Consider the following 72,089-nt stretch of genomic DNA (forward strand, 5'->3'; position numbering starts at 1 on the left):
CTTGACTTTATTAGTTATCCCAAAAATATTCCTATATGACATTATGGAGTGAATGTAATCATAGTATGCAAGAACACAACATGTCATTCTTAACGGTTCAAAATCTGCAGATGTAGAGGTAATTTCGGGAGTACCGCAGGGAAGCGTGATAGGACCTTTATTGTTTACAATATACATAAATGACTTAGTTGACAACATCGGTAGCTCCGTGAGGCTATTTGCAGATGACACGGTTGTCTACAAGAAAGTAGCAACATCAGAAGACTCGTACGTACTCCAGGAGGACCTGCAGAGGATTAATGCATGGTGCGACAGCTGGCAGCTTTCCCTAAACGTAGATAAATGTAATATAATGCGCATACATAGGGGCAGAAATCCATTCCAGTACGATTATGCCATAGGTGGTAAATCATTGGAAGCGGTAACGACCGTAAAATACTTAGGAGTTACTATCCGGAGCGATCTGAAGTGGAATGATCACATAAAACAAATAGTGGGAAAAGCAGGCGCCAGGTTGAGATTCATAGGAAGAATTCTAAGAAAATGTGACTCATCGACGAAAGAAGTAGCTTACAAAACGCTTGTTCGTCCGATTCTTGAGTATTGCTCATCAGTATGGGATCCTTACCAGGTTGGATTAATAGAAGAGATAGACATGATCCAGCGAAAAGCAGCGCGATTCGTCATGGGGACATTTAGTCAGCGCGAGAGCGTTACGGAGATGCTGAACAAGCTCCAGTGGCGGACACTTCAAGAAAGGCGTTATGCAATACGGAGAGGTTTATTATCGAAATTACGAGAGAGCACATTCCGGGAAGAGATGGGCAACATATTACTACCGCCCACATATATCTCGCGTAATGATCACAACGAAAAGATCCGAGAAATTAGAGCAAATACGGAGACTTACAAGCAGTCGTTCTTTCCACGCACAATTCGTGAATGGAACAGGGAAGGGGGGATCAGATAGTGGTACAATAAGTACCCTCCGCCACACACCGTAAGGTGGCTCGTGGAGTATAGATGTAGATGTAGAAGTTTTTTATATTTATATCACCTGCATTAGACAACTTCACATCACAAATAGAGATTTGTTTAAATGCTTCACCAGTTCTGCTGTATGCTCATCCCATTTCAATTTATTAATTTATTATCAAGCTGCAGTCTGAAGAATTTAACATTGTCAACTTCCACCACCTGTATATCAGATATTTACTGGCAAGAAACCTCTTTCAAGTTCTAAACAGCATAAAGTGTGCTTTTCGAAGTTTAGTGACAGAGAATTTTCTTTGAATGCTTTATTAATATCCATGTAAATTTCATTAACTTATCTTTGTAAGACCCTACTTGATTTGCTATTTCTCCCAGTGTTTGTATCTTCTGCAAACAAATCAGTCTTGGAATCTATTGCTGTTACAGATGAAAATACAAGAAAAAGTAAGTGCACAAAGATGAAGCCTTATGGGTCGTCACATGTAGTAAGGCTCCAGTTGGATGATGTCTGATAGCTTACTGCATGTCTCTTTCGTATTGACTCTCTTTGTTTCCTGTCAGAGATATCAGATTTGAGCCATTTTGCAGCCTTTCCTGTTACACTGCAATATTATAATTTACTGGAAAGGATATTGTAATTTACCCAGTCAAATGACTTTGACAGATAACAAAATATGCCACTAGCCTGTAATTTATTGTGCAATGAGTTAAGTATGTTCTTGTTGTACATGTAAATAGCCTTTCAATACCAAAATTCTTTAGAAATTCGAACTGTGACTGACAATATAATATTCGTTGTCACATGGTTAAGTAGGTGGTTGCATAAAGGGCAGTCAAATGAAAACGCAACAGCTGGAAAAAAGGTAAGTAAACTCTTTATTGATTCAGAAGTAAATGCCATAACTGTTAATTCGTTTATGCTAGTATGAGACAAGATGGTTTATGCCTTCATAGAAAAATGTTTTTGGTTGCCTCCTGAAACCAGCATCCATAGAGTCATCTAAAGCAAATCGACAATTAATGTCTTTCTTCTGGACTCCAAAAATATGGAAAACACGTGAGAAGAGTGGTTCATAACTACTTCGCAAAAACTGAAGTGTGCCAACAAGTCCAAACGCCCAGCAATGTTGATGGACAGCATCATTCTGTTGCGAGATAATGTGCGCCGACAACAAATTAAATACGTGCATTAGTGTATCGTTTAGTCTTGCCATTAAAGGTTTGACTTTTCTTTGCGTATTTTTTTAGAAAACACGAAAAGATCGTAACTTCGCGAAGTCGCGCTTAGGCTTAAATTTTGTAAACGTGTTTGTTTCTTGTTTCACGGTAATTTAACTAGTTTCTCGGTAACAAATAAGTAAACTACCGTAAATAGCGTATAACTTCATTGTTTTTATACAGATTTCAGAAAAACAGCGTAACTTTATATCAGAAACTTGCCTATATACATTTGTTTTATAGGCCTAATTCTCGTAACGTTTTTGGAGAATCAAAGTTAAAGTATCTCGTTTAATTGTCCTTTTTTTCATTCCATCGAGTGAAATATATAATAAATAGCGTATACCTTCATTGTTTTAATACAGATCTCAGAAAAACAGCGGAATTTTAAATCAGAAACTTGCTTATATACATTCGTGAATAGGCTTAATTCTTGTAACGTCTTTTTTGATTTTCGGTAATTTAACTGATTTATTCTATCTAAAGTATTATTTTTGCCATGAGTGAGAAGTGCCTGACATGCCGTAGAATTGTTAGTTCCGGGGTTTGGTGTGATGGATGCAGTAGTTTTTTTCACTGGGGGGACTGCAGTGGCGTGGGTGTTGGGAAAGTGGATCAGGCTCATCAGTGGTTATGTAGGATTTGCAGCAGAGATAGGAAGATAGTGGAACGGGAGGGGAAAATTGCTGCCCTTCAGGCTGAGCTAGATCAGGCTAGGGAAGATCTGGACAGGTTAAGGAGGGAGAAGGGCAAAGAGAGGTGGGAAGTGGCAACAGGTAGCAGAAGGAACAGACCTAGAACTAAGTCTGACAGTTTTGTGGTGAATGTCAAAAATAAGTTTGACCTGTTGCTTCAGTTAGAAACTGATGAGCCTCAAGCAGAGGTAGGTGTAGACAGGACACAACAAACTTTCAATAGGAAATTGAAAAAGAATGTAGGAAAGTCATTGAAAAGGAAGAAAGTTTTGTTGTTAGGCAGTTCTCATGCCAGAGGTGTAGGCCAACTTCTGCAGGAGGAATTAGGACCAGAATACCAGGTCACAAATTTTTTCAAACCAAGTGCTAGTCTGGATCAGGTGACAGAGGATTTAGGTTCACTCTGTAAAGGATTTACCAGGGAAGACACCGTGGTTATTGTGGGAGGGCCAGGGAACAGCATCGACAGAGATCCTGGGTACAGTATAGAGTGTGACCTGGTAAAGATTGCGTCGGCATCGAGACACACCAATGTTGAATTTGTATCTGTCCTGAGACGCCATGACCGGCCTCATTTGAACTCTTCTGTTGGGAGAGTTAATTTGGCGTTGGAACGGCTGCTTGGGTCAGGTGCGGGGGCTCATATTGGTGTGGTTCCTGTTGATGATCTCAGTAGGTGGGACTATACCAGGCACGGCCTACATCTCAACAGGAAAGGGAAGGGGAAACTGGCTGGGGTAATAGCAGGAAATTTAAGGGGGGGAGGCACTGCCATGAATGGTAAAATACCAGAGGTTACAGGTGTTGGAGCAGCACCTTTTTTAGGATAGGTAAGACAGAAAGACGTCAAGTTCTACGAGAGGTCAGGATTGAAACAAATCTTCAGTTTAGGAAAGAAATTAAACAGCACAATTCTAGCACATTGGATCACCAATCACAGCTATCAATTATAAATTTTCACCAATCACCAGAAATTTTATCTCCACCAAGTTGTATCTCAGTCCTAGGTAACTGCATTGATGAATTAAAGTCACCCAACCCAGTTGACATAATCTGCCTCTCTGAACACCGTGTGACCACTGGTATAGGAACTAGGACTAAGCACAATGAGAAACTCAGACAGGAGAGTACTGCAAATGTTAGAATAAGGAAAGGTTCTCAGAAAAGTATAATTAAAAATAATGTAAGTATATTTCATCAAAATATTGGGAGTTTAAAGAATAAAGTAGATGAGCTTCTGGTTTGTTTAGAAGATTTAGAAGCTGAGAATGAAATAGATGTACTATGCCTGTCTGAGCATCACATTGTTACTGATATGGATAAGGTAAATGTAAGTGGATATAAGCTCTCTGCACATGTAATGAAAGAAAATATGGAGAAAGGAGGAGTTGCCATATTTGTCAAAAGTTATCATTGTGCAAAAAGTATAGAAACAAAAAAGTTTTGTGTAGAGAAACATATAGAAGCATGTGCCTGTGAGCTTAAATTAAATAAAGGCACATTTATAATTGTAACTGTATATAGGTCCCCATCAGGAAATTTTCATCTATTTCTGAAAAATTTGGACTCCTTGTTGTGCTATCTGTCAGACAGGGGGAAGCAAAATATTATTTGTGGGGACTTCAATGTAGATTCTCTGAAAGAGGGTAATAGGAAAAATGACCTTGAAGTATTACTCGGTTCTTTCAATTTGACACCCGTTATTGATTTTCCTACTCGGGTGGTAAAGGATAGCAGCTCACTGATAGATAACTTCTTTATAGACCAAGATAAGTTTAACCAGATAAATGCTCAGCCTGTTGAGAATGGTCTTTCTGATCATGGTGCACAGCTAATTACAATATATGACATAGCTCCATTCATCAATACTAAACAGTCCTCCAAAGTAGTACGTTCAGTCAACGATTTAACAATTGCAAATTTCAGGGAAAGCCTACAGCAGATAGACTGGGATGAGGTGTACCATGAACCTGATGCCAATTTAAAATATAATTTATTTCATGACATTTTTGTAAATGCATTTGAAAACTGCTTCCCCAAGAAAATAGTTAAATATACTCGTAAGAAACCTTGTAACAAACCATGGCTTACTAAGGGTATAAAAATATCTTGTAACCGGAAAAGGGAAATGTATCTGACAGCAAGAAAGAGTAGTGACCCGGAAACTATCAAAAATTATAAAAACTACTGTGTTATATTAAGAAAAGTTATTAAAAAATCCAGGAGTATGTGTATCATGTCTGAAATCAGCAACTCTGATAATAAAATTAAAACAATTTGGAATATTATTAAAAGAGAAACAGGTCAACCAAGAGCAGAGGAAGACAGTATTACCATCAAATTGAATGAAAACTTTACGAACAAAAAGTCAGAAGTTGAAAATATTTTTAATAATCATTTTCTAAATGTTGTGGATATAGTAGGATCCAGGTGTTCATTAGAAGATGCTAGGCTGTTAATGGAAGAGGCCATACCTATGCAATTTGATACAATTGAAATCTCACCCACTTCTCCCTCTGAAATTAGGAAAATAATAAACTTGCTTAAAAGCAAAAACTCACATGGAATTGATGGCATTTCCAGCAAAATACTAAAAGCTTGTTCTCAACAGATAAGTAAGATTCTCAGCCACCTGTGTAATAGCTATCTGGAACAGGGCATTTTCCCTGATAGACTGAAATATGCTATTGTTATACCTTTGCATAAAAAGGGGGATAGATCTGATGTCAACAATTACCGTCCAATCTCCCTTCTAACAGCTTTATCCAAAATTTTTGAGAAAGTAATGTATTCAAGAATAGCTTCACATATCTGTAAAAATGAAGTACTAACAAAATGTCAGTTTGGTTTCCAGAAAGGTTTTTCAACAGAAAATGCCATATATGCTTTCACCAGTCAAATTTTGAATGATCTGAATAACCGAACACCTCCCATTGGGATTTTTTGTGATGTCTCAAAGGCTTTTGATTGTGTAAATCATGAAATTCTGCTAGACAAGCTCAAGTATTGTGGCATGAGTGGGACAGTGCACAAATGGTTTAATTCGTACCTAACTGGAAGAGTGCAGAAAGTTGAAATAAGTAGTTCTCGTAACATGCAAAGATCAGCACATTCCTCAAACTGGGGAACTATCAAGAATGGGGTTCCACAAGGGTCAGTCTTGGGTCCTTTGTTGTTCTTATTATATATTAATGACTTGCCATTCTATATTCATGAAGAGGCAAAGTTAGTTCTCTTTGCTGATGATACAAGTATAGTAATCACGCCTGACAAACAAGAATTAACTGATGAATTTGTCAATACTGTCATTCAGAAAATTACTAAGTGGTTCCTTGTAAACGGACTCTCACAGAATTTTGATAAGACACAGTACATACAGTTCCGTACAGTGAATGGTATGACGCCATTAATAAATATAGACCTTAATCAGAAGCATATAGCTAAGGTAGAATATTCCAAATTTTTAGGTGTGTCCATTGATGAGAGATTAAATTGGAAGAAACACATTGATGATCTGCTGAAACGTTTGAGTTCAGCTACTTATGCAATAAGGGTCATTGCAAATTTTGGTGATAAACATCTTAGTAAATTAGCTTACTACGCCTATTTTCACTCATTGCTTTCATATGGCATCATATTTTGGGGTAATTCATCACTGAGGAATAAAGTATTTATTGCACAAAAGCGTGTAATCAGAATAATAGCTGGAATCCACCCAAGATCATCCTGCAGACATTTATTTAAGGATCTAGGGATATTCACAGTAGCTTCTCAGTATATATATTCTCTTATGAAATTTGTTATTAACAACCAAACCCAATTCAAAAGTAATAGCAGTGTGCATAACTACAATACTAGGAGAAAGGATGATCTTCACTATTCAAGATTAAATCTAACTTTGGCACAGAAAGGGGTGAATTATACTGGCACTAAAGTCTTTGGTCACTTACCAAATAGTATCAAAAGTCTGACAGATAACCAACAAGTATTTAAGAAGAAATTAAAAGAATTTCTGAATGACAACTCCTTCTACTCCATAGAGGAATTTTTAGATATAAATTAAGGAAAAAAAAGAAAAAAATATTTAAAAAAATAAAAAAATTAAAAAAAATAAAGTTGTTATATTAACTTAAGTATGTTGTTAAATTAACCTAATTATGTCATGTATTGGAAAATTTGACTCGTTCCACATCATTACGAAATATCGTATTCATGATCCATGGAACTAGTATTAATCTAATCTAATCTCCAACATGTTACCTCAGATGTTTCGACTATTCTGGAGAAGTTTTGCTCAGAAGCCTATACACATCCTCCAACAGCCCCAGTCTCTCCCCATGCAATTTCCATATTTTTGGACCACTGAAAAAACACATTTGAGGCCACTGATCTCTTTCAGATGAAAAGGGCATGCCTGGGAACAATCATGGCCCTGTAGGTAACTGCAAATATTTTTGCATGAAGGCATTGGTCATCTTGTCTCACAGTGAAATAAATGTATTAACAGTTATGGCGATAACTTTTGAAATAATAAAAAGTTTGCTAACATTTCTCCATCTTTCCTGTTTTCATTCTTATTTGACATTGTCGGGGGGGGGGGGGGGGAGGGGGGGAGGTCCACAATCGATCGATTTCAAACATGCATGGATAACAATCCTGTGTCAAGTCTGAAAATTTTCTTTATTAATTACTGGCTTCACATCAGTCTGAAATGTCCAGTGTGCGATGCATAATGAGTGTCACACAGTGCAAAACATTTTAGGTTGATCTGAAGATGACTCAGCAATGGACCAAAACCAGTAATCAACAAAGAAAATTTGTGATCTTGACATATGATTTTTATCCACACATGTTTCTCATTTTCATTTGGCTGTCCCTTATGTATTAACTTTTCTAGAATTTTCGAGAATGCTAGCAAAAGTAAAATTGGACAAAAATTTGACACTATTTATTTTCCCCTTTCTTAAACAAAGGCTTAACTTCATCATATTCCAACCATTCAGGAAATTTTCATATTCATGTATTTGTATGTTTATCTTTGGGAGTATAATACAGTGAAGTTTTCATGTGTGAGTAATGTAGGGCCTAACTGTTTGTACAGTTTAGTATGATGGAATCTCTTCATGATATCTGTAACCTATATGTGTGACATAACAACTATTTCTTTTCCAAATAAGAGGTATGTATTTTACAACAACTAAGGGAAAGACGAAAAACAAATAAAACTTACGATCAAAAATAATTGGTCATAACCATGGAGGTAAAATTCTACCTCCATGGTCATAACACACGCCACCAAAGTCGCATGATCGATTTACAATCGCACGTTCGATATGTATCGTTTGGAACCCACGACTTCGACAGGCAATTATTCTTGGACATTAGCATTGTTTTTGCTAAATGAGTGTTATTTTCTCAGTTTTTAAATTTTTCATCTATTAAACATATAAATTACAAGTTAGCCGTGTCTATCCTATTTTGCGAGACTGATTTGCTATTTTCATTGACTGTAGTTGGCAACACTGTAAGAAATGTGTGTTCAAATGTTTCGCGGCGTTGGAGTGTTTGTTATTTGTTTATAATTGGTGCTAGAGCTAGGGGAAGGAGAAGGCAAGTACTAAGTAGAGAATCTGATTAACATAGTTGTTACATAGGTTAGTGTTTACGGATATCAATACAGGGTGCGACAAGCATTCATTGAGTGCATCACAAATGCGTGATCTGCAGTGGTGACAAGATTTAGGCTGTAGGAGAGTAAAGAAGTCTTCATCAAGCGTGTTGTTGTTCTTTAATGTGTACACATCGTCGCTTAATCCACAGTGATTCACCATTCAGTGTACCTCTTTTCACATTTGTTAACCATACGATTTTAATAGGAATTCATATAATTCATACTGACGGTAGTACGGCTAACAATTGCACCAAACTGGGGTTCTAACATTAACCGTAATATTCACGTGTACAGTAACTCATGTTTGGTTTCTTCTCTGATATTTGTCAAGGAACACCATTATTATGTTAAAGTAGACAATGATAGCTGTTGTATCACTGATGAGATCTACATGTAGATTTGTAGTTAGTGGTTTATTCACCCGCAGGTTAGTTTAGAGTGATACTAGAAATTTCTGGTACTCAGGTGGTGCTTCACATCGCTTGTTTTAACGGCACGACAGAAATATGTATTGGGGAATGGGCATGAAATAGCTATTTTTGTGATAAAAAATTGGTTTTTCCACGATGTGTTTGAAATAACAAAACTGTTTCACCAGTATGTAACGTGCCTGTAGTGATTGTAGCTGAGGTGTGAAAAAATTGATCTTTGAGCCCTTTGCTATCTACCTGCTTACAGTTCCCATAGGCTGTCTGCTACCTGCAACATTATACTTTGATTAAAATAACATTATGATTGACATTTATGTTATTCGAGGGGTAATGGTTATGTGCCATGCTATCATGGTTCATTCTTGAGTGCCGCCTGCAGCATGTGTTGCCTTGTTTAGGTGTAGCTGCCTGCTCTCCCCCTTTGTCTCCACTTAAATTTTTCAATCACAGAGTTATCTTTTTAGCAATAATTTGGTTCCCAAATGTGCTGCTATTTAATCCCAAATTTATGATTTCATTCTTGGTGGTGATGCATACACGAAAAAAATTTGGATTTAGTTATTACTAAAAAACTACAAATCAGACAAATTTGAACAACTGCACCAATTTGAGGCAGTCTTTAACATCCCAGTTAAACTCGTAAAATTATTAAAGACCTGTCTGTCTGTGTATAATGATGTATGGCAACATTAACATGAATGAGTGTGAAGAAGTGTCCTATGATTACGATACAATTACAGAAAATTTAAATCCCAAATTTAATTTCCTCTCTAACTATATATAAGTAGAACTGTTTTAGAGCAATTGATCAGTTGGGCTATTGGAAATACGGAAGCGTCCGATCCCACCCGTCTGCTTTTACCCATGACGTCACAAATATGGCGGAAACAAAAACGCACACACACACTTTCCACAAGAAGCCTAATGACACTAACGGGACAAGCGCGGGAAATGGGGTGTTTTGGGTGGGGGGCAAACTAAATATAAACAAATTTAGACGCCTTGCGTAGCTACAACGTGTAAGTGAAGACAGCCATGCATGAATACCCACCCACCTCCCCAGGGGTCGCAACCCCTGCAACCCATAGAAGATAAAGATGCTTCAGCAGCTGATTAGTGTTTTTTGTCTTTTTTTAAAAAAAATCTCACGAGTTAGAACGAACAGATCAGAAAAGTAAATAAAATAAGATAAAACGGAACTGGAGACAGCCACACTCAAACCAAACTCCGCGCCGCCATGACGTCACACACGACAACACCCTTACGTCACGGGTCAAAGCCGACGCGTTGGATCGGACGCTTCTGTCGACCCGGGCTATGTATCATTTGCATGACACTAGTCATTAACAATTTTATGGTGTGTGGACAATGTTGTTTTTATGATGTTTCAGAATGATACAAACAGCAAAAGTATGTCGACATATTAGACAATATTGCAGTAAAGCAGACCAGATCAACAACAATGAGATAACTTCCATGTTTTATAACAGGAATCCTCGTAATCTGGAACGATTACGAATTGCATACAAACCAAGAGGGTATGGTCTTGAAGCTCCAGGAAGAGAATACTGGCACAGGTCTGTGTTATTCAGCGTTGCTTGCATTGTACAACTTTTTCACTGATTTAGAACCTAAAAAAAATATATATAAAATATAAAAAAATATATATATATAATGTAGACTGGCAATGGCAAGGAAAGCGTTTCTGAAGAAGAGAAACTTGTTAACATCGAGTATAGATTTAAGTGTCAGAAAGCCGTTTCTGAAAGTATTTGTATGGAGTGTAGCCATGTATGGAAGTGAAACATGGACGATAAATAGTTTGGACAAGAAGAGAATAGAAGCTTTCGAAATGTGGTGCTACAGAAGAATGCTGAAGATTGGATGGGTAGATCACATAACTAATGAGGACGTATTGAATAGAATTGGGGAGAAGAGAAGTTTGTGGCACAACTTGACTAGAAGAAAGGACCGGTTGGTAGGACATTTTCTGTGGCAGCAAGGAATCACAAATTTAGCATTGGAGGGCAGCGTGGAGGGTAAAAATCGTAGAGGGCGACCATGAGATGAATACACTAAACAGATTGAGAAAGATGTAGGTTGCAGTAAGAACTGGGAGATGAAGAAGCTTTCACAGGATAGAGTAGCATGGAGAGCTGCATCAAACCAGTCTCAGGACTGAAGACCACAACAACAACATAGAACCTAATGACAATCACTTGTGAAACCAGTCTCATTTATGATACAAGTTAAATAATAAGAGTATGTTGTACAAATTGTGTTGTTGTTTCTGTAGATGAACGAAAAATGACGAACTCATACAGTGCATTTTCAGTTTACTTCTTCCCCTAAAAATTTGTCTTCACCTATTCTGTTAACTAATAATATAATTGTGATGAATCATTCCATCATTGCATAAACGTATTCAGAGTTGGATAGATAATTCATGCCTACCAGCTGAATTTTACCAAAAAAAACTATCAACAGCACTTTATTTTGTGTAATTAATTGCCGTTTAACACATCCTTGATAAAATTAATTTTTGGCTATCATAGACTTATTTTGAGAGCAAATGTCAGCTGCCTTTTTAAAATAATGTATTAATTCAAATACAGCAGAGTCAAGCATTAACTCTTAACTGGTATCATGATGTCTGTCAGACTCCAGAAGTTTACTATTGAATTGTATGATACTGTATTAACTTATTAGCCATTTATTGATCTCAGCTAACTGCAACATGTAACATAAGTATTATTAGTAATCAAGAAGAAAATACAGAAAATATTCAAGTGATGAACCGAAAAAGCAGATTATCAAAAATCTAGAAATTAAACTTTTAATTACTAGTCCTATTCTGCACCTACCTTTCATAAACAACCAAGAAACAGAAACAAAACTGCTGGAAAATTTCAATTGTAAATTTACATTTTCAAGTCACAGTGTAGGCATTATATAAGTTCTACATCCTGGTGTCAGTCACACACAATCTTGAATGCCTACTTAGCCAGTTTTCTTGGCAGGTACATACAAACTTTATATAGATTGTGGTAAGTACAAACAGTACATTTGAAGAGTAACACTGCTGATGGTTTGTAGTAAATCTCTTAAAAGTGTTTGATACTGTGGCAGTTGGTTCTTACTTTTCCCTTTCTTCCCTATCATCAGTGTTCTCAAACCAAAAAGCCATTGAAATGAACAAAAACTTTTTTTTACAGTACTTTGAAAAATGTTATGTCTGCTTCCACCCACTGAGGAAAGCTTGGGCTACCTATGAATTCAGTGCCAAATTAAGAGATTGCTGTGAAGCTTATTAAAGCTTTCAGCTCAAGAACAGCAAATATCATGCACAAGAGATATGAGAGTACTTTTATTTTACCGATTTTTACTGTGTGATCTATGCAGAATCTTGTCGAAAATCTCGTGAGTGAAAAGTAAACCCCATATTTGTTCAACATCTGGATTGTTACTGAAGGCATTAATCCTAAAGTCACAGATCAGAAATCTGCAACAGAGTGCTGTGTTATGTTGTCTTTTTCTGATATTAGTTGATGGTTGTGCTTTTTTCCATTTGGAGTAGTTTCCATTCACGGCGATGTAAGTGACTTACACTTAGATCATCTTCACCTGTTTGCATGTCCTACGTTCCATCGTTGTTCTTTCTGTTTTGAGTTCGTCTCACCATCGCTATCTGTCTCAAAATCTGGATCAGTATTACTGTCATCCAAAAGATCATTCATCATTTCTTCCAGGGAAGTTTTGAAGTTTGCTTCATTTACTCTCAGAACCCGTTGAGAATAATAAGTCTGTTTGGACTGTTTTGAATGACTATGAGAGGGACCTGGTAGAGGCTCTCTATTGTGCAAATTGATGATACACTGCCACGAAAAACTGTAATACAGGGCTATTACAAATGATTGAAGCGATTTCATAAATTCACAGTAGCTCCATTCATTGACATATGGCCACGACACACTACAGATACGTAGAAAAACTCAAAGTTTTGTTCGGCTGAAGCCGCACTTCAGGTTTCTGCCGCCAGAGCGCTCGAGAGCGCAGTGAGACAAAATGGCGACAGGAGCCGAGAAAGCGTATGTCGTGCTTGAAATGCACTCGCATCAGTCAGTCATAACAGTGCAACGACACTTCAGGATGAAATTCAGCAAAGATCCACCAACTGCTAACTCCATTCGGCGATGGTATGCGCAGTTTAAAGCTTCTGGATGCCTCTGTAAGGGGAAATCAACGGGTCGGCCTGCAGTGAGCAAAGAAACAGTTGAACGCGTGCGGGCAAGTTTCATGCGTTGCCCGCGGAAGTCGACGAATAAAGCAAGCAGGGAGCTAAACGTACCACAGCCGACAGTTTGGAAAATCTTACGGAAAAGGCTAAAGCAGAAGCCTTACCGTTTACAATTGCTACAAGCCCTGACACCCGATGACGAAGTCAAACGCTTTGAATTTCCGTCGCGGTTACAACAGCTCATGGAAGAGGATGCGTTCAGTGCGAAACTTGTTTTCAATGATGAAGCAACATTTTTTCTTAATGGTGAAGTGAACAGACACAATGTGCGAATCTGGGCAGTAGAGAATCCGCACGCATTCGTGCAGCAAATTCGCAATTCACCAAAAGTTAACATGTTTTGTGCAATCTCATGGTTTAAAGTTTACGGCCCCTTTTTCTTCTGCGAAAAAAACGTTACAGGACACGTGTATCTGGACATGCTGGAAAATTGGCTCATGCCACAACTGGAGACCAACAGCGCCGACTTCGTATTTCAACAGGATGGTGCTCCACCGCACTTCCATCATGATGTTCGGCATTTCCTAAACAGGAGATTGGAAAACTGATGGATCGGTCGTGGTGGAGATCATGATCAGCAATTCATGTCATGGCCTCCACGCTCTCCCGACTTAACCCCATGCGATTTCTTTCTGTGGGGTTATGTGAAAGATTCAGTGTTTAAACCTCCTCTACCAAGAAACGTGCCAGAACTGCGAGCTCGCATCAACGATGCTTTCGAACTCATTGATGGGGACATGCTGCGCCGAGTGTGGGAGGAACTTGATTATCGGCTTGATGTCTGTCGAATCACTAAAGGGGCACATATCGAATATTTGTGAATGCCTAAAAAAACTTTTTGAGTTTTTGTATGTGTGTGCAAAACATTGTGAAAATATCTCAAATAATAAAGTTGTTGTAGAGCTGTGAAATCGCTTCAATCATTTGTAATAACGCTGTATATTATACCATAATTATTGTAATAAATACAAAAAGTTTAGAAATGCATCTTGATGAAAAATAATCACACAACTGGTAGCATAAATCTGCCAGACTTTGCGCTTTTACTAAAGGTATAACAGTGTGACCAGCACCCAACATTTGCAGCGGGAAGCCAGCACTCCATCTGAAAGGTACGTGGGGGAGAAAATGCAAAACTGTGTCAGAATGGTAGGGGATGGCCACCAGGAAGATACAGCCCTCCAACATGTGTATGATACCAGTTAAAGGTTAAAGAAGAGCTTAAACCTCATTCCTGACCATTTTCACTCTCATAATGCTCTTGGCTTGCTCTGTAAATTTGTGTATAACTTTAATTTTACCAAACAGTGCAGTGGCTGACTTCGTTGCTTTGAGTTAAATTTTTGTGTTAGATATTTTTGTGTACCATGGATCACATAAGTGTGTAATCATATTGAGACACTACTGTTTGTTTACCTTGCAGCTTAATGCATTGTCTGCAGGAGGATCGAAGAAGTGTACCGTGTATGTCTGGAGACTACACTTCTAATGTTTTCCTTGTGGATATTTGTGTGGCTGCTGTCATATCATTTGGTCATTTAATAATTAATTATATGCCAATATTTTTCTCTCTGCATTACTACTATACCTGTCATTGCATTCCTGAGGATACAGTTAGGGATAGCTTAAAATTCATACTTATCTTTTTCTTTGCACCAGTCTCCTCCTTTTATGTAGTGTGATTATATTTGTGTTGGTGCACAAAATTCATATTTCCAGACACATTGTTTGCATGTAGTCCTTTTTTTCTGGTGCTGCCATCACAAATTCTTTTTGGTTTTGTCAGTGTGATAAATGCAGTCATTTAAGACCAACACCTACCCATGCACAAAGCTGTAGCTGTCCAAAGATGTAGCAGTGTACACAGATCCTTCATGTTAACATTTTGCTGCATCGATACCAGTTATTATAATTGCTATTTTAACTATCATACTCATTGCAGAAGTTACATGCTGCAGCACATTTTTTGTGATTTTTAGGTCCTTTACATTATGATTCTCTTCTAAGTAAAAATGGGTCATCAGATAGTACTAGGTATAAAAGAAGTACCTGTTCGCTAGATTAGTGAAAAATATATGTCTGGAGTGTAGCTGTCAAAAGTGAAAACTAGAGCTGTCAAAACTGAAAACTAGATGAAGCTGTAGCATTTGTGACAGTTATCAAAGTAGTTCCTCTGTTGTGGGGGAGAGGCAGATGTAGAAGAAGAAAATATAAGTAAACATGGTGATCAACAAAAGTTTTGCATCATCCCGGTTCCCAGAACTTCTGAAGATAGACATTGACTGTGGATATTGTATCACACACACAGTCCCTTTGACTGTTCAGAGATGTCTCTAAACCCGCCCAAAGATGTAAACTACCATGCATGAGCACTGCCTATTAGATGGAGGGGATCCGACAGCTGATCAGTTCCAGTCCTTCCACCAGGAAGGAGGTACACAGCTTGTGTTGTCTGTAATTCAACCATGCCTAGACTGTCAATAATGCGGTTCAATCGTGTCCACATTGTTACTTAGTGCCAGGAAGAGCCCTCAACAAGAGAAGTGTCCAGGTGTTTTGGAGTGAACAAAAGTGTTGTTGTTCAGACATGGAGGAGATACAGAGAGACAGGAACTGTTGACATGCCTTGCTCAGGTCGCCCAAGGGTCACTACTGTAGTAGGTGACAGCTACCTACTGATTGTGGCTCAGAGAAACCCTAACAGCAACACCACCATGTTGAATAAAGCTTTTCGTGCAGCCGCAAGACGACGTGTTACGACTCAAATTGTGCGCAATAGGCTGCGTGATTTGAACTTCAATCCCGACATCCATGCAGCGAGGTACAGATGGGCCCAGCAACATGCTGAATGGATTGCTCAGTGCATATTCTTCACCGGTGAGTGTTGCACATGCCTTCAACCAGACAGTTGTCAGAGATGTGTTTGGAGGCAACTCGGTCAGGCCGAATGCCTTAGACACACTGTCCAGCGAGTGCAGCAAGGTGGAGGTTCCCTGCTGTTCTGGGGTGGCATTATGTGGGGCCGATGTACACCGTGGTGGTCATGGAAGGCACCGTAACGGCGGTACAATACATGAATGCCATCCTCCGGCCGATAGTGCAACCATATCGGCAGCATATTGGCAAGGCATTAGTCTTCGTGGGCGACAATTCGAGCCCCCATCGTGCACATCTTGTGAATGACTTCCTTCAAGATAATGACAACGCTCGACTAGAATGGCAAGCGTGTTCTCTAGACATGAACCGTATCGAACATGCTTGGGATACATTGAAAAGGACTGTTTATGGACGACATGACCCACCAACCACTTGAGGGATCTACGCCGAATCGCCGTTGAGGAGTGGGACAGTGTGGACCAATAGTGCGTTGATGAATAAAATGGGTGGAAATGATGTTTGTGTTGATCTTTATTCCAGTTTTCTGTACAGGTTCCGAAAGTCTTGGAACCAAGGTGATACGATTTTTTTTTTTTTTTTTAATGTGTGTATATCTAGTATGAGTGAGTTTCCATCATAGGTGCACTAAAAAGAATTGGCGGATGAAAAAGAAAGGCTGTAAGATATGTGGGGAGAACAACCGGAAGATACTTCTTTCAGTTACACTGCATAGATATTTTACCAATATGCAATTATCTTTTAAACTGTGAACTCATTAATAACAATGTTCAAAGCCAATTTGGACAGTTTGATAATAAATTAAATGCTTCTAAAAATTAACCTGTCAGCAACCACAAATACACTGTGGAAAAACACAGTGTTCAAACAGTCTGTTCCCTGTCTCATAGTAATTTTAAGGGTTTAAAATAGGCTTATAAACGTGTCATGAGCAGTCTAACACAAATATATATATATATATATATATATATATATATATATATATATATATATATATATATATATATATATATAATATTTTTTTTTTTTTTTAAGTACCATGTTGGCCATCAGAAGTGTCACACATTTATCATCTCAAAGACAGGCCCATTTCAATTTATGTCTGCTTGTGCACAGATGCATTGATTTATATTTCTTCCTATGTACTTTATTCTGTTGGCAGATTCCACATTCCTAGATTTTCGTAAAGCGTTTGACACGCTGCCAACTGTTAACAAAGGTATGAGCATATGGAATAGGTTCTCATTTGCGATTGGCTCAAAGACTTCCTAAGTAATAGAACCCAGTACATTGTTCTCTATAGCAAGTGTTCATCAAAGGCAAGGGTATCGTCAGGAGTGCCTCCAGTATGAGAGGACTGCTATTACTTTCTATATTCATAAACAGTCTTGTGATTAGGGTAAGTAGTGGCCCGTCTGGTTAGCCGTGTGGTCTAACACACTGCTTTCCAGGCAGGAAGGTGTGCCAATCCCCGGCACGAATCAGCCCGGTTGATTAGTGTCGAGGTCCGGTGTGCCAGCCAGTCAGTGGATGGTTTTTAGGCAGATTTCCATTTGCCTCGGTGAATGCGGGCTGGTTACCCTTATTCTGCCTTAATTACACTATGTCGGCGATTGCTGCGCAAACACTTTCTCCATGTACGCATACACTATCGTTCTCTACCATGCAAACATTAGGGCTACACTCGTCTTGTGCGAGACGTTCACAGGGGGGGGGTCCACTGGGGGCTGAACTGCACAGTAATCCTGGGTTCAGTGTGGAGCAGCAGAGGGGTGAGTGGGCTGCTGTACCCTATTTTGGGTATGAGGCTACAGTGGGGTCGCAGCCTCTCCATCATTTCTAGGTCCCCAGTTCCATACAATACACCACAGGGTAAGTAGCAGTCTGCAACTGTTAGCTGATGATGCTACAGTGTATGGGAAGTTGTCATTATTGAGTGACTGTGGGAGGACACAAGATGACTTAGACAAAATTTCTAGTTTCTGTAATGAGTGGCAACTAGCTCTAAATGTAGAAAATGTAAGTTAATGCAGTTGAGTAGGAAAAACAAACCTATAATATTCTAATACAGTATTAGTAGTGTATTGCGTACACAGTCATGTCGATTTAATATCTAGGTATAACATTGCAAAGCAATATGAAGTGAAATGAGCAATGAGCAGGTCAGGATTGTTAAAGGGAATGCAAATGATCAACTTTAGCTTATTGGGAGAATTTTAGGAAAGTGGTTCATCTGTAAAGGATACCGCATGTAGGTCACTAGTGCAACCCATTGTTGAGTACTTGAGTGTTTGGGATCTGCACCAGATTGGATCAAAGGAAGGCATTGCAGCAATTCAGGGGCAAGCTGCTGGATTTGTTACCGGTAAGTTCGAACAACATGCAAGTATTATGGAGATGCTTCGGGAAATCAAATGGGAATCACTGGAGGGAAGGTGACATTCTTTTCAAGAAGCATTATTGAGGAAATTCAGAGAACTGGCATTTGATGCTGACTGCTAAACAATTCTACTGCTACCATAGAGAGATTAGGGCTCATATTAAGGCATATAGACAGTTGTTTTCCCCTCACTGTATTTTCAAGTGGAATAGATTAGGAAATGATTGGTAGTAGTACAAGGTACCCTCTGCCAAGAATCATACCCTGGCTAGCAGAATATGTATGTGGATGTAGATTAGCATTTTCCTTGTATTGGTGTGAGTCACATTGTTTCTCTTTCTGTTAAGTAAATATATTCAAAATGGAGGCCTGAGAAATAGAGGAGTGTCTACTTAACAGCTGAGAAATGTGGACTAAGGCTGACAGAAATAGTTTTAAAGTGCCAGTGAATTTTAAGTTTTTTGTTGCTTTTTTTTTTTTTTTTTTTTTTTTTTTTTTTTTTTTTTTTTTTTTTTTTTTTTTTTTTTTTTTTTTTTACGATTTCTTCATCAAGAGAAACTATGAAATGGAAAGGGCAAATGCACAATTACTGATGGGAGGGAAAAGTCACTTGAAGCCTGTGGTCATGAGACAAACAGTATACAGGAAATGTTCAGGATGTTATTGTGGCCTAAACAGCCAGATGGAAATTTCCGAGTATGTATAATAATGAGTTCTAGCTTGTCCAGAATTCAAAGATGGGAGCTAAACTAATGAATAATGCAAGAGAAAAGATTATAATGCAGGTTATGGATAGTATAGATGACAGTGTGAGAAAAGCAGTGAAAGAGAAACTAGAGATGAAGAAACATATTAAATTAACACCAGGCGAGTTGTGACAGCCTGATATGAGATGGAGATTTGAAGCCCTAGTTTGTGAGGGTTTGGTGAAATATATTGCAAAAGCTCTGATTTTGTTTCATAGCATGGTTATCATCAGGCTGTTCATGTTACTCAGGCAGCTTTGTAGTTGTCACGCTAATATAAAACACAAGACAAAACTTATGAGGTTAGATGGTTGACTACAAGGAGGTTTTCAGCCTGCAGAGTATATATCTAGATGCAGAAATGTTACCTATCTTGAGAATTTGTCTTCTTTCAGTCATAAGGCTCTTACATTTGGTACTGATAGGATGCAAAGAACAGATTTTAAAACAAAGTTGCTCACATGGCTGAAAGCCATGAGACCAGTTAGACATGATTTTGGCCTAAAAAATATATTATGAAGTTGTGGTGTGTGGTGGAAGGTACTAAAGAAGGCTTTAGAACAGTTTAAGGAAATATTGATCCTATTTCAATCCTTATATAAGTATCAATAGAACTGCTACACTCATGATATTCTTACTCCACAGTAAGATTATTGCTCTGTAACCCTACTACAAAATCTGTTTTGCCTGTGCAGTCATGATGTTTGGATTTTAAAAAAAGACACAGTTTTTTGTGTTTTCAGCAGGTACATTTTTACATGTTTAAAGTCATAATTTAGATTGTTTAATGTATTAAGCTTTGAAATTGCATAATAGAACACTGCAACAATATAATAATTGAATATTAAAATGACTTGTGTGTTGATTTTACTATCCTGTGCCCAACTATTATGAACGGTTTTTATATGTTTATGTAAGATTTTTCTTGTAAGTGAAATCAGTTCTAGGAATAGTCCCTTCAATTCAGGGTGTTTTCTTTCCAGTGGGAGGAAGGTGTTTTCTATAGCACATACAAGTTATATGCAGATATATCATTGATATCTGTGAACACAACAATAGGCCATCTATTTGTCTGCCTCTACTGTGTAATTCACCATTATCTTGTCTAGTGTGTTCACCGCTCCTTTCATAGAATTGTAAACTAAATTAATTTCCAGTTTTCTTTTGGTCTTATCACTGACTTTTGCATCATGGTGCAGAGTTCTTTACAGAATTACACATTTTTTGTTGTTTGATATGTATGATACAAGCTTTGTGTCCTTTGTGAAAGCAAATGTTGATATGCAATTATGAATCTCTTGCCTGCAATAGTTTTGGTGAGATGGAAGGCTTGTTGGGGGTTTTCTTTCCCCACACATTTAAAGAAACATTGTGATATTTCTCTTCCTCAGCATTTACCCTGGCTAGTATGAGGTGAAAAAGTTGTCACAGGTTATGTTATGCCCTTTCAAACTGTAAGACACGTCAGTTACAAACCGTAGGCCTTGGTAGTTTTGAGTGGTCTTACCTGGTCATTTCCCATTATACAGCTTGAATATTTCACACATAACTTACTTTATTGTCATAAAGTATGCAAAACATGATGCCATACTGTGCTGGTTTACTTGGTATATACTGGCTTACCGGGCAATTTCCCCTGAATGCATTAAGTTGCTCATGTACATTTTGGGATTGTATAGCTTAGACCAGGGCTTCCCAACCTTTCCAGTTGGCGGACCCCTTCTTCAGTCGAAAACCCATGGCGGACCCCTACTCAGTCAAGAGCACAGTAACTTTAAATTTCAGAGCGAAACCCATGGGAACTGAAAGCTTCTTAATGCAAGTGCCATGTTCCTAATGACCCCCCCCCCCCCCCTGAAGTATCAATAATCTTTGGTTTAGAGATGAATGAAAACAAATTGAAATTAACGACCCAATTTGAATTCCCACTGTATCCAGACACATACTAGTGGATTTACTCCCTTTGTTCAACACATTACAGCCTGATTAAAATTACTTGGTAATTGAAATTTCACACGATAGACCTGTCTTCCTCCAGGAGCAATCAACGTCACGTCCAAACTGTTCACTGTTGATAAGCTGCAGCTTATGGTCTGTTCACTTCCACTATTTGCCTACTGTTGTGTAAGGAGCATGCATATTTTGTAACAGTCGTGTGTGTGTGTGGTGGGGGGGGGGGGGGGGGGGGGGGTCGTGAAATTCGAAGAAAAATGTTCAAATGTATGTAAAGTCTTCCTTTGGTCATCCTCCCTCCTCATTCATTTCAGCTGGAAGCTTCCCTTGTTGTGAAGGCGATGGAGAACCCTTCTTCAATGATCCTGACTTCAGCCAACGATCCATGTTAGAAGCAATAAACTGGTCAAAAATCGACTTATGAAATAGGTAGTGCACTGACAAAGCAAGTTTAACATTTAATGATTCCTGGGGTGCATACGTGCCAGCGAGCACTGTTATTGGTCGACAAAGCTCGCTCCGTGCATGCGTAAAAGGTTTCAGTGCATCTAGCGCCATGAGCCGGGGCACAAACGACCCCGTATTGCTGCGAAACAGTTGATCAGAGAAGCCGCATTCTCCAGCACTAAACAGTGTATACGTTCTCACTTAGGAACTGCAAAGGCTGCTTGGGAATACGACCTGAAGTAAAACTGCATGTTTTTCACACTCACAAAAAAAAAGTATTGAATTTGATTTTCACATTTTTATTCAGTAATTTTACTCATTATTTTACACGATTTGCTGAAAAGTGGCCGCGGACCCCCTAGAAAGAGCCGGCGGACCCCTAAGTGGTCCGGCTTAGACAATATCTCTATCCATTGCTCCCACAAATCCCTTATATGTACAAACACATCCTGTTCACATCGTCTTAATCTCATTATCAGGTCAAATAACCTGTGACTCTTTTTGAATGTTTCTTGTGACACTGTAGTTCTGAAAACTGGGCAAAATTTTTATTCATTCCATAAATTTTCAATAGACTCATTATGTGTCATAAGCTGCTGCTAATAGCAACAGACCTAGGTAAGCATCTAGGTCAAAAACATATTATTATTTCCATTTATCTCCATTTCAATGTGTTCCTTTAAATGTTTTCAGTTGATGGAGGAAGGAACAATTTGGAAACTGGGTATTCATTTTTAATGTGAGAAGTGGCATACTTTGTTGATCCTGGAGTAAGGTGAACTATATTACGTGCGGTGTAGCTTCCCAGTTGAGATAGGGATTTTGTCTTCAGTTCAGTTGATTTAGCCTTTGAGATCAGAATTTTGCTACCGTTTCTTTGCTATTCTGATATATCATCAGTGTCTTCCAGTGAAAATAAAGAGCCACATTACCAAGCAAGGCGGTGCAGTGGTTAATACTCTGGACTTGCATTCGGGAGGATGACAATTCAAACCCGCATCCGGCCATCCAGACTTAGACTTTCTGTGATTTCCCTAAATCACTTCAGCTAAATGCCAGGATGGTTCCTGTAAAAGGACATGGCCGATTTCCTTCCCCGCCCCTCATTAATCTAATGGGACTGATGACCTCGCTGTTCGGTCCCCTCGCCCTGAATCAACCAACCAACCAAAGAGCTGCAGTCCAAAACATAATGTTAATTCTCTGAAATTACTTCATCCCTATCAGATACATTCAGCATTGTGTCTGCTATTTCATTATTTGCAAAGCGGCAGTTACCTTTAGGTGAAAAAACTCTTAACAAAATATGTGAATTCAAGAGGTAGAAACAAGTGATCTGAGTAGAAGTGAATCACTTTATAAATAGATTTGGTTACAGTGAAAAACAATTATTTGCTCTCCCCCTTCCCTCCTTTCCACAGAAATAGACATTGCATTGTTCAAAACAGCAATGACCTTACTTATTTATACCCAACTGTCTGTGTTCCATTGCTGACAAATTGAGTACTGTCAAACAATGAGAACTCCAGGTTGGAATATCATCGTGTAGGAGAAGACACGTCAAGTTGCAGACGGGCACAATTAAAAGACACTTACGTAAGATTTCAGCCACAACCTACATCAGTAAAAGACACACACACCATTCACACACACAAGCAAGCGTACTTCGTGCACACATGACTACCTATTCTAGCATGTTGGGCCAAAATGCAACTATCACTTGGGGTGCAAGCAGGAAAGAAAAAAAAATCAAGGCGCCGTGGTCACACGAAATGATGTGCCTATAGAAATTGACCTTCTGATGTCCCCAAAGAAAAAAACGTTAGGGGACCAAAGTCACATAAACTGATGTGCCCCCCCCCCCCTTTCACTGCCACCTCCCCCCCCCCCCTCCCCCCCCCCCTTCACCACCCCACCCCCAGAGAACTCGTGCAGCATTATCATGGTGCTATTTGCTGTGTGCACTGTTGCAGCATCTTGCTGTAGTCAGAAGTGTCATTCATCAGCCTGTAATAATACTGTGAACTTCATAATTATTTCCTGGTAATGTTCAGCTAGTACTGTTTCCAAGGAAAAAAAATTGGGCCTACTATTCATTCGCACATAATTGCATACAAGAATGTCCAGCCTCCTATGAATGTAACGTGGTTCTAGTGAAAAATGTGAGTGTTTCTGAGCTCCATCTGTCGTTCTGGCTGTTTACATAGCCATTAGCAAAGCCGTGCTTCATCAGAGTAGAAAACATAAACCAACACTTGAACACTGTTGTGGATAAAATGCAAAACCCATTGACAGTAATGTAGTCTTTACCCTCTCTCAGGTTCTCAAAGTTCATGCACCACATGAATGCAATACGGATGGTATTTCAGCTTCCTTTTGGCTCTGCAAATGCTCACATAAGACACAGTCTTCATATCGACTTACTTGATGAACCTAGCAAGGATGCATGGATATTTTCCAGTGAGGCATCGCTTAACACCGAAGGTTGGCTGGAATGTTCCCGTTCTTCACACTGTCAGTTTTTCTGAAATGAGCAAGTATGCGGGACATAATTGATTTGATAGGCACAGTTGAGGAAAAAGCTACTCTGAAGTATTGCTGACATTTTAAGAAAGTTGAAATAACTTTCAAGAATGAACATATATTCAGTCAGGTTAAAACATATTTGTTCGTACACAGCTAGCTCACTGCTGACCTCAAAAGGACGGAAAACAGCTGTGTGGCTCCCACAAGGTCATCCTCTGGCAACACAATCATTCCCACTGTTAAGAAACTCAATTTCCCACCACTTTTTTTTTTTTTAAGTTGCATAACTTCTGGCTTACAGAGTAACGTTTCTGTGAATGCCAAACTAAAGCTACAAAATAACCTTTTTCTGTCTGAAAATACTTCAGTTTCAATAAGGACAAATAAAGTCAATGAAGGGAATTTATTAAAATCAAATATTTTCGAAATGATAGACCACCAAGAACCCTTTAGAGTCAAAATGGACCAGAACCCCTTAGGAAGGTTAAAATCTTCATGACCACCATCCCCTCCAAAAGTGACTTACAAGTAAGGTTCTTAGTTAAAATTTTACTTGTTCAAATCTGGCTACATGTGCACAGTATTTAAGAGCTCAAGCCCTTCCTGTGTGTTTCACAATAGTTGTTAATTGCTTAGCAAAAACAAATACCAGATGAATGGCAGAACAGTGGTGATAATGTCAACAGTAAAGCTTTGCATGCCAGTAATATCATCTTACCTGTTACAAAGGAAGTTGCACACTTCTCAGTGGATCCCACTTTCAGAAGGCTTCCGACAATAATGAAAAATGTGAGCAATAAACATCTGATTTTCAGGTTTAACTTTAAATACTACATGTGGTTAAAAGCATTGGGACTATGTTGGCTGTTGTGCACCAGAAGTACCAACTAACACCACAGAAAATTGTAAAAAGGGGAGAGAAACGATAAGAATTACAGAAAACAAAGCTGTAGTGTTCCTCGATATTATAGGAAATTGTTTTTGTTTCATCACTATCTACCAATTTTTACACCCATGGATGTCTTAAGTTGGCATACACACTTTTTATAAAATTCAAAACAAATACACTGTTGTAAGTCTGTTTCTTCAACAACAGAGATTTTGTTAAGCATAGATTATTTGTAATTAAGTCACAGAAAGTGATGGTTCCTGAGTCTTCTGGAAATACAAAACACAAAAAACTTCTGGCCAACACAGCACCATGTAAGTTTCTTGAATAACTTACCTATTAGTACAAGAGAACACGATAGGTTCAATTGGGAAGTACTCGACTGTGAACCACAGTCATGGTGTATGAAGACAGCACTGCACGAGACAGACAGGCCAAGTCCATATGCTAGCCAAACATCGATAGTATGTAATAGAAAAGTTCAAATCAAAGTCCAGGAGGAAACAATGTTGTGCAGGGCCTTCTCAATAGGTATACCAAAGAACTTGTTAACATCGACTGGTTGCAATGTGAAGCCACTGCAGTCCACAGCAGCCTTTGAATGTGCTGTGGGCATTTTGCCTGGTGCCAGTGTGTGTAATGTTACACATCCACACCTATACTCCGTAAGCCACCTTCTGGTATGTGGTGGAGGGTACTTCGTGTACCACTGTAACTTCTGCGTTTCTTGTTTCAACCACAAATGTTTGTAGGAAGAACGATTGGTGGTGATCCCTCATGTGAGCACAAATCTCTCTAATTTCATCTTCATGATCCTTTCACTCTCGCAGTAATTCAGACTGTGATGCAGAATGACTTCCTACAACGTCTCCCACTGGAGTTGGTTGATCATCTGTGCAACGCTTGCGTGCTTTCTAGATGAACCTATAATAAAATCCGCTGTTCCACTTAGGATCTTCTCTATTTCCTCTGTCAATCCTATCTTGTACGAATGACCAATATTCAAGTATTGGTTGAATAGGGTTTTGTAAATTGCTTCCTATGGTGGCAGACTACATTATCCTCGGTAAGGCCATTTTTATACTGGATGGTTGCGAGAACTCATCTGTTCAATATAATGTTGTTGTTGTGGTCTTCAGTCCTGAGACTGGTTTGATGCAGCTCTCCATGCTACTCTATCCTGTGCAAGCTTCTACATCTCCCAGTACCTACTGCATCCTACATCCTTCTGAATCTGCTTAGTGTATTCATCTCTTGATCTCCCTCTACGATTTTTACCCTCCACGCTGCCCTCCAATGCTAAATTTGTGATCCCTTGATGCCTCAGAACATGCCCTACCAACCAATCCCTTCTTGTAGTCAAGTTGTGCCACAAGCTCCTCTTCTTCCCAATTCTATTCAATACCTCCTCATTAGTTATGTGATCTACCCATCTAATCTTCAGCATTCTTCTGTAGCACCACATTTTGAAAGCATCTATTCTCTTCTTGTCTAAGCTATTTATCGTCGACGTTTCACTTCCATACATGGCTACACTCCATACAAATACGTTCAGAAATGACTTCCTGACATCCTGACATTTAAATCTATAGTCAATGTTAACAAATTTTTCTTCTTCAGAAACGCTTTCCTTGCCATTGCCAGTCTACATTTTATATCCTGTCTACTTCGACCATCATCAGTTATTTTGCTCCCCACCTTTCAAGACACTGTCCATTCCATTCAACTGCTCTTCCAAGTCCTTTGCTGTCTGTGGTAGAATTACAATATCATCGGCAAACCTCAAAGTTTTTATTTGTTCTCTATGGATTTTAATACCTACTCCGAACTTTTCTTTTGCTTCCTTTATTGCTTGCTCAATATACAGATTGAATAACATTGGGGATAGGCTACAACCCTGTCTCACTCCCTTCCCAACCACTGCTTCCCTTTCATACCCCTCGACTCGTATGACTGCCATCTGCTTTCTGTACAAATTCTAAATAGCCTATCGCTCCCTGTATTTTACCCCTACCATCTTCAGAATTTGAAAGAGAGTATTCCAATCAACATTGTCAAAAGCTTTCTCTAAGTCTACAAATGCTAGAAACGTAGGTTTGCCCTTCCTTAATCGTTCTTCTAAGATAAGGCGTAAGGTCAGTATTGCTTCTCGTGTTCCAACATTTCTACAGAATCCAAACTGATCTTCCCCGAGGTCGGCTTCTACCAGTTTTTCCATTCGTCTGTAAAGAATTCGCATTAGTATGTTGCAGCTGTGACTTATTAAACTGATAGTTCAGTAATTTTCACATCTGTCAACACCTGCTTTCTTTGGGATTGGGATTATTATATTGTTCTTGAAGTCTGAGGGTATTTCGCCTGTCTCATACATCTTGCTCACCAGATGGTAGAGTTTTGTCAGGACTGGCTCTCCCAAGGCTGTCAGTAGTTCTAATGGAATGTTGTCTACTCCGGGGGCCTTGTTTCTACTTTTGTCTTTCAGTGCTCTGTCAAACTCTTCACGCAAAATCATATCTCCCATTTCATCTTCATCTACATCCTCTTCCATTTCCATAATATTGTCCTCAAGTACATCACCCTTGTATAGACCCTCTATATACTCCTTCCACCTTTCCACTTTCCCTTCTTCGCTTAGAACTGGGTTTCCATCAAAGCTCTTGATATTCATGCAAGTGGTTCTCCTTTCTCCAAAGGTCTCTTTAATTTTCCTGTAGGCAGCATCTATCTTACCCCTAGTGAGATAAGCCTCTACATCCTTAAATTTGTCCTCTAGCCATCCCTGCTTAGCCATTTTGCACTTCCTGTCGATATCATTTTTGAGACGTTTGTATTCCTTTTTGCCTGCTTCATTTACCGCATTTTTATATTTTCTCCTTTCATCAATCAAATTCAATATTTCTTGTGTTACCCAAGGGTTTCTACTAGCCCTCATCTTTTTACCTATTTGATCCTCTGCTGCCTTCACTATTTCATCCGTCAAAGCTACCCATTCTTCTTCTACTGTATTTCTTTCCTCCATTCCTGGCAATTGTTCCCTTATGCTCTCCCTGAAACTCTGTACAACTCCTGGTTCTTTCGGTTTATCCAGGTCCCATCTCCTTAATTTCCCACCTTTTTGCAGTTTCTTCATTTTTAATCTACAGTTCATAACCAATAGATTGTGGTCAGAGTCCACATCTGCCCTTGGAAATGACTTACAATTTAAAACCTGGTTCCTAAATCTCTGTCTTACCATTATATAATCTATCTGATACCTTTTAGTATCTCCAGGGTTCTTCCATGTATACAACCTTCTTTCATGATTCTTAAACCAAGTGTTAGCTATGATTAAGTTATGCTCTGCGCAAAGTTCTACCAGGCGGCTTCCTCTTTCATTTCTTAGCCCCAATCCATATTCACCTTCTACGTTTCCTTCTCTCCCTTTTCCTACTGTTGAATTCCAATCACCCATGACTATTAAATTTTCATCTCCCTTCACTACCTGAATAATTTCTTTTATCTCATCATACATTTCATCAATTTCTTCGTCATCTGCAGAGCTAGTTGGCATATAAACTTGTACTACTGTAGTAGGCGTGGGCTTCGTGTCTATCTTGGCTACAATAATGCGTTCACTATGCTGTTTGTAGTAGCTTACCCGCACTCCTATTTTTTCAATGTAATATGTCAAATAAAAGCACGTCCAACCATATAAATTTCCAGTTTTATTGTATTTTTGCTACCAGTCTCTGCGTTACATGACACCATCTTCAGGCCACCTGATGATGAGTCAGAAGAACCCCACCTCTTGCACAGTCAAAATAGGGGCCAGCTTGCAGTCACTGGTATCTGTATATTTCTTTATAACCGTGTCCCTTCAATCATCACATGCAAACTGTTAGACAAACATACCCCGTTGCCTTTTGTGCTGTGCCTAGTGACCTTGCCAGATTTATGCATAATTATACTGATATGTCCAGCAGGATTACAGGATACACCTCATATCAAATACACTAACAAATATCAAATTGAATAATTATTGGACAGATAATTCTGTTGTGTAGTTTTAAAAAATCGAGAAATTTCAATTTTATGATAGCACTGAAATAAATTTTCAGTGAGAATTAGATGTCATCTTCATGAAGTTATAGCCAACTTTAAATCCATGACCCCCTTTTTCAGAAAATATGCTACAAGCCAAACATTCTGAAAGAGCAATGCCAGGCTGTTAAGCCAAAACTCATCTTCTGAACCCCTACAATTTTGACTCGGTTTCAGATGAAATACCACTAATAGTGATGATGTTTACAAAATTTAATGAATCGTAACATATTTTCCTTGCTGGAGAAAATATGAAATAAATCATTACAGTGGAGAATGTAAAGTAACTTTGTATTGGGATGTGTTGTAGCTGGTTAATGTCATGGTAATGGATTAAAAAATAATGATGTACTGCAAATGCAATTTCTCCGTCCACAAGATCCAAGGTACTTTAGTGATGATTTTGAAGTACTCCTGTCTATATTTTTTTCTTTATGAAGTCCTGATCCCTGACCAGCACTATTCAATCCCTATAAAGAAAGTATGGATCCTGCATGCAGGCATTTCAGGATTTTCCTTTTTTTTCTTGATCAATAGTGCCAAGTCAAGTGAAGGAGAAAACCATGAAGTTAAAGTAAACATGACAAACATAAAGACATTGCAGTCCATTGAAGTACACTTTGTTATGGAAATTCCTGACAAAATTAAAACTATGCAGTCCATTGAAGTACACTTTGTTATGGAAATTCCTGACAAAATTAAAACTATATGCTGATCAATATTCAGGTCCCAGTCTACCATACAATTCTAAACTATCAGACAGATTAATAAAAGATAATTTGTATTATTGTCCTTGTCAGTTGATCAGGAAAAAGAGGTTAGAAGACTGATAGTTTTTTTTCCAGAGCTTTAGCAGCTGTCAGCGTCTTTTGCATTTATGTTTTATTAGCTTGTATATTTATAGTTCCAAGGCTGTTTTTCTCAGATTTTTATGCGCAAACTGTGTCTTATTACAGACTGTCACTGGAGCAGAAGAATAGGTATGTTGTTGCAAGTATTGTACATAATACAGGAGTGATCGCTGTGACAGCATCTACAGCTGAAAATGCAATCCGTCGCCATTTGTACAGGTAATTGCTACAGTGTGTCACACTTTTTCATTAAGAAATATTAGCTGGAATCATATATACTTTACTTATGTTACATCAGTAAAGCTTTTCCTTGGGAGTTTAGTAAAGGATATTTTTCAGCACCCTCTTCTATATACTTCCCTTCATTAATTTTTGCTCCATTCTTGCTGTTAGTTTCAGAATTTATAATGGGACATAAGTATTAGTTTGATGAACACTCTGCTTGATTTCTATTTGAAGACTTCATAATATTTATGGTAATGCATGCGAATAAATTTGTGTGATTTCAGTAACAAAAGTTTACTGATTCTGCATTTAAGACATTTTATATCGTAGAAAAGCACATTCTTCAGTAACACTGTCACAATAGTTTAATACGAGAAACATAAAAATTGTTCCTTTGTTCATGTATGGAAGCTTATATTGATTTAACCACCATATTGGTCATTTGATATGTTTAATTCAGATTGTACTTATTTCCCACTCATGAGAGAGAATAAACTGATAGAACATCAACAATAGTAGGAAATGCTGAGTTGAATGAGAACGATGATATAAGCAAAGAGGGAGCTTGGTAGTTAGTCTGCCATTTCTTAAGCGTACAATTTGTTAATGTGATAGTACTAAGCAAATGTCCCCAAATCCAGTGCCACTTGCACATTGCCTATCTAACTGCTGCCAGGGGCAAAAGAAATTTGATTTTAAAAATTCTGTATAATCATTGACTGAATTTAAGAAATTAAAATGCTGTCATAATATACTCATTAAGAGGTATAGTTGTACGTCAAAAGCCTAGGACAAGTATTACAGTTATAAATAGTGTGTTTATATTGAGGTGGCTGCATAACTGATGGTGTGGAAATACCTGGACTTTATTCATCCAGTATTTGAGAAAAAGTGCAGTCAGTGACTTTAAACAAAATTTGCATGTAATTTCAAACCTTTTGACCCTTTTCCCACTACCACTCCCGACAAAGTGACAAAAGGAAAAAAGTTTATCGCATACTACACTTTCACTGTTCATGCAATGAAACTTCAGCATCAGACACGATGTTTTAATTTATTACTTCTGTACTACTGATTCTATTCATAAGGTAGTTTGCAGGCAGTATTCACATACATCACTGAATGTACCTGCAAAATTATCTCATTGTATAACACACAATTAAGGAAGTATGCCATCATAAACATTGAACTACATGAAAAACTTGGTTTTGCGCAAAGTGAAGTGCAATTCCCTGGACTATATTCATGCAGTGTTTCTTAATGAAATCACTTAGCAACTTCCAACAAACTTTAAACATACTTTCTATCCTTTTCTCAACTTTTTCATGTTGGTATGCTTAATGTAAAATATTTAAATACATTAATTAATTTGTAAAGTAATCATACGTTTGAATGTTTTATACATGGGAGTTCTGTTCTTTAAAGAATCATGGGTATATCAGTTGGCGCACTAATACAATAGATGCGGATGAGATGAAATATCAACCAATATCTCTCTCTCTTTGTGACAGGCCTACAGATGTCTCAGCATACCATAATCTAGGTCGTGTTCTGGCACAGAGATGTTTGGAGTCTGGTATTGCAGAAATCTACTCCAGTCTTTCACCAGATCAAGGTGAAAAGGTTAGTATGAACTTCACATACTTAAGTTCTTTAGATTTCATGGAAAAATGTAAATACCATTCCCAGGCAGAGAAAACATTGTAGCTAAGCATGGAGTGGTGTGTCTTTGCAAATTCTTCCATAAGCATGTTTCGTATTAACTTGCATTTTGTTAGGTAGTATTGAACTTCATTGTGTTGTTGTGTTGGTATTAGTCCAATGATTTACAAGTGATTGCACCACTGATTGTAGTATGACTACATAACAAGGTTGTTAATACAATAAAGGTTAAACGGGTGGTATCTTCTTGTCTTCATATATCTTTTAGGCAATAGTCATTCAAATGTTTCTTTTATGTATCTTTATGTTTAAACATCCATTGATTGCAGCAGCAACAGTCTGTTGTCTCCTTTGTCTCATAACCAGTGGTGGAATGTCTTATAATATACACACAAGTAATGAAAGGATTCATAGCAACAAAGACAGAACTTAGACTTACCAAGGTTTATAAAATTGTGATGTTAACTCAGTGGAGTAAACAGAAAAGCAAATTATAATTAATAGAAGTAACAATCTCTTATGCGGGGAGGTCCCCAGGAGTGTGAGCAGCTTTTTGAAACCATCTATATGGTGATCCAGGTTAGAGTCCCAAGTATCGCATCCTGCAGTCATTCATCCAAGTGGGCCCTCATTTGCGAGTGATGAACAAAAAAGAATTTCATGCAATCCTCTAGAGTCTTAAAATTAATATTGTTTTTCAGAACAATGGTGTAGCATAATGATTTAAGATACTATTCTTAAATGCCGAAAGTTGTGAATTTGAATCTCCCCAGGTGCTATTAATTTTTTATTTTTAAATCTTTATCAAAAGAGCTTTGATCATAATTTTCATTCAATTAATTGGTTTAAATGTAATTGTTTGCCATGTCATTTTAATAATTGTATTAATTTTTTTTAATTTGTGCCAGTTTTTCTTCCTATCATTCTTTTTTTTTTCTATCAGGAATCAGTATTCATATGATTTTAATTATTTTATACATTACATTTGATTTAGTTTATTTCATTGTATCTTTTTTTTTATTTTCTTCCATGTTACCTCATTCATTATTTTTATGTCTCTTTTTGCTTGAATTTAATTTTATTTATGATTCTGTCTTTGTTTTAAATCATTGTGTGCATTTCTTAGACCATATTGCAACAAGAATTTATGTTGTAAATGCTTGTATAATTACCATCTGAAGAAATCCTACATCTTATAATGAAAAATATAGGAAAGGCAACCAACCACTTGCTTAATAATTCACTGTGTCTGTGGTAGTGTAGCTTCGGGTGTCTGTATGGTTGTGTTTTGTGTATTTTCTGCTAGAAGAAGAGATGGACCTCAAAAGCTAGTAAATACTTTATTCTGTTACGTGTGTCAATGACCCACACTTCAGTCTGCTACAGATGAATAATTCATTTTTTGTCTTCTGACTCATAGAGAAATATCCTAAATGAAAAAATAATGATAGGAAGAAAAAATGAGAGCAAATAACAAAATTAATAATGTTTCCTAGAAGAAGGTGTAATTGGTGAATGACGAACACTAACTTCACGTAACGAATTTTTATTCAGCACTTGATGAACATACAGGAGCACGGAGTGAACTACCTCTGGCCAGAACACATACAGTATATATAGAGCTACAGAACATTCCAGTACAGTGATTCATGACATTTGTGGATACTTCTAGAATGTACTCGAACCGAATACAGAAATTAATATTGTACAGTCCATGTGAATTTTGAACTCACGACCCTCCGTGCAACAGTTTAGTAACATAACCACTACACCACAGTGCTACTCAGCTTCTTCTGCAACATTGCTCCCTCCTTAAGAGAACAGCATCTCGTTGTTATGTCCTCCTAGTCCGGGAATGAGTCTCCTAGTCCGGGAATGAGTCATCGGTCCTGCATACTCCAACTCCTGATGACTGATTCTCACTCTGGTGGTGATCATCTTAGAACTTCTTTTGCCACTATTCTTTTCGTCACCTTTCCACTTGTTGCCTGTCGCTGAAGCTTCGAATTCACCCTGGGTTGCAGGATCCTTATAGGGCTTCATTCAAAGGATGTGGACCGTATCTCTGATATTTCGTCACCTTGTGTTTGGGGTAGCCCCCAGGGGCTCAGCATTCGTTTGCTGGGTACGGGCTTGGCGACCCCGGGGTTCCTGAGCTGGGGACTGGTAAGCGCCGCCAGTCCCCTGTCACCGTAACCTCTAAGCATACTTCAACGACCACCGTGCGGCGCGGCGGTGGAATGTTGTGTGTCTCAGGGAATGGGGATCTTGGCTTGACCGCCCGGATCACGAGGATGGAATAAACCTCTATAAAAAAAAACCCTCAATCTCAAGGTGTGCTGCGCGCTGATGAGATGCATGGCTGTTGAGGTGGAACAGTCGATAGCGGGCAACCTCTGGGGCACCTGCCACACCCCAGTTGTATAGGGCTTACTCAGGCATGCGGGGCTCTGTCTGAGCGGACCTTTAGTTCCCTAGCTGCTCGTGGGATCGAGATGGAACCCTCGAACTTTTCTTTTCCTCCCAGCGGAAAGGGTGGGCCGCTGGTAAGTTCTAACACCCAATCTAACAAGAGGGCTCGTGTAGCCAGTCCTCCTGATTCAGGTACTAGTAACAGAACGCATTCTGCTTCTCAGAATGTGTTTCTCATAATTAAAAGAAAAGATGGGAGTTTTGACAAAGTTTCGCCATTTTATATACAGAAGGGCTTAGAGGGTATTGCTGGCACGTTAAAGTCTGTAAAGCGCCTGCGCAATGGCACCTTGCTGGTTGAAACATCTAGCTTCCAGCAAGTCCAGAACCTTCAGAAGGCACACTTTCTTGGGGAGTTTGCGATAGAGACTGACTTTCACAACACCTTGAACTACAGCAAGGGTGTTGTGACTTGCAGAGATCTCGTCGACATTCCCCAAGACGAACTGAAGTCTGAATGGTCCCGGGAAGGAATTGTGGACGTGCAACACGTTATGAAACGGGTGGATGGTGCTCTCATAAAAACTGACTCATTTATTCTTACATTTAACAGCACCAAATTGCCAGAGCATGTGAAGGCAGGTTTCCTACGTCTCAGTGTACGGCCTTATTACCCCAACCCCATGCGGTGTTTTAAATGCCAACACTTTGGCCACACTACTCTCGGCTGTAAAGGGGAAGCCACTTGTGGGAAATGTGGTAAAGCCGCTCATGAGGGAGTTGATTGCTTCTCTCCTCCCAAGTGTGTGAACTGCTCTGGGGATCACCCTGTGTGGAGTAGGGAATGCAGAGTTTTCCTTGAGGAACGGAAGATCCAGGAACTTAAAACCACTAAACGCATCCCGTATGGTGAGGCAAAGAAAATCTACAAGTCCATGCAGCCGCCCACGTTCGCTGCCTCCTTTTCTTCCGTTCTGAAACAGCCTGTCTTGAAAACCGATGCCGCTACCCAAACGGAGGTTGCTGCTGTCAGCACTAGCACCTGCGTTTGTCAGTGTACATGTGCTGCTGCCGTTCCTGTGAAGCCTGCTGCTCCCTCCCGGCCTTCTGACCAGGCTGTAGTAGCTGACATCATGGAACTTCCTGCCCCTTCCCGGGTCCAGTCTTGTGTACTGCCTAGTGCTGGTACACCCCCTACTGCTTCTGAGGTTTTGGCTCCAATGCCACCTCAGGCCAGAAAATCGAAGCCAAAGACAAAGGTGAAGACTCGCCCACTAAAGGAGACTGAAGTTCTACAGTCTGCTGATGTGGATGTCATTCTCTCTGACGTCTCTCTCGACTCCTCTTCTGAGGCGATGGAGGTAGATGTCAGACTGGGGCAATCGTCTCGCCCCAAAACTGAGCCTCCACCTGTTGTGGGCTCTCCTCCCCGACAGAAAGTGCGACTGAAGGTACTCCCGCCCTGATAGATGGCTCCCATTATTCAGTGGAACATGAATGGATTCCGGGCACATGTGGAGGAACTGCACCTCCTAGCACAGCAACGCCCCCTGTGCTTGTGTTTACAGGAAACACATCTCAAACAATCTGATGCTCCTGTACTCAGGGGCTATAGGTTGTATCGCAAAGATGACCTGACTGGAGACAGGGCCAAAGGCGGAGTCGCCGTGTTTGTCGATAATGACCACCACTCCTCTGCTCTCCCCCTGGATACTGACCTGCAAGCAGTTGCAGTTGCAATTTATTCCGGTCGGAGGCTTACCGTTTGCTCCCTTTATTTACCCCCTCTGGATGCAGTGAACTTAGAGGCTCTCACAAACCTTATCGACCAACTCCCCCGCCCATTTCTCCTCCTGGGAGACTTCAATGCCCATCATGTCCTGTGGGGCTCCACTTCTCTTTGTGCTCGAGGTCGAATTTTGGAGGGCCTCCTAACATCTCAAGTGTTGTGCATCCTCAACACAGGTACTCCGACTCATTTCTCTAGTGCTACGGGGTCATTCTCAGCCATTGACCTATCTTTCTGCTCTCCAACCCTCACTGACTCCGTTCACTGGGAGGTCATTGACGACCTACATTCCAGCGATCACTTCCCTATCCGCATTGATCTCCTGGATGGTGTATTGCTGGAGCAGCGGCCACCATCGTGGATGATTGGCAGGGCTAACTGGCCACTGTTCACTCGGTTGGCTGTCTTTGACCGCCACACCAGCGTACAGGAATGGGTGGATCACATCACGCTTGTGATCCACCATGCTGCTGACCTGTCCATACCACAGTCTTCTGGCACTCTTAAGCGGCGCCTTGTGCCTTGGTGGACAGAAGAGTGCCGTTCAGCCATCCGTGACAGGCGTGCGGCTCTTCGCCGATTTAAATGCCGCCCAACAACGGTCAATCTTACCGCCTTTCGTATCGCGAGAGCCAGGGCACGCCGTGTCATTAAAGAGAGCAAGAAAAGGTCATGGCAGGAGTTTCTGGACTCCATCAACCGTTCCACTTGTTCCACAAAGGTATGGGAAGCCATCCGGAGGATTTCCGGTAAACGCAGCCGTTTACCAATAGCTGCAGTCCTGAACCAGGGATGCCTCCAAACGACACCCAGCGCCATAGCTCAGTCGCTGGCAGAGCATTTTGCACAAAGTACTGCCACTGCAACCCAGGATCCAGCGTTTCGTCGCTACCGTGCGACTGTCGAAAGAGCGAATTTGAACTTTCGGTCGAACGGTTCTGAGGCCTACAACTCCCCTTTCTCCATGTGGGAACTTGAGTCGGCTCTTACTGAGACTTCTGACACTGCACCAGGTTACGACCGCATCTGGTACTCCATGCTTAGACATCTTCCAGCGGCGTCAAAGGAAATCCTCCTTGAATGTTTTAATCTCATATGGCACACGGGAGTGTTCCCACCCTCGTGGAGGGAGGCAATCCTCATCCCTCTCCTCAAACCAGGAAAGGACCGCACATGTCCCAGTAGTTATCGTAGTATCGCCTTGACAAGCTGTGTCGGAAAGACCCTGGAACGGATGGTTAACCGTCGTCTGGTCTGGCTGCTAGAGACCAGACAGCTCCTTAGCCGCTTTCAGTGTGGATTCCGAAAATTTCGATCCACAGTCGACAACCTGACCCTCCTCGAGGCGGCTATTCAGCAGGCTTTCCTCCATCAGCATCACTGTATCGGTATTTTCTTTGATATCAGTAAGGCATATGATACTACTTGGAGACACTGTATTCTTGCACAACTGCATCAATGGGGCTTTCGTGGCCGCCTCCCTATTTTCATTCGGTCTTTCCTGTCTCAGCGGTTTTTTCGGACCCGCGTTGGTAACACACTGTCTGATCGCTTTGAGCAAGAGAACGGTGTCCCCCAGGGCAGTGTTTTAAGCGTTACCCTCTTTGCCATAGCAATCAACAGTATAACGTCTACAGTGCGGAGTCCAGTACAGTGCTCCTTGTTTGTGGACGACTTTGCTGTTTTCTGTTCCTCCTCTAGTGTTGCATCCGCGAGCCGTCAATTGCAACTAACGGTGCGGCGGTTAGAGGAGTGGGCTGCAAAGACGGGTTTTAGGTTTTCTGCCGATAAGTATGTTTGTGTTCATTTTAATCGTTCTCGTCGTCTTTTTACGTTGCCTGCCTTGCATATGGGGGATACTGTCCTACAGTTTGGAGACACAGTGCGGTTTCTAGGCCTAATTTTTGACTCCAGGTTGTCATGGTTGCCACACCTACGTGACTTGAAAGCCAGAACGCTGAAGGCACTGAACATCCTCAAGTGCCTCAGCCACAGGTCTTGGGGAGCGGACAGGGCGCGTCTCCTTCAGTTTTATCGAGCTTTCGTGCGCTCACGGCTGGACTATGGCTGCACAGTATATGGGTCAGCGAGGCCGTCTTATTTGCGGATCCTTGACGCTGTTCACCATGCTGGGATTCGACTGGCTACAGGTGCTTATCGGACCAGTCCCGTACCCAGCCTCTGTGCTGAGGCTGGCGAACCGCCACTTACCATCCGGCGGCAGCTCCTGCTGGTGCGCCAAGCTTGTAAGTTTCTTGCAGCTCCCAGCTCGCCTGCTCACCATCTTGTTGCCCATCCACCTCTGGATCGCCTTTTCTCCCGCCGTCCCCGGGCTACGTTGCCGTTTGGGATCAGAGTGCACCGTGTGCTTGAGTCCCTCGGTGTGGAGTCTGTACAACCCCAAATCCTGGGTTTTAACCGCCTGCCACCCTGGTTACTGAAGAGGCCACGTGTGATTTTAGATTTATTGCAGTACAAGAGAGATTGCACTCCTGCCACCGTTTTTAATGCAGCATTTTCTGCTATTTTATCTGAGCACCACGACTATGTAGCTGTTTTTACGGATGGGTCGAAACAAGGGGATGCCGTGGGTTGCTCAGTTGTTTTTCCGGATCGTGTCCTCAAGGTCCGCCTGCCTCAGACTTTTACTGTCTTTGATGCAGAATTGTCTGCGATCTTGCGGGCACTGGAGCCGATGAGACTTTCTTCCTCTCTTAAATTTCTTGTCTGTTCCGATTCACTCAGTGCCCTTCAATCCTTGCACCGTTTGTATCCGTCGGATAAAGTAGTCCAGACCATCCAGGATGCCCTCCTCCGACTACAGCGACTAGGGAAGGTTGTAGCTTTCTGCTGGGTTCCGGGGCATGTCGGCATTGCTGGGAATGAACGGGCAGATCTCGCAGCCAAGGAGGCGTGTCTTGATCCACACGTATCTCAGTGTGCTATCCCGTTGCACGCACTCACCTCGCTGTTGAGCTCCAGAGTCATGTGTCGGTGGGAGGATGAGTGGCTGGAAGTGACTGACAATAAGCTCCGTCTAGTCAAGCCCACAACGCGTGTGTGGTGTACTTCCTTTCAGCCCCATCGACGGGACGAGGTTCTCCTCACTCGGCTTCGAATAGGCCACAGCCCTATGACGCATGGCTTCCTGCTCCGGCGAGAAGACCCTCCATTGTGTGGTGCTTGCGGCGTCCAGGTCACTGTGAGCCACATTTTACTGGATTGTGTTTTATTTTCTGACCAGCGGGCCTCGGCTGATTTGCCAGCGGACCTGCCAACTCTTTTAGGCAACACTCGGACGAATGTGGTTAAAGTTTTAAAGTTCTGTGCCTTGTCAAATGTTTTTACAAAGATTTTAGGGAGCGGATTTTAATTTTCTCACTGTGTGACAAGCTCGCCCATCTTTTCTGTAAGTGGCCAGCCAATGACACATTCCTGTGTCATTCTTGTTGCTCTGTTTTCCCTTCCCTTCGGTTATACTTTCTTATGTAGTAATTTCCCTCTTTTCCTGTTTTCTTTGCATGTGTTTTTCAGTTTTATTAGGTCTCTCCACATTCGTTCCTTTTAATGTGTGTCAGGGCGCTGATGACCTCGATGTTGAGCGCCCATAAACCCCAACACACACACACACACACACACACTGTGTTTGGGGTAGAAATCTTCAACTTCATAAGTAATATCAGACACCTTCATTTGACACAAGGTGTCCAATTATTTTGATTTCTTTTGCTCCAAAGAGACACTTGAGAACGGCCCTCAGTCTTTTGTTATGTGCATCAAATGCTTCTGAGAACACATAATGTCATCTAAATAACAAAGACATATCGTCCACTTCAGGTGCCTTAGAAGATTGTCCATCACCCATTCAGAAGTTGCTGGTGCATTACACAAACCAAACGGCATTACCTTAAACTCATACAGGCCCTCAGGGTTAGCGAATGCAGTTTTCTCATGATAAGCGTCATCTACTTCGATTTGCCAATATCTCGAGTACATGTCCATGGTTGAGAAAAACTTAGCCCCCTTCAGACAATCTAGTGTATAGTCAATTCATGGAAGAGGGTAAACATCCCTTTTAGTTACCTTATTAAGCTTCCTGTAATCAACACAAAAGCGCCAACTGCCATCCTTCTTCCTGATGAGGACCACTGTTGACAACCATGGGCTCTGCGAAGGCTGGATGATGTCATTCATCATCATTTTCTCTACTGCTTCGCGAATTATTTGACATTCCATTGCTGACATACGGTATGCTCTCTGGCTTATTGGTTGATGGTCTCCAGTGCTAATCTGGTGCTTCACCATCGATTTGTCTAATTTTCTCTTCACCTGTGGATTGAAGCATTCAGAGAGCTCTTGAAGAAGGGCAATTAGCTTCTTCTGTTTTTCCTTAGTGAGATCTGGTGATAGTCGAGCTAAAAGATCTTGTCTCATAATGGTAGCACTAATTTCGCCCACAGACTTGGCATAGGAGGTTTCTATGACACTCAGCTGTTCTTCAATTAACGGCTCAGCATTTGCTACGCACATGCGTCTTGGAAGGATCTGTGGTTCTCAGTGACAGTTAACTATCCACAATTCACCAAATCCGTTCTTAAACAAGATGACAGAGGCTGGGATGCCCAAGTTATTCTTCAGTGGTATGCTTCTCTTATATTCCACTACAAGATCCGTGGGTTGATGCAAGGCATGGCATGTGACAGTTACCTTTCTAGCACTGACTGCAGGAATGATCACTTCATCCAGCACACAGTCTCCACACACTTGGATGTGCATCTTCCTGTACATAGTATCTCATCTCGTCTAGCATACTCTTCGAATGACCACAATCTATAATTGCCTGACAAGATTTCAAAACGTACCATCCAAGATTGACGTCATGACTACACTCTTGTGAGACGATGAATTTTAAGGGCTGTGTCTCGCCACTTATACCCACACGAATGGTACATCTTCCTGTACGTATTTCCCATTACCCACTTTTAGCAGAGGTGTTTTGTTGTCAATGAGTACGGTTTTCTGCAACTGGTGACGGTACTTCTCCAAAATGACTGAATATGATGCTCCAGAGTCCACAAGAGCTTGGGCTGGTCGGCCATCCATGAAGATATCGACGTAGTTTCTTTTCATTTTTGTAATGATCGACGGCGGAGGATTTTTCTCTTTGGCTTCCTCACCTCCAAGGAAGGTCACATCGTTCAGTTTTCCAGGTTGCGGTAGCTAGGTGATCGGCTGGAGCTTCTAATCAGCGATGGAGACCTTGATTGGTGTGTTGGGAAATGTCCTCTCCAGCAGCTAGCTTGCAGCGATGGTGACCTACATCGTCCTGCACCTACGTCTTCTTGTTCATCATTGTCGTCCCGGAGTTAGTGTTGACTAAGATTGGTCTGTTGTCTGCTGGCATGGGTGTCATCAAATATCCGCCGCCTTTCTCGACAATAGCGCACCACATGCCCCGGTCATCCGCAGTGGAAACATACTGGTTGGTTGTCCTGGGTCCTCCAGACATCACTGTTCCTTGGTGCCCAAACAGGTTCCTCATGCGGCATTATAGGGATGTAACTCCGCCTGGGTCTCGACTTTTTCACCATTTAAAAGGGAAATGAAGGATGAGAGATTGGGTTCAGTGTCTGTTCTACTTCCTCCCTTATGACCTCTTGAAGGATCTCGATTTTTTGCTCCATCACAGACATCGATACGATGTTTGGAAGCCGTTCAAACTCCTTGCGTGTAATTCTTTTTTGATGCGTTGTCTTGATATACTGGCAGTATTTTATGAAGTTGTCTGCTGTCGAAACCTCCTTCAGGAGTAGGGCGTGATACATGTCCTCAGCAACACCCTTCATGAGATGTGCAACCTTATCTTCCTCCTTCATTCTAGGATCCACTATTTTACACAGCTCCAAGACATCTTGAATGTAGGATGCTGTAGTTTCTCCTGGATGCTGTGCTCTGCATTTTAACTTATCTTCTGCCTTCGTTTCTGTCATTGTGTACTGCCGAAATACTTGTGCAGCTCTGCCTGGAATACTTCCCAGCTTGTGAACTTCTCCTCATTGTTCTCATACCATTGCTTGGCAGTGCCCTCCAAGTAGAAAAATACATTAGCCAAACACACAGTGTCATCCCATTTGTTAAATTTGATGATATGCTCATATTCATTCAGCCGCTTGTTTGGATCTTGCCCACCGTCACCAGAGAACCAGGAAGGATGTCTCATGCAGTGGCACACAGTTCCTGTCATCGTAACATCATCTACTTCTTCTCTCTCCGATGGATTGCGATCTGTTGAATATGGCTCAAACTCGGGTTTCTCGCCACATAAACTGCGGCTCTGTCGTGGCCTGATGGGAGCCACTGTGTTGTCAATAATGTGCGCTATCACGAGTTCCAATACCCAGTGCCTCCACCAGAATAATGTCATGTAGAAGAAGGTGTAATTAGATAAATGATGAACGTTAACTTCACTTAATAAAGGTTTATTCAGCACTTGCACATACTAGAGCGCGAAGTGAGTGGCCTCTGGCCAGAACACATACAATATACATACAGCTACATAACATTCCAATACAGTGATTCTTGACATTTTTGGATACTTCTAGAATGTATTCAACCCGAATATAGAAATTAAAATTGTACAGTCCATGTGAGTATTGAACTCACAACCCTCCATGCAACAGTTTAGTATCATAACAACTATGCCACAATGCTACTCAGTTTCTTCTGAAACAATATGATGATTAAAATGATACAGTGGAGGATTAGAAGTTTAAAAAAATACATGTGAGCCCATCAGGATTTGTGGACTGTGTGTACATTACATTTAAATCAGGTAAATGAATAAAAATAATGAAGTCCTTTCGATAAAGATTTAAAAATAAAAATTTAATAATACCTGAGGAGACTCTAACCCCAAACTTTCACCCTCTCGCATATTAACCACTATGCTATGCTGCTGAATTGGGTAGTACTACAATTTTTAAGGAGATAGAGCTAAACTCTGTTTAGATGATTACTCACAAATGACATCCCAGCTGGATGAATGGCTGCAGGGTGTCATACTTGTGGCCCTAACCTAACCACCACACACATAGAGGTGACAATAGTCATGGGATACCTCCCAATGTCATGTTGGATCTCCTTTTGCTAAGCATTGTGCAGTAACTTGATGTTGCATGAACTCAACAAGTTGTTGGAAGTCCCCTGCAGAAATATTGAGCCATGCTGCCTCTATAGCCATCCATAATTGCAAAAGTGTTGCTGGTGCAGGATTTTGTGCACAAACTGACCTCACAATCATGTCCCATAAATGTTCAATGGGAATCACGTCGGGCAATATGGTTGGCCAAATTATTCGCTCGAATTGACCAGAATGTTTTTCAAACTAATCATGAACAGCTATGGCCCAGTGACATTGTGCATAGTTGTTTGGGAACCTGAAGTTCGTGAATGGCTGCAAATGGTCTCCAGGTAGGCATAGGTAACCATTTCCAGTCAATGTTAGGTTCAGTTGAACAAGAGGACCCAGTCCATTCCATGTAAACGCAGCCCACACCATTATGAATCCATTACCAGCTTACTCAGTGCCTTGTTGATAACTTGTGTCCGTGGCTTCGTGTGGTCTGTGCCAAACTCGAACCCTACCATCGATCTCACCAACTGAAATTGGGACTCACATGAATGGATCACAGTTTTTTAGTCGTCTAGGGTCCAACCAATATGGTCACAAGCCCAGGAGAGACTGCAGGCAATGTCATGCTGTTAGCAAAGGTACTTGCATGAGTTGCATTTTGCCATAGCCCATTAATGTGAAATTTCTCCATGCTGACCTAATGGATATGTTTGTCATACATCTCACATTGATTTCTGCTGTTATTTCATCCAGTGTTGCTTGTCTGTTAGTACTGACAACTCTGTGCAAACACTGCTGCTGTTGGTTAAGTGAAGGCAGTTGGCCATTGCATTGTCTGTGGTGGGAGATAATGCGTGAAATTTGGTATTCTAGGTATATTCTTAACACAGTGGATCTCAGAATATTGAATTCCATCACAGTTTCCAAAATGGAATGTCCTGTGCATCTAGCTTCAACTATCATTCCAAATTCAGAGTCTGTTGATTCCTGGCATGCAGCCATAATCACGTTTGAAAGCTCTTCACATGAATCACCAGAGCACAAATGAAGGCTCCGCCAGTGTACTTCCCTCTTATACCTGATACTACCACCATCTGTATATGTGCATATCACTATCCCATGACCATCGTAACACCATTGTGCTGTAGTGTGCAAATTAATTGGGACAAAATGGTTAAAATTCAGTGGCACACATTTGTACCGTTGTATAATACAATTAGTAACTTACCAAATATTAATACCTAATGTGCCCTCCTTTAGCTTTAACCAGCCTGTGAACACATTTTGGCATAGATTTAACCATTTGGAGGAAACCATACTTTTATCACATTTACTAACATACATTCTTTTGTTGAACAGTCCATTTTACCAAGACTACTTTTCACAATACTTCATAAATTCTCGATGTGATTTAAGTCTGTTTATTTACCAGCTCATCAAAGCAAGTTAATGATATTTTCTTTCATGAAAGTCTGAACTGCTGTGGAATTGTGAATAGGGCCAGTTCATGTTGAAATGTTTCTCCACCTTCTGCGAAGGTCTGCAAATATAGCACAATCCTGTGCCAAAGGATTTCCGTTATTAGGTTGAATTCATCATGCTGCCAACTTGAACTAGTGCCCTGTCCAATTGCTGTGAAGAAATCCCAAAACATATTTTTGAGAGGGTAATTTACTGCCTGTCCAAGATGCTCAGCTCTCACAGCCTCATGGGTGCTTGATTTGATAACCATTGCTCTGTAACCTTGAACAATAAAGTGTGACTCTTCTCTGAAAATTACACATTTCTGGTCATTGGAGATCCAAGATTTATGTATTTTGGCCCATATCATCTGTTTTTTCTTCATGACGGATGTTACTTCTTTACTGGCTATTGTGCTTCCACCCTCAATCAGAAGGCCTGTGCCATGCCATTGAAGAGTCAGTTTCAACCCCAGTAGCCAGTGAATCTCACAGAAGGTCCTTACGTGTCTTGTGAAGATGAATTCTACTGTCTCCAAGTAAAGTTTCGTCAGTTTTATGGGTGGGTGGTTCCCCCCCCCCCCCCCCCCCCCCCCACTTCTGCCTTTTCTCTTTGGAGACAATGAGGAAGTATCATTGTATGGCCTAATAAGTCTTGAAACACTACATTTTCCCACACCAACAACAGAGGTAATATCTTCTATAGTCATAGCTGTGTATTCATGAAGAGCAACTATTTTGCCCACTTTTTAGGTAAATGTCCATTGTAACACAAACATAATGTTTTCCTGTTGAGAACACAGACATAGCACTTGCTGTTGCCACACATGCAAGCACTCAGCTGAACTCAAGAGGACCTGATATTGTTGTTCATAGTCGAGGCAGTAGTAGTCTGCCAAGAGTCCAACAGTTGGGCAGATAAAGTCGGTTACAGCTAACCAACTTCAATTCCTTGTAAAATGAGCTTGCCCCACTTAATTTGCACATTATGCAGATGGTTTGATAAAGTCTGTCTCACTCCTGAGTATCTCCCTTTCTTTGAATGCGTGGTATGGGAAGTATAGACTGTGAAGAAAGAAAGGAATTTTTTAGCTATTTTGGAGAACTTTGTTGTCTTTACTGATTGGTGAGACTTTTCAAATTAAAGGTTTTAGTGCCATTCATACATTCTCTTCATGACAGTTCATTTGAACCTCAGTGTTTGATGATACCCGGTTGTGCCCCACAGTGGCTCCTGTTTGTACTGGGAGGTACTGACCACACAATGTCTGTGACTGCCTTGTGATCCTCAATGTACTCTCGTTTAAACTGCAACATTTTCAGAAACATGGTTAATTATCCGTCTGCTCCCTACTTACATGTGACTCTACAAGCCCTCCATGTTCAGTTCATGGGTGATGGATATGAAGATAGGTCATCAGTATCTCTCTATACATACAGTACCTTAATTTTTCCATCTTTGCACTGATGGTTATTACACAAGATATGAGTTGGAGGAAGCAATGTGTATCTTGTCTATTGTTGTAAGAGAGCTTACTGAATTTTGAGAGTGAAAACCTCGGTAGCACACAGTATCTTTGTGGGAGTGTCTTTCATTGAATTTTGTTGTGCATTTGTCTGATCACTGAGTGAAAAAAGTGTGTCACTCGTCTTTGTCTCCTCCATTAATCGAACTTGGTAAGCATCTCATACTTTCCAACTGTACTTAAGAATTAGTCAAAAGATGGTTAAGTGATCTTCGTGGGTGGACTACAGTTTCTTAGAATTCTTCTTATAATTCTCACTACACCCTCCCCATGACTTACTTATGGTCATGTTGGTTAGATATCCCAACATATCTGATGATTGTGGCTTCCTGTGAAAGTTCAGTGACTGTATAGTCAAGCAGTGTCAGGTCTTTTCACCTATTTATGTGCATCACATTATATTTGTTTGTAAAAATAAAATATTATAGATAAAAGTCTATTCACTGACTGGTAGCAGAACACACAAATAAAAGACTGTTGTAATTTGCAAGTTTTCGGAGCCAGTGTCTCCTTCTTCAGGCAGAAGGGTTGAAGGGGAAGGAAGAAGTGAAGGTAAAGGACTGGAGAGGTCTAGGAAAAGGAGTAGATTTTGGGAAAGTCACCCAGAACCGTGGATCAGGGGAGACTTACTATATGGGACGAGAAGGAAAGGCTGATTGTGGGGAACTGCATTGGACGAGATTTGAAAACCGGAGAGCTTAAAGGTGGAAGACAGGGTAATATGCAAGACAGAGATTACTACTGAAACATCATGCATGAGTTAAAAAGAATGAAAAGCTAAGTGCAGTGTATGTAACAGAGGTGGGAGGTGGTGCCATGAAAAATAGATAGGAAAGACAATGAAAGATGTAGAAAACTAAAATGGAATGAAGTAAAGAGTAGTTACAATGAAGAAATGCTGAGATGCTATAAATTAACGTAAATAAGGCCAGGTGGGTGGTGAGAAGCCAGTGAGTTGCCAGTATAAACCCTTTGCCTATGCCCAGTCTTCCTAATTGATAATTTGGTGGTAGTCTTGCCGATGTAGAAGGCCGAACAGTGTTTACATAATAGCTGGTATATGAAATGTGTCATTTCACAGGTGGCTCTCCCTTTGATAGTATATGTTTCACTATTATATGTGGTGGTAGGCGCGTGCAAAGGGAAGTCTTGCAGTGGGGACAGTTACTGGGGTAGGACCCATAGGGTAGAGATATGGGTGCAGAGGGAGCATAGGGTCTGACAAGAATATTGAGATTGGGAAAGCTATTCTAGGTATGGTGGGCAAAAATTTCAGACAGAGTGGATCTCATTTACGGACATACAAACAGATCAGGGGTACGACCACGGGAACCAGGACGGCTTCTTCCTATGCCAGCCTTTTCATACCTAGAATAGCTTTCCATCACACTCCCAATCTCCACAAAATTCTTATCAGACCCTATGCTCCCTCTGCACCCATCTTCCTACCCTATGGCTCTTACTCCTGTACTGTCCTTGCTGCAAGACTTGCCCTATGCACCCACCTGACACCACCTATAATAACCTTGTAACTGGCAAAACATATACTATCAAAGGGAGATCCACCTGCAAAATGACATACGTCATATACCCGCTATTATGTAAACACTGTTCGGCCTTCTACATCGGCTTGACTACCACCAAATTATAAATTGGGATGAATTGAAATAGGCAGGGGGTGTATACTGGCAACTCGCAATATCGTGTTGCAGAGCATGCTCTACAACATGACATTCATGACCTCGGCACCTGTTTCATCCCACGCGCCATTTGGATTCTTCCCTCAGACACCAGTTTCTCAGAACTCTGCAGGTGGGAACTAGCACTACAACACGACCTCGGTTCTCACCACCCACTTGGCCTTAATTTACATTAATTTATTGCATCTCAGCATTTCTTTATTGTAACTACTCTTCATTTCACTCCATTTTAGTTTTCTACATCTTTCATTGTCTTTCCTATCCATTTCTCACGGCCCCCCTCCCACGTCTGTTACATATAATGCACTTAGCTTTTCATTCTTTTTAACTTATGCACGATGATTAAGTAGTAATCTCTGCCTTGCATATTACCCTGTCTTCCACCTTTAAGCTCTTAGGTTTTCAAATCTTGTCCAATGCGGTCCCCAACAATCAGTCTTTTCTTCTCATCCCATATAGTAAGTCTCCCCTGACCCACGGTTCTGGGTGACTTTCCCAAAATCTACCCATTTTCCAAGACCTCTCCAGTCCTTTTCCTTCACCCTTCTTCCTTTCCCTTCAATCCTTCTGCCTGAAGAAGGAGCCACTGGCTCTGAAAGCTTGCAAATTTTTAATCCATCCAATTAAATTATTTTGTCAATAATCGTTTGTTTTCATTGTTACATTTTATTGTAAGAGTGATTAATTTTTCTCTGTAGGTTGCAGCTTTCGTTGGCGCCCTGGAAGCAGCAGGAATTTCTCTGGCTGAACCAAAAAGGTTTTTTGCCCCTCGACCTTGGGACATGCACAGGAAAGAAAAGCCATGGGAAGTAACTGAATAGTTTGCACATGCCATTTGGTGTATATTTTGCAATCTATTGTGACAGAGACAAAATCTCAAAACTGCTATTGAATGTCACGTTGTGAAAATAGTGGATTAAGTGTGCTGGCATTTCAGATGATGTTTTGACATGTGTAAATATGGGTTTGGTAATCATATCATCAAGCAGTGCATAAAGTTGTGATAAAAGATATTGTTGTAGTGTGATTAAAAATAAAAGTATGAAAATATACAATTGTTTGTTGTTGGGGTTTGGTAATTTTAATCTATGGAGTAATTTTGTTTGATGTTGGAAATTATTTGTAAGATCTAAACTGCTCAGTATTTGTGCAGTTACATGGTGAAATAATGACTTTATTGAAAAGAAATCTGTAGAATTTATCATTCCTCTTTTCATAATCTAATTTAATTTCTTGTGTTTAGAACCTACCAATAAGAATAACAGAGGAAAAAAGCAGTTAAGTCTCTTAGAAATGACTGTGTCGTTCTTCATTCTGTCATCTCATCCCACAACATTTCTTCAAGACAGTTACTTGACCCTTTCAGGTGCTTAACACTGCTCTTGCCAGTGACAGATGTGCTAACTATGCATTAAACAGAGGTCTCAGGAAAGGCTAAAGTGTAAAAACTCTTATGCTTGTGGATACGTTGGGAACAAAATGTGTCACAGTGTTAGTGTGTGAGTGTGGGGGGTTGCACTTGCACTATGTGTCTAGTCTTTCTGCCACATGAAATGTACACCTCGACCAATTCCTCCATTTATATCATCCAGCACAACGGTCAGTGATGAAGTCATTTTAAGCTCAATCTCTTATTCTGATGTGCCTTGGAAACAGAACAGAGAATATTTTGTACACTTTTATGTCCCTTATGTATATTTGATATTGAACTCTGTTCACAAAATTTCACCATTTCTGACATTCATAACAGCTACATTTTCAGAGCATTATTTCTCACCCATTATTTTGCATGTTCAATTTGGTGTGACTGAAACATCCAGTAAATCCTGCAAATTGCTATTGCTGTTGCCATTGCCATGTGTTCAGAATTGTGTGTTGAGACTTACATCCAGCTTGTACATAAATAAGATTATTTTTCACCTGATTGTTTTATTTTCCATTATTTTTGAATATTCAATTTGACCAATGTGAAGTCGTTGCAGTAATAATTGACTAGTGTTTTAGATAGCCAAATAGAAATTTTCGATCTTCTCCAGGTTTGTGTGTCAGCGGTCAGCATGGTGCTTGTTTGACAGCTAGGAGTTAAAGAAAGACATTTGTGAAATATTCATTGCTAAATTTCTATCTTTCATTGCACATTAGTGGAATCTTCTCCAGCGATGCTCCACTTCACTGTGTCTCAGCCTTCGCAATCAGTGTCAACATAGGCAGCACCTAAGACAGCAGATCAGAGGCAAGTTTGTTTGTAGTAGGACCTACTTCCAGATAAAAGTACTTTGTGAAGAGGGTTATGGTTTGTCTTCTTTCCTGAATCGTTGTATTTTCAAATAATGGGTCTAGAGCCTTATCATGAATGTACTTGATTGAAATGCAATTGTGGTTACATTTTCTTCACTGTCATTTCCTAGCACGTGTTACTGATGAATTTGATTTATTTCCTTCTGAAGACAATCAAATTCTAAAGATACAGAAACCTGTGGTTTCTGTGATGAAGTAAGTGTTCTACCCTGATGAGATCCTGTAAACTCTCTTCACACTTTTCAGTATCCTGTGTAACAAGAGAATTACCCAGTAGATGTTGTGAACCTTATTTTCCTGTCAACAGCAATATTCTGTAATGAATGCCAGATCAGGTGTGTAAAGCCATTGAGGATATGAAGAAAGGAAAGATACCAGGAGATGAGGTGCTTCAGTAAAAATGGTTAATGCTGGAGGCAAAGTAGTAAAACAAATTAAAAAAAAAAAAAAACTTGCAAAATGGTTACATGTGCTTGCAGAAGATGTTCCAGTGTAAAGTCAAATGCCGGAATGCCAATAGCGAATGTTATAGCATAGAGAGCTGTGAAGAAGACGTCAGATAGTTGCATGTAGACCGACCCCTCTCTACAATGACAACCCAATGACAGTGCCCTCCGCATGAAGAGGACATAAGCGCCGCGCCTCCTGGCTGCAGCCCAGTTGAAGACTAGCAGTTCTGCAACTTCCACAGCGGCATCAAGAATAGGCACTTGTATAGCAGTGACTTAGGAACTGTATTACTTCTCTTGTATTACAAATTGTATATACTGAAGGGATTTTTTCTTTGTCTGTCACCCTTTGTACGTGACATGTCTGTATCTCACAAAGTTAAGTATGAGATAATTTCAGAAAATCAGGAGAATGCTGTAATTCTTCTACTTCACAAAAAACAAATTTGAACTTTTGTAAGATTACTGCCTTTAAAGTCCTTCACACAGTGTTTTCTGTGCAATTAAGTTGAAGAATAAATAGATACGGTCAGTGTTTTAATGGCAATCATTGAATGTTTGATTTTGATTTTCATGCTAAGACGTATAGTGTGTCCCAGGAAAAATAATAATATTCAGGGATGTGACAGGTATGCTAATTTGAAACAAAAAGCTTCACATGGGCATATGCCCCATTTTGAATGATTTCTGAGATAGAACACACTTAATGTGCTTTTTTGTATGGGTTAGTGGTGCACATATTTGTCTTATCCATCCCATCTCTTTGGCATTTTGTTCTAGTCGAATCTACCTCGCTGCTTTTGGCCTATTTGCCCAGATGTCTTTATGGTGTTACAGTGGCCTGTTGAATACACAGTTGTCCACGTGTGTCATGAGTGAAGTAGTGCAAGTGCAAGTATATAAGAGAGAAGCAAGTTGAACTGTGTTTGCAGTTGTATTGGATAGAATGTCGCACACCTACACCAATGAAGAATATGCAGGTATGGTGTGTGTTTATGGCTTCTGCGATAATAGTGCTGCTGCTGCTGAAGAATATTGATGGCAGTTTCCAACACATTGAATTCCTGATCATAGATAGTATACCAGAGTTTTCTGAACATTGTGTGAAACACAATTCCCATTTTTCTTCTGAATGTGTAGTTCAAGAATCTTTGCAGGAACAGAAACACATTGTTGAAATTGTGGAGTGTAGTCCTATGACCAGCACACATTGACTTTTTGCATGTATCAGTGTCCCACATAGCGAACACTATGTGTGAAAAACTTGTACCCATTTCACGTACGGCATGTCCACAGTCTTCACATTGGTGTCAATGCCACATGACTTGAATTTTTTCACTGGTTAAATGACAATAGTCATTAGGATCCTTTAATACCATACGTTCACACTGTATGGAATCAGAAACACACATAATAATTGTCAGTGGTTGCAGTAAAATCCACTTGCTTCCGTGGAAACCAATTTCAGAGATTGTTTTTTGAACGATGTTTGATGCGGCATGATGAATAACATGGCGATTGGTCCAGTCATTTTAGAACATTTTTTTTGAAGACTTTGAAGATATTCCTCTGCCGCACAGACTGCGATGTACTTCCAGCATGACAGAGCTTCTCCACATTTTGTCAGATATTGGAAGGAACATTTCAACCACACTTACCCTAATTACTAGATTGGTCATAGTAGTACAATTAACTGGCCGCCAATGCCAAAGATACACCATTACATTTTGCTTTATGGAGCTGGTTTAAGTCTGAGGTGTACAAACAAAAGGTGAATATGTGTATTTTTTTCGCGTCATGCACACTCCTGTCCTCCTCAGTGAACCTACAGAGGCACTCTGGTAAGCAACACAACATATTCTCTGAAGAGTGTACAAATGCACTGAAGATGAGAGTGGGATATTCGAAAGTTTATTGTGAACCTTACAATAACTGTAATGTTACATGTACGATAATGCGTTGAGCAGAATGTATTACAAATGTGTATATTTCAATTGATATTTTGTGAAACACTTGTAGTTAAATAATAGTTGTACATGTAGAAATCTGACAATGTTATGGATAACACAGAAAATAAATAACAGTGTATGTTAAATGTGTTATGTCTTGGAAACTATTCGGAATAGGGCATGTATCCATATGAACGTTTTTTACTTCAACTCATGATTCATGTCATATCACTGAATAATGACCATGCCATAGAATATGCTAACATCTGCATCTATATAAATAAAATGTAAATGTTCCTTTGCTCAAAATCTTAAATCTACAAAAGTTCTTCAGCAATGACTTCAGTTGTTATCTTAAATTTTGATACAGTGTTGCATTCAAATACGCACTTTTTTTTATATATCTGCTAGAGCACCAAATATAATATAGAAATATAATGCAATAATTATAGGGTAACTCTGTATAAAAATGTAAATTTTCATTTGTTCAAAATCTTAAATATCCAAAAGTTGTTCACCAATTGCTTCAAAATTTTTACACAATGTTGCATCCGAATATATACCTATTTTTAAATATATACACTGAAGCATCAAAGAAACTGTTATAGGCACACATATTCAAATACAGATATGTTAACAGTCAGAATATGGCGCCATGGTCGGCAGCACCTATATAAGATGACAACCGCCTGGCGCAGTTGTTAGATCGGTTACTGCTGCTATAATAGCAGGTTATCAAGATTTACGTGAGTCTGAATGTGGTGTTATAGTTGGCGCACGAGTGATGGGACACAGCATCTCCGAGGTAGAAATGAAGTGGGCCTTTTCCCGTACAACCATTTCACGAGTTTACTGTGAATATCGGGTATCTGGTAAAACATCAAATCTCTGACATCACTGCAGCTGGAAAAAGATCCTGTAAGAACGGGACCAACAACGACTGAAGCGAATCGTTCATCCTGATAGAAGTGCAATCCTTTTGCAAATTGCTGCAGATTTCAATGCTGGGCTATCAGCAAGTGTCAGCATGCGAAACATTCAATGAAATATCATTGATACGGGCTTTCGGAGCCAAAGGCCCCCTTGTGTATCCTTGGTAACAGCACGACACAAAGCTTCACACTTCGCCTGAGCCTGTCAACACTGACATTAGACTGTTTGGACTGATGTTACCTGGTCAGACGAGTCTCATTTCAAATTGTGATATTAGGGAAGTGGACCAGTTTCTTTGGCTGTTCAGTTTATAATACATAAACAAATGTATGAAGGGAAAATGTTATTACCAAGAATCTCGAAACGTTTTTGACTGATTTACCTCAAATGTTACACAATACTCTTTAAAAAAGTAGTAAAACATTGTTAGTGCACAGGAAAATTGTGTGTATGATTAGAATACCACTACCGAATGTGATTTTGCAATAACAGTAAACAAGGCTGAAGGTCAAATGGGGGGGGGGGGGGGGGGGGATGGTGTCACAGTGGAGTGAGATAAAATGGACGTTGAAAGTGGTTAGGAGAAGATGGAAAGAAGGCGGAGGGGGGGGGGCGGAGGTGGACACAGAGAGAGAGGAGGTGGAGGGGGAGGCGGAGGTGGTGGACAGAGGGAGGAGGAGATGAATGAAGGGAAAGGGGGGAGGAGGAGGAGGAGGTGGTCAGGGGGAGGGGGGAGAAGGAGATTAGAGCATATATCCAATTCCCATACATATTAGAAATGTGTGCATTCTCTTTTCTTTCTTTTCCATTCAATCAGACTGAGCTACAGCAACGTGTGGCCAGGAAGAGCTAGTATTTAATAATAACATAAACTGCTGGTATTTTGCATGTAACTCAAAAAGGATTCATTTAAAATCTAGCAAAGTTGTCAGTCTTGCGTATGTCAATGTGACTTTCAATAACCCAACTAGTCTTTAAATTATTTCAGTGTGCAATTTGCAGGGAGGGGGGAGGGGATGGGGGGGATTTCCCCCCCTCTGCATCAGACCATCCACTCCTCTGGTTTTAGTTTATGCATCCCAACCTGGGATGTTTATTTCCCACGCACTGGAGTAAAACTGTACATATAATTTAAATTTGTGGAGCCAAACACTGAAAGTTTTTAGTAAGTCTTACTGTTAATACTATTAATATGTTTCAGTTCATCAGAATAAGTACAGCTTTTCACAAATGTGCCTCTACTTTTTGAATTCCTCTCGTATACCTGTATGTAGATGATTTTGTAAATAAACTTGACCTATAATGTACTTTTAAAGATATAACAAGGCATGACTTTTCTGATAGTGCATACGTGTGAATAGTGAGTTTCGGCATTAACATCTATTTATAAATAGCTGTTTAACCATGCGTAACGCCACGGTCCAAGCTAGTAACACATATAATTCTACTAATCCCCTAAGACATCCCCCCCCCATTGGTAAAAGCACAAATCGCACCCTGAATTATTTACATTCTGTGAGGACTTTCCGGTGCAATCCAGACGATAATACTGGGTCTTTTGAATAATTTGAACAACTTGTGTTTCTTATGACAACAATATTTTTCTATAATATAACTTCCTAACTTGTAACATTTTGAAAGATGATGTAGTAAAAAAATAGGTCTTTAAAATGATGTATGTCAATCCTGAAACAAGCACTTATTAGTGGAGTTGTATTTTTGATTTCACAGGATTTAGTAGCTGTTAAATCTCAAATATTTCGACAACAAAAATGTTCCTACTCTACCATATGCAGAAAATGCAGTGACTTAAATGCAAAGAACAGAAGCCAAAATAAATAAGTTTGGTCCCCAGACTGCTGCAGTCGTCAGGAGAGAGCCAGGCAGGATGAGGTTTGAAGACCTAGTTATGCTTGAGAGGACCTAGAAAACATTATTTACAATAACACTTTTATTAGACAGTGATACAGGGTTGTCTTTCAAAGGGTCACGCCACAGCCGGGCCAGCGGAGCAGTGACCTGTCAGCAGTGGAAGGCCAGTATGCACTCGACCTGCAGTACCACCAGCGCAGCAGAGTGTCAGGTGGCAGCTGTTACGTCATGGGGCTGCCAGTCACCCATGGACTCCAGCGGCCTCCAGCACTATGTATCAATCTCCAAAGTGTACTTGTTGACATCAAAAATTTGCACTCAGGAGTCAGGCCCCAGGTCCCCCTGAAGTATTCGCTGGCTCCTAGGGGTCAGCTCTCGGACCCCATTCAGGAGACAGGAGCAGCCAGCAGCATCAGTGTCTGCTACAGGAATGGGATGAGCTGCAGTAGTCAACCCCCCTCTCAAAGACAAATGACTGACAGCATCCAGATCATGGAGGTGAAGCCTCCAGCAGTGATGGTGGCCTCTGCAGCCCATCAGTGTTGCCTTGGATGCTGGCAGTGCAGCAGCATCCTTCCAGATGGACTCAGAGATGATTCAAGATAGCTAAGTGTGCTGAGGGTTGACCTCCATAGCCTCCCTTCACACTGTAAAGCAGCAAAGGACACAATGGGTGAGATTACACACTGGGCATTCGGTTATCAGTGCTCAGCAATCGAGCATTTGCTAAGAAGGGTGGGGTATTTGTGTTGGCACTTCCTGTGTGCTCTGCGGCAGTGTGGATGGCTAGGACATCCTGTGTCCTCATATTCCCTGTCAGCTCTCCTAGTGACTTCAGACTCCGACAACTTCACCTTTCATAGGCTCTTTTCTGCTGGTTCAGCATCTGAATACTTATTGTTGCGTTGTACTTGTCCTTCCTTGCAACACTCTGTTTTTTTTCCTGTATGATGGTATCATTCTACTTCCATGATGTCATCACATTTCACTTGCTGACGTGGGCTCTCAGTTGCTCCTATGAGCTGCGATAGCTTCCTGCTGTGATGGCTTCCATGTTTGCTGGGACTCACTTGGCATTTCCCCCTTGTTGGCCGTCTACTGGTCATTGACACAGATGGTTTGGCTTCCAGAAGTTGGAAAGATCCTAAGACCCAAAGTAGACCTAGTTATGTCTATAGTAATATGCCTTTTACATTGTATACTCGCTCTTGTCGTAAAGTTAGTAATGATGAAAAAATTCATGTGTGGATGAAAGGACTTCGTGTATTCATCGTGCCGCACTGCTCGCTGAGCGCCAAGCGAGTCGGTGACGCAACCCACTCATGCCAGCGTCGGCCTGATGAAAGATTGTCATTTGAGACGGGGTGCAGCGTAGTGCAATGAAAAGAAGACCACCAAGTACTTCACAAGTGGTAAACTGTTTGTATCAGGAAATGGCAGGAAAACGGACAGGTAGTGGGTCGTGAGGTGGTGAAGTCACAGAGACCCATGTGACAAGATGGAGGCCATGGCATGTTTTAAATGCAACTGAACTGGTCACTATGTGACAGACTGCCCACTGAGTGCTTGCTATGTCCAGAACGCGGATAGGAAAACGAAAAGCCAGGAAAACTAAGTAAGGCTGTAAGAAAGCAGCAACCTTATGCTCTGCTTGGAAAGATGTTAATAGTACACTGTGAAAGAAATGACTCTATAGAACTGGAGTGCCAAGGAGAGTCGCCTAAGATTTCTTGTGGATACTGGGGAGCAGATAAGCCTAGTTTGATGAAGTAGCTTACAGAATGTCAGAAAGTATAATCTAGCAGAATGTATTAGGATACCGCTACTGTAGCTTATACATTTACCAGAAAAGAGAAATCTCTTTCGAGAAGGGATTGAGCCTGAAGCAAGAAACATGTAGAAAGGTGACAGCAAGTAGGAGCAGAAAGCAAACTCTTGATAAGCAGCAGTGGCGGGTAACTAGGGCTCGAGACAAGCAAAAAGGTCGTAAGCCCAGTGAAACAAGGCTAGCAATAGAACTCCGAGAAGAACAGGTGAGCCAAAAAAAAAAAAAAAGGGGGGGGGGGCGATCACTAAGGGTGTGTATCTTCCTGTGGCATTCATTAAGGTAGAATTAGGAGGATGCGTAACAAGTGTGCTGAACACTACAGACGTGAGTGTATCAGTGAAGTGCCCACAGGTGGTGGCAGAAGCAGTTCCAAAATGGGCATTGTTGCAGGAATTGCTCAGTAAAAACAAACCGCAGTTGAAAATGAGAATAAGTACACTAACAAAGAATATTTGCATGAATAATTTGAAAACAGCCACTATAGAGCTAAGCGCCATTAAAGCGATGTTTCTGTTTGCCAGGAGACAAATTATCTTATACAAATAGTATCAGGCATAAAATTAAACGTATCAGAGGCAGAATGTAGGGCGATACGCTATAGAATACTGCAACTACCAAAAGAGGTGTTCCAGCAAGAGGTAGAAAAGATGTTAGAGGATGTTGTCATAGTACCAAGCAAATGTGGTTGGGACTTTAAATTAATTATGATTCTGAAGAAGATAGATGCCAGTGGAAATCAAAATTAGTATACGGTCACTGACTATAGGCGACTAAATGAGATCTCCCTGAATTCAGTTTATCCTTTTGTCAAAGATAATAAAATTCTTGACGGTCTAGGACAGGCAAAGGGCTTCTTGACCCTCGATTTAGCGAAGGGCTACTGTCAGGTCGTAATAGACAAACAGGATCAAGAAAAAACAGCATTCAGTACACTGTAAGGGCATTACAAGTACAAATGGATGCACATAGCTCTTCAAACAGCGCCAAGTAAGTCTTCAGCTGAACTCTATTTTGACATTGTTACAACATGGATCCACGATTTGTAGCTACAGGCAGACAAGTGCAAATTTTTGCTAAAAGAGGTATGTTATTTAGGCCCAGTCGGTCGACAAGGGCTTGAGGCCAGACCCATAGAAGGTCAAAGTGATACAGGAGTATTAACAGCCCAAAGCAACTAAAAGTGTATCTAGGCATTGTGGCTCGCTACAGGCGTAGTATAACCAACTTCACCAAAGTCACGAAGCCACTGCATGAGTTATTGAAAAAGTAAGTACCTTATACATAGGGTGTCGAGCACGAAAACATTTTATTGCATCTGAAAGAGAAGCTGATTGGTCTACCGATATTGCAGTATCCACACTTTGAAAAGGACTTCATAATCACCATGGTTGCCAGTCAGACAACTATTGGACCAGTTGTCAGTCGGAAAAATTGGAAGGGCATCCCATGCCAGGATCTTGAATTGATGGCACCTTCTGTGACCGTCGGATTGCGTTGCCTAGCATAGTCATTCAATTTGACGTCCGTTGCGCAGAATTTTGAGTTGGTGGCACCTTCTGTGACCGTCGGATTGTGTTGCCTAGCGTAGTCATTCAATTTGACGTCCCTTGCACAGAATTTTGAGTTGATGGCACCTTCTGTGACCGTCAGACAGTAGATAGTGTTGCCTAGTGAAGTTTCTGTTTCCCATGTTTAATATGGTGCTCTGGGTAGATAGAGTACATTCGCCTTGCTGGTGCCTATACATAGTACTAATATTTAATTGTTGTATGTGTGTATTTTTTTTTTATTTTTTATTTGACCTTTGAGTGTGTACTCAATTTAGCTATCGGCAACACATAGTGACAATGTACACAGAATTGAATAAACAAATACAGAAATGCATATTTACAAGAGTAAAAAGCTTAAATGTTACATTTTTGTACATAATGTTTTAAAAATTGAATTGAATTGAATTGGAAAATAATTGAAAGTGTCGTGGCTTAAAATTCACACCAATTCTGAAATATCTTCATCAGCAAGACATATTTATAATTTACGTGCACCATTAAAACCTACAGATTGTAACCAGTACTATTGATGAAGTGAACTATCACTTTATATAGACAAACGTCTTTAGTACACAAAAGAGAAGAAGCTGATTGAGGAAGATGGTAGCCCATACTCAGCAATGTCTTCAGAAAGACCAACCGTTCACGGTCAAATTTGGGGCACATAAATAAGATGTGGTTGACATCAGCTTCCGACTCAGGATCACACTCACATGCTGGTGAACTATAAACGTTGATCCAATGTAGATGTTGTGGGAAAGAGGCATGATTGAAGCGGAGTCTTATGATGGTAGAAATGGTGGATCGGTCCAGATGTGTCCTCATGAACCACAGCTGTGAAGGAATCCGAGGTTGTAGCACTGTGTAATAACTGCCTTTTGTCTGGTGAGAAACGTTCCACATTTCCTGCCATTGTTGTCTTGCGTGCTCCTTGACTTCACGTAAGTGGTCTGTATAAGGAAGGTGCAGATCCGGGATGGTGCCTACGGTTGCCGCTTGTTTGGCTAAAGCATTTGTGTGTATTTTCATGTTGTGGTTGTGACTTCTGTGTCACTCGATTGTTTGTTTCTGACGGCAAATGGCGTTGTGCCGATTTGTTAGGATAGATTGAGAATTTTTCGTTGTCACGAACTAGAAATCAGTAGCTCACGGGAGTATAATTTAGAGTAGAATCTGTGTGGCATAGGAATGTGTAGTGTTTATCTTCGTTTGGGTCAGAATTAGAGAGCATGCATGCAAGAAGCAAGGCACGTTTGCTATAGAGTAGTGGAAGTAATCGTGTTTTGTTAACGTTAGATCCACGCCAGATTATTAGAGTGACCAGGCAGATATTACACAGGATTCTCAGGTAAATGCAGCTTCAGACCGAGCAGAAATGTCGAACTTAGAATCTGCATAGTATGACGACATGTCTCAGTCAGGTGACGAAAGTGAACGGGAGAGCGCCGCAGAACGGAATGTAGACGCTGCTGGTATGAGACGCACCATCAGTGAGACTGGCAGACGAGAATCACGAATGAAACATCCCAGAATGATGGAATCTCGTTCATCTAGTCCTGGAGGTGTTAGCAGTGGATCTCAGTTTGAGGCTCTCGTGCAAGAGGCAGAAAGGAAGTGACAGGCAGAGAAAAAGAGATGGGAGGAAGAGGTGGAAAGAGACAAATTAGTCATAAGAACGGTTACAGTCGGTATAGGTGGAGCCAAGAAAGAGATCGTAGGAATCAAGAAGAGCTAGAGAATATCAAGAAAACGACAGCAGAAACGCGTGAGGTCGCGGACCAGGTGAAGCGCGATGCCAAAACAGCGCGATTGGTAGCGGAAGTAGCTCGAAAGGACGCATCATTGGCCAAAGAACAAGTTAAACTGGCAAGAACTGAGCTGTATAAAACAAAAAAGGCACTTGCAACTCTACAAAGGCAAGGCAAGGCAACAAAAAATAATTCAAGAAAGGCAGGAAAGTGGCGCAGTGGTTAGTACACTGGACTCGCATTCGGGAGGACGACGGCTCAATTCCGCGTCCGGCCATCCTGATTTACGTTTTCCGTGATTTCCCTACGTCGCTCCAGGCAAATGCCGGGATGGTTCTTTTGAAAGGGCACAGCCGACTTCCTTCCCCGTCCTTCTCTAATCCGATGAGACCAATGACCTCGTAGTTTGGTCTTCTCCCGCAAACAACCCAACCCAAACACTGTAAAAAAAAAGAGAGGCTGCGAAGCGAATCGAACAGATAGAAATCAAACAGGCCAAAATCTCTGAAGTTAAAGGTCAGCAGACCCGAGTTGCCGCGCAACAAAACGAGCTGGCTAAGGACGTTCGGCAGGCAAATGAGTGGGTCGCGCAATTGCAAACACAATCTCGTCCGGTAGAGGGCCATAGAGAGCATCGCAGAAGTGAAGAAAATGTTTTGTGACTCTCCAAACCGCTATATGAGAACACAACCCCTACACTTGGGCGAATGCAGCAGGAATATGCTCCTGCCGCGGCGCAACGCATAACAGAACTCGCTCCGTCGGAAACACGCAGCATGTCAGAGACCGAGCCGGAAAACATTTGTACACATCTACGAAGGTCAGAAACATTATTACGTGAACCCGACGACACAAGGGAAAAACCACAACGGTGCTTGAGGATCGTTTGGGCGCAGATACATGCAATCACGCACTGCAGATGAGAGGGAAAATTCGTACGGGGGATACGTCGAACCTTTGGACCACAAACTTTTCTTTACCACCAGAATTTTCAAATATACAAGGAGACGTCCAAAGACCTGGATGGCACAGTACGATCACGTGCTACCCGAATCTTGGCCACTGAAGTATAAGCTCCAGCTTATCTGTGGTTTCTTTGAAGGATCGATTGCAGAACATATGCGCGGAGTTGCGGAGAGTTGTCGTTCCTACCAAGAATTTATTTATGGACGCATTCCTTAGCACATACTGGTCACAAGACACAGAGAAACGGATACAACAGGAGATCATGTTAGGAAAGGACTTAGAAGCGTCAGGATTCCGCAGTCCTGAAAAATTCTTCTAATTGCTGGTCATGACGATTCTTGGACCAACTGTACAGTCCCAAGGAAATTATAAGGCACTGCTACATTAAATTATCTTTACGTTACCAGCAAGTTCTCATCGGTAGATGCAACGATTCAATCGAAGCTTTCAAGAATACACTGTGCGAACTCAATTACGTGAATGAAATTCACAGCTCGCGGGAAGAAGTAGAAATAGTGACCGTAACTGGCCAGATTTGCCAGAGAGGAATGACGATGGACGAAATGGGGGAAAACATCGATCGAATCGAAACCAAAATTCAAGGGAAAATAGAAAAAGACGAGAAAATTATAATCATAACAACAGCAGCATCAACCGACGAAACGGAAACTGGAGAGAGCAACAGAACTCGAACTAGGGCCAACAGGATTCTAGGGACCAACAGCAAAGCAATAGCAGGACATACAACAGTCAAGGTCAATGGACTCACCAACGTAGCGAAGATGGGGAATTGAGGCCACCTAACCCATCGCAGTGGTCAAGCGAAAAAAAAAAAAAAAAAAATATCAAATAGAAATTGGTACACAGCCGCTGCGGACTCAGCTCAAAACAATGCCGCAGAAACCGCCGGGAGAAGCAATATAAACCCGTTAGAGTACGAAGATACAAGAGAACTGCTACGGGCGGAGAAGGAGATCTGTGACACATCCGGATTTACACTCCATTATTCACATCACAGTCTGCAAGGTCAATCTAACCGGGATTGTGGACAGTGGAAGTCAAGTGACGGCGATATCGGATTCGGTGTACATGAAATCCACTGCGAATCATTCTTGGTCGGCACTCACACTGCAGAAAACCAAAATCACCTTCGCTCTGAGAGAGAAGCATACAGAAGTGCAGTTACAAACCAGGTTGACGTTCAGCTGGCAAGGGCACACCTTAGAAGCGAACCTTCTGGTGGTCCCTTCTTTGGCAATTGAGATAATATTTGGCATGGATTTCCTAAATCAACAACAGGCAGTATTGGACGTAGAGCGAGGAGAACTGACTTTACATAAAGACGGCGCCAGGAAGATTTCCTTTTCCGGCCACGCAACACGTGCGCAAATCCCTGCCTAATGCTTCAATCTAAACTACGCAGAAAAAGAGGGGCAGAAAATATCAATCTTGACACCATGAGTTTAGTCACAACAAGATGTTGAGCAAATTTGACGACAGGTGCACGATGCTATTGACCATATGCTAGGGAATTTAGCAAACATCCCGACACAGGTAAAAGAAGAGCTAGAAAGAATAGTAAAGGAAAACGCAGATGTCTTTCTACCGAAAATCGGAGCAACCCGAAATTTCATGTATGCATTTCGAGTGCGGGAACACACTAAATTCTTCGTGCCTCCCCACCAAATCCCACACGCCTACAGACAGAAGGTTTTTCTCGAGATCAAGACTATGCTTGACAAAGACATCATTGAACCAACAAGCTCCACATACAACAACCCACTCACAGTGGCAGAGAAGGCTGACGGCTCGATATATTTGGTGCTGGATTCGCGCCAAATCAATACATTCATTAGGCCAGAGACAGATCGCCCGGAAAATCTGGAGAAACTACTGCCAAATTTCCATGGTGTTACGGTTTTCTCATCTCTTGACTTGCGGTCCAATTTCTGGCAAATTACGCACCACCCTGACCGCAGGAAATACACAGCGTTCCTTGCATTCAAGAAATGCTATCGATTTAAACGTTTAGCATTCGGGCTAAACGTGTCTTCATCTGCCTTCGTCAGAGGACTCGATAGCATCTTAAAGGATACCAGTAAGCAAAGAATCACCATCTACGTGGACGACCTCTTGATAGCGGAACCAATGTGGAGAGGACACAATGCGATCCTCAGAGAAATCCTACAGACCTTCAAAGAACATGATGTAGCCTCCAACATCACGAAGTCGTTCATAGGAACTTCACGAGTAAAACTCCTCGGACATATCATTACTGCGGAAGGAATCACACCAGACCCGGACAAAATAGGGTCAATTACTAAATTTTCCACGTCAACAACCAAGAAACAACTACATGGCTTCCTTGGCATTGCAAATTTCTATAAACGACTCGTCCATGTGAAACAATTGGCGACAACGGGACTATGCCAGCTCACAAGAAAAAAACACGCCGTGGGAATGGGACGAGGTGGCGGAAGATGAATTCTGAGGCCTCAAAACCGCGCAGATTAATGCGTCAATTCTTTCGCACCTCAACCTGGAGGAGCAATTTTGTATGGCGTCAGACAGCTCCCACTCTAGGATTGCTGTAGTGATTTTCCAACGATATCAGCAAGGGGGAAACATGGTGCACAGAACCATTGCTTTGGGAAGCCAAGTCCCCAGCAAGTGTGAAAGAAATTATTCAGTGACTGGGTTAGAAGCTTTGGCGGTTGTTTTCGGCTTTGAGAAATTTCGTTTTTTCTTGTATGGGAGTAGAACAAGAGAATACACCGAACACAAAGCCTTGGAATTCCTACTCACAGCGAAACTCCGAAACAGATGTCTAACGAGATGGGCACTCTTGCTCCAGGAGTATGACTTTTTGATCACACACATAGCAGGGAAGGAGCACATCACTGCAGATGCGCTGTCACGTTCACCTTTGGGGCTAGAAACAAGTGAGGCCAACGTACTGGAAGACGAACACTACAGATCGTTCTATATTGAAGAAGGTTGCATTAGAGAATTATGTAACCTCGAGCCTCAAGGACATCAGCAAGAAGCAGGACAAGGCTCAAGGTCTATTTGCTCTAAAACAGAGGGTGAAAGACGAGAGGGATTCAAAACTGAGGCAGTTTTACTTGGTATGAAAAGACATTCTGTTCTTTTGAAGTGAGGGAGAAGGAGCGCCCTGGCGCGTTTGCATTCCAGATGAACTGGTGAACAAGATCATCTGTTACACATACCTGAGTTACGCACATTTTGGACCCAGGAAGTGCTACTTAAAATTACCCACGCTGTGCCATTTCAAGAGTATGGACAGAAGAATCTGGAGGGTTTTGACTGTCTGCAAAGTTGTCAGAAGTCAAAGCACATCACTGTGGCAACCCAAGCATCTCTATATCCCATCAAAGTTTAAACACTTTGCAGCAACAGATTTAATGGGCACACTAGTGCAAACAAATAGAGGATACTGCTACATCATTGTGGTAGTAGAGCTGACATCCAGTATGTCACTTTAACCCTGCACCAGAAAGCAACTGCACAGTTAGTATGTAGAACATTCCGCCAGGATTTCCTGACGCACGTCGGCCATGTTGACAGAATCATCTCTGACAATTGACTTCAGTTCTAGTCAGAGATGTTGAGGAAACACAGAATCAAACCAATATTCACTTCCATACGACATCCACAATCGTCGCCAGCAGAGAGAGTGATGAAAAGTCTGGGAAACCTCTGCCGTATGTACTGCGTGAATCGTCACACCACCTGGGATGTTTTCCTACATGACTTCCAGGACGTGACGAAAGAGTTACCACACGGTGTCACCAAAACAGCACTAGTAACAGTTATCAAGAACAGGCAACCCACAGATCTCATCCGTGAAGTTGTAAATTTTCCCCTGCGATCTCGAGAACTACACAAACAAGTTGTTGACCTTGCACTCAGGAGATTGCGTGAAGCGGGAAAGAAACGGAAAGAGAGTTGGGATAGAAATGCAGGCAAGGGTGAGTACCGAATTGGCCAAAAAGTGCTCATCAGAAGTTTCCGTCTATCTAACAAACAGAAGCATCTATTATGGACTTGTCCATGTCCGCAGAATCGCTCACTTCAACTCTCTGGAGCTAGAGACCTTAAAATCAAGGAAATCTCCTGGCATCCACCATGTCTGTCATGTAAAGTCGTTCATAGAATAAGTGTACATAGTAGATTTATTGACCAGGGAAAGTACAGTATGTAAATAGTCTCCATGGGTGAACTGTTTAACGTAATTTAATGTTGATATTGTGATGATTAGTGTGATTTTCTATTTGTTCTATTTCAGTGTTTTTTGTTTGTTTGTTTGTCATTTCCATTAGTTTTCAGCATGAATCCTTGTTGAACGTGGTCAAGTGAGTTGCTTAATTGTGACATTTTGACGCCAACATTCACTGGCAGGTAGCAGGTTGAATTAAAATTCCGTTGCATGTTAAATCTCCTCAATAATTGGCACTTTTGGTGGCATGCCAAACCAGGCACGTTGCAATACTGACTACTCCAAACAACTGAGTGCTGCTATTATTTCTTTGGACCTCACAATTGTTGTCAGATTTCCACTCCCAGGAGAGCAGGGAGATCTGTCGTAATTTGACCGAAATTGAGCATCTTACTCTGTCGTAGCATTCTCGTAGAAGAGTCTTCACAAATATCACAATGGCCAATGAAATTGTTTCTGTTTACTTTCCGTGGTTTCTTGTACACTGCCCAAGGGACGGATGTACATCACTTTTTTTTTTTTTTTTTTGTGGTGTCAAGATGGTAAATTGTGCCATAGAGCATGTGCCTTTTGATTTTTGGAAGTGTTTCATATGGTGTTAGCAGTCCACGCTTTGGGCGCGCGTCGACTCTTAAGACTCGGTGTGTGATGAGCCATCGCCTGACATGCGGTGTAGCCTGTCTCGTGGTGGAATTCTGCCAGCACCATGTGAGCGCCATCGGTGAAAAATTGTGTATGGGGAATTAGCACAGACAAGTGCAATTCACAGTAGAGTGGCGAACCCCAGACCCAGAAATAGGAAGCAGAAACGAAATGAAGGACCATGGATGAGACTTCAATGCAGTATGCTTGCGTTTTATTTTAGCTGCAGCGATCCTGACAGAGGGGACAGGAGGCATCCTTGTACTATGTAAAATTACGTCTACATGATCATAAATGCCACTTCAAAGATTTCAGGTATCTCACCAGCAACTGAGTGAGTAGATGCACTCCTTGACCACTTCAGCGTCAGCAGACAACACTTCCAGACATCCAAAAATAAAAGAGGAGTATACAAGGAATAAAATGCATGAAATTTCGCTTTGGTAGTATTAGCGAAGGCATAGTGTAGTACAATAAGTTAGTATTTGGAGAAGTCTGCACGTTTGTTGGAGGTACAGAGGTAGTGCCAGCGTAAAATTAAGTTGCATGTCAGGAGTATAACTAACCAAAAACTAACAAAAACACGTACACACACAAACAATGACACCTCACACCACATAATTTACGTCCATACAACATTAAGAGGGCCCTGCTTTTGTTAAAGTTTCGAGAACATACCTTCACCGAAGAGTCAAGCAGTATATTGCTCCCTCCTACGTATATCTCGCGAAGAGACCATGAGGATAAAATCAGAGAGATTAGAGCCCACACAGAAGCATACCGACAATCCTTCTTTCCGCAAACAATACGAGACTGGAATAGAAGAGAGAACTGATAGAGGTACTCAGGGTACTCTCCGCCACACACCGTCAGGTGGCTTACGGAGTATGGATGTAGATGTACATGTAGATTAAATTTATTTTTGGATATTGCGTCCTTAGTAATATTGTATTGTATTGTATTGTATGTTAACCGGGTACCTAGAGATGATGGAGAGGCTCCATCCCCGCCACAGGCGCAGTGGTCCACAACCCCACGATGACTACCACAGTCCACTTCACCCCTCCGCCGCTCCACACCGAACCCAGGGTTATTGTGTGGTTCAGCCCCCGGTGGACTCCCCAGGGAACATCTCGCACCAGACGAGTGTAACCCCTATGTTTGTATGGTAGAGTAATGGTGGTGTACGCATACGTGGAGAACTTCTTTGTGCAGCAATCGCCAACATAGTGTAACTGAGGCGGAATAAAGGGAACCAGCCCGCATTCACCGAGGCAGATGGAAAACCGTCTAAAAACCATCCACAGACTGGCTGGTTCACTGGACCTCGACACAAATCCACTGGGCGGATTCGTGCAGGGACCAGGCGCTCCTTCCCACCCAGAAAGTCATGCGTTAGGCTGCACAGCCAACCGGACGGGCTTAGTAATATTACAAATGGCAACAAAAAAAAATAAAATAAAAAAAATAAATAAATAAAAATAAAAAGAATTAAGAAGAAAAGTTTTTACTTTTCATTACTTTTTCTGTAAATTGATTATATCGATGTAATGACATTTGTGAGAGAATATGGCATTTGACAACACCTGAGGATTGTGCAGATCCACCGTTGCACTCCGGAACCAACACGGCAGACAGCACATCACGGCGGACGCCAGCCAGCAAGGGGAGCGGGCAGCTATAATTAGTCAGCTGTAGCAGGCCAGGTGAGGGGGACCAACCACAGCGACAAAACTGGCCACTGCCAGCTGACGTGCCTACATCACGCAGCCTGGTTGTCTACCAGTGAAGGCAGCACGTCTCAAGCCAGCGCAGACAGTGGGACACTACCACATGTTCGCAACAACCCCCTAGCAGCCAATGATCTGCCACGCCACTAATCGAAGGACAAGCATGTCACATGGCACCACAGTCAACACGCGTGCCGAGCCTAACTGACTCAGTGGTGTGCCGAGAGTGATGTGTCCCATCGACAAAAGGTGAGCTAATCCAATGTCCCGTGTTGGCAGGCACACGTTCTGATGCAGAGGCGAATGGGAAGAGTAAGGCTGTCCCATGTCCTGCTAACACTGAATGGATTTCTATGCCCAGGGGCGGGTTGCACATCAAATGCAATGCTATCATGCCTGTCCCTGATGACTGACTGCAGCCTGACCAGGATGATGCCAAGGGTCCAGCTGTGGTCCAGAAGCTGCCAAAGGTGCCAGATGCTGCCAAGATGCCAGATGCTGCCAGAGACAAGAGGGAATGCCAGAGACATCTGCCACCACTTCTGCCACGTCATGTGCTGAGTGAGAGGCCATTCCACTCAGGTGCAAATTGCTGCTCTTCAGTCCTACCAGTCATGGTTTGTGTGTATGCATAAGTGCCATGTTCTCAGTTTGTGTGACATTTTCAATTGTAAAATTTGTCTCCCCAGGGATCATTGCAAAGGGAGCGATAGGATACCTTTCTGTAATATCAGTATGTAATATCTTTTTGTGTTTTTGTATGTATCAATTGAACTGTTTTGATTGTGAGATCTATGTTTTTCTGTACATTTATTAATGCTCTTGACAGTGATTATGTGCCTGTATTTGTTTTCATGTCATAGAAAATAATACACAGTTTTACACAACTTAGGTAATAAGACAAACAGATTACACATGTTATTTCCTTATTCATTGAGGATTTGAGAATGTATGTGTTTGACGATTGAGACCAAATGAGTGATAGAGCAGTGGTAAATCAATGAGCAGAGGGCAGTTCATACTCCAGGACACTGTAGTTGATTAGGGACATTACACATCTCTGACCTCAGGATATGGTGTGAATGGGTATATTTCTTTGCTGCAAGGCCTTTTAACCATATATCAAATGTTTAACGGAAGTCTGTGATGTAGCAATGACTCCTGGATCTAACATAATTCGTACTACTCACAGCAATGTTTACATGTACTCTTGCTGGCTTGAAGCTTCATATAAGTGAATGACCCCTGGAATGAACGAGGTCAAGCTAGGATGTGTTTTAGCCATGGGCAATCCTGATTGGCAAAGTTACCTTTTTCACATATATATTGGTTATCAGGGTGAGGTCCTCCTACTATTTTCAGTGATTTCCTCAAGTTCATGTCACACAAAACAATGCTGAAGTGAGACACTATCCATGCAGAAATCAATGACAGGTAGGGCGTAATGAGAGAGGACAAGTTATTCTCACCTATTTTTTGCATAAAAAAATTATTATAGATTTTATTACAACCTGACAACCTTGAGTGAGACTCCAGAAAGTTAACGGCCTGAGCAGGTGTTGATGGAGCCTGGTAGGGTGCTAAAAGCATGAGGTATTTTCATGATTCTTAGCTCACAGAAACATATTGCTGGGAGTTGAAAGCAATTGGTGGCGAGCCCATCCCTTAGTAAATTTTGCCGGACAGATCCACAGCCATACAGAGCAGACAGGGCAGCCCCTCGGTGGGACAGACCTCCAGCAGAACAATGCCGCGATACCTGCCACTGTGCCAGCAGAAGCATGGGCAGGGCAATGGTCTAAAGGAATGCATCTACATGGGGGAGTTGTAAACCGGGCATTGTGTGGAGAGCCATGCGTAATAAAAATTCATGTTTTCATGTTTGCCGATATTTCAAGAAGGCCAGTGAGCCACTTCCCTCGGCTGCCCCTGTTGTATAAGAAAACTCCGGCATCTGAGAAACGTAAAGATGGAATCTCTATTCCACCTCATAGCTAGGATTAACAAGCTCCAAGGCACAGGTGATTTCGATAAAGACATTTGAGATTGTATCTGTTTGCTTGTTGCCATGGGAAGAGACATGACTTTGGAGAATATCACCATTTCCCCCTATATGAAAACTTGCAAAAAACAGTAATTGGCGGTTTCTTTTTTTTACAGAGACGTAGGTTTCTTAATGCTTGCCCTGGTTTGACATGAGTTTGTGCTGTCATGTGGGAGGGGAGATTTAGCACCTCTAGAGCCTTGTGATTGGCTCAAGATTCTGTGAAGCCAGTGTCGTTCATGCACTTTGTGGGAAAACAGAAGTTTTTTCTGGATAGGTGGGAAGCTCTCGGGTGTGGGGACCTTTGGGCTGGTAATCTCTTCTGGTTGAAGCTCTGGCATGTGTGGTTGGTACTTGGGACTTCTCCTGAGACTGACTTCACTTGCAAGTAGTGTAGACTGGAGAGCCTGTGGTGAAGTTCTTACTGTACCGACAGTGTGACTTCAAGCATCTCAGACTACTCGTTAGCCGAGGGCACACTTACTCGATTTTGGTTTACCAGTCTTGACGTTTGGTATCCATGTGCACTCTGTTGTATAAATGAGCCAAATTGGTCCTTGGTATGACCAGCAAATCGGTGTGTCACACACTGAAATCTACCATGATTTCAGAGATCTGGTAGAGAGTAAATTGCAACCCATCTGCCTGGTCACTAGATTATGAGATCTTTGCATTTCTTGCATGGCCACAACTGATTCACAGGTGCCGCCTCCACATCTCACGTCCTCTGCCGCACACATCTCACCAGCTACAAGTCACATTGCTGCACGAAGTAAACAGGGTAACGTACTGCCGCTCCGGCATTGTCAGGGCATACGGGTCTCAATCACCACTTGCTCTCAGCTGCACCTGTGTAGAGAAACTTCAGTAGATTTGATCAGTCAAAGTCTACTCAGTGTCAGATCAATTCAGCTTGCGTTACCATAACTGTCACTGTCAGCTACACTTCACAGACACTGACTAAGATCGAAAGGGGGTAGTTACAGCACATTTTAGAGGGGCATGTCATTCATTTACTGGACAGTAACAGACTTTAGACCATATGTATTTGATAGAAAGTTCCTCACAGGTACTGACCATATATCCCTAACTTGGGCAGGTTGCATATCATATCCGTCATCCAGATTGAGGAAGTTTAGGTTAAAGCTGGAGGAATATAATAGGAGCATAGAAGTGGCAAATGAATCCAGCAATTGCACTTTTGTGTGTGAGAGAGGTCAGGGCAGCTAGTGCACTACCAGAAGGCAACAGTAGTCTAGGTCAGGACACAGGAAGAGAGGAAGCCATAGTATGGGTCAGGGACCCACAGGTGGGAGAGGACAGCAGGTGTGGTGACATACGCAAGCCAGTGGCGGCCACAACCACCAAGGACACAGACACTATTTGCAAGTGAAGTCAGTCTCAGGAGAAGTCCCAAGTACCAACCATACATGCCTGAGCTTCAGCCAGAAGAGATTACCAGCCCAAAGTTCCCCACACCCGAGAGCTTCCCACCTATCCAGAAAAAAATTCTGTTTTCCCTTAAAGTGCATGAACGACACTGGCTTCACAGAATCTTGAGCCAATCACAGGGCTCTAGAGGTGCTAAATCTCCCCTCCCACATGACAGCACAAACTCATGTCAGACCAGGGCAAGTGTTAAGAAACCTACGTCTCTGTAAAAAAAAAAAAGAAACATGTTCTCCTAAATCTTTCTCCGTACCATTCCATTCTTTATTCATTTGTAAATTCTTTCTGTGATCTGGTGTCCTCCAGTAGAATCATGCAACTTTTAATATTGCAGCTTTTTCATTTTAACTTGTTACTTCACCATTCTCGGAAATCCAAAAACTGTCAAAAAAATATACTCATTAGGAAACACA

At 41.2% G+C, this 72,089-nt stretch overlaps 1 protein-coding gene across 1 annotated transcript; it reads left to right on the top strand.

Annotated features, from left to right (window-relative positions):
- Window positions 1-10,371: 10,371 nt before the first annotated feature.
- LOC124596199 (39S ribosomal protein L18, mitochondrial) lies at window positions 10,372-49,028 on the top strand. Its single transcript, XM_047135244.1, has 4 exons — window positions 10,372-10,585; window positions 30,178-30,291; window positions 31,809-31,920; window positions 48,677-49,028. The coding sequence occupies exons 1-4, from the start codon at window positions 10,401-10,403 to the stop codon at window positions 48,797-48,799; spliced, it is 534 nt and encodes a 177-aa protein (XP_046991200.1). The 5' UTR covers window positions 10,372-10,400; the 3' UTR covers window positions 48,800-49,028.
- Window positions 49,029-72,089: the final 23,061 nt, after the last annotated feature.

Source organism: Schistocerca americana, chromosome 2 (genome assembly GCF_021461395.2).
Source record: "Schistocerca americana isolate TAMUIC-IGC-003095 chromosome 2, iqSchAmer2.1, whole genome shotgun sequence".
Lineage (NCBI taxonomy): Eukaryota > Metazoa > Arthropoda > Insecta > Orthoptera > Acrididae > Schistocerca > Schistocerca americana.

What these genes read in the sequence shown, in the direction of transcription:
- LOC124596199 (XM_047135244.1), top strand. Translation starts at nt 10,401, where the DNA reads ATGATACAAACAGCAAAAGTATGTCGACATATTAGACAATATTGCAGT. An exon ending in GGAAGAGAATACTGGCACAG is followed by an intron (nt 10,586 to 30,177) that starts GTCTGTGTTATT and finishes GTCTTATTACAG; the next exon opens with ACTGTCACTGGAGCAGAAGA. An exon ending in CACCAGATCAAGGTGAAAAG is followed by an intron (nt 31,921 to 48,676) that starts GTTAGTATGAAC and finishes TTTTCTCTGTAG; the next exon opens with GTTGCAGCTTTCGTTGGCGC.